Here is a 72,089-nt window from a genome sequence, read left to right as displayed (position 1 = left end):
TAATAAAACCCTAATTTAAAACTTCTTTCAATTTGATCCCTCAATCTCCAAAACTTATAGCCTAGTTTACAATTTAATCCTTTAATCAATTCTAACTTAAAATTCATTCAATTAAACCCCAAATTCATTATTTTGTTCAACATGAACTATGTTCAAAAACCTAAAAACTTCCAATTGTTCTAAAGGTTCTAAAACATCAAATTTAAATAAAAAATGACTTAATTGACTTACCAATTAAAGCTTAAAGCTTCCAAACCCTAGTTTTTTGTTTTTCTTTCTTTTCTTCTTTTTCCCCTGGTACTTTTGAATAGCCTATTCTATTTTGGTTTCCTTCTTTGTTTTATTTTATTTTATTTTATGCTTTATTTGTTAAATAATAATATAATATCTTAATTAATATCTATTTAATAATCAATATATTTATTACAAGTGTAATATTACTTATATTTACACATGTACTATATCATCATCATACATTTATCATGTTTTAATTTATTTATCACATAAAAATCTTATAATATAATTATTTAATTAATAAATATCTTTACTTAATAATAAATAATAAATAATAAATATCTATTTACTTAAATAATAAGTAATTTAAATCCATGAATTACAATTGTATGTTTATTTTTATTACAAATGTATATTTTATTACCATACATTTGGCTTTAATTTATATATATTTCATTAATTTAATAAGATAATATCAATTAAATAATAATTTATACTATTATATTCTAATATTAATTAATAATAACTTAAACATTAAAAATCTTTAGATTTTTCTCATTGTTTTGCCGCCTCAACTATTACTTAATGGCATATTTGCCATTTTGGTTTTTTATATTTTCTTTTAATTAATAATTCAACTTTTATTATTTATTACATATAGTCCTTCTTCCTATTTTCTCTTAATTAAGCTAAATTCACCTAATTAAAACTTAATTAAAAACACTACTAGACTTACAAATATTCCTAATAATTATTTTTGAACTCGGTTTACTAAGACGGAAGCCCGTGTACTTTTCTGATGCTAATGAACTTTGGGTCATTACATGTGGTGTGTCCGCAACACATGCAGGACCACAACCAATTCGGGAACCCTGTATCCATTGAATTTCATTTATTCAAACTAGACTTAATACTTGTCAGTCATCGTCAGATATGTGATTAATTTCATATACATGGAAATAATACAATCACATACATAAAATTAAATTCAAACATATAAATATACAATTTAGTTACACGAACTTACCTCGACAATGTTCGTGTACACAAAAGCTACTAATTCGTTACTTTCTCTTTTCCACAATCTAACTTCGTATTTGATCTATCCAGATCTACACGAATGAATTTAACAACAATTTAATACAATTCATATTCAATCCAATCCAATCCAATCCAATTAACATCTTTCGAAAAATTACCATTTTACCCCTATACTTTTAATTAATTATGATTTCGTCCCTAGGCTCGAAAAATGAAATTCATGCAATTTAATCCTTATTCCAAGCCTAGCCAATTTTTACAATTAATATTAGTAGCCCATTTATTTCACAAAATTCAAAATTTTTCCATAAATTTTCTATCTTTACAATTTAGTCCCTAAATCACAATTTCATCAAAATTCACTTTACAAAAGTTGTTTACCTATCAAAAACCTTTAATTTTCTACCATAAAACTTCATAATTCAACTATATTCATTAAAAACGAGACAATAATACATACTTATTTGAGCCAAATAAGTTTGCTAGAACTCAAGTTCTCATGGCTAGGGTTTCCATGTTTTTAATTTGGGAAAGATGATAAAATATGATGATATTTTCATTATTTAATCATTTATCATCTTTTATTATTTCTCTTTCCAATTTAGTCATTTTCTTTATTTAATTTTCCATGAATGAATCATCATACTTGATAAACGCCAAATTATACATGTTTTTACCCCAAATATTTAGCATATTTATGGATGTTTACTATTAGATTTGTGGATTTTGGTGCTCTTAATCCGGTTATTTCATGTTTTGTACTCAGAAGAGCACCAAGGGTCAAAAGGAGCAAAAAACGAGCTAAAAAGGGATAAAACGGACCAAATCGAGAAGACCACACGGCCTAAGCCTTGCCACACAGGCCGCTCACACGCCCGTGCCTTTCGAGGGTGTCGACCACGGTTTACACGACTCACACGGCCTAGCAACCATGTCACATGGGCGTGTCCCTTTTTCAATGAGTTGTATTTTACAAGGAAAAATGATACTTAGGGGGCAAGAAAACCAATCAAAAGCCTATATAAACACCCTAAGTATGACCTAGAAAGGGGCTCTCTCTCTAGAACTTTTCTGGAACACAGAACCACACGCCAGGAATTACTTGAAGGAAGCCAAACGATCCATCTCAAAAGCTAAAGTTACTCCAAGACTGAATATCTCTCTCAGAATTCCTTCAGGGGTTTTAGAGTTTTCTTTATGTTTTGCTATTTTTATACTTTTGAGATGTACTCTTATTTTATTATGAACTAAACCCCTTAGATACCTATGATAGATCTTGTTATTATTATCTGAACTCTATGATAAATACTTGATTTGTTCTTAATTATGTATTCTTAATGCTTGAGTTAATATTTCGAGAATTAATTCATGATTTGATGTGCTTATGCAGAGGATGAATAGACCCTGCCTAAGAGTAGATTTGGCATAATTAAGTGGAGTTGATCGGGTGCCTAGAAATAGGGTTACAAGATTTTACCGGATTAGGGTGAAACCTAATATGGGAGTCCATAGATCGAGCTAATGCAACCCTAGAGTGTTAATTAGAGAAAAGTCTCGATTATCCAATCTAGGGGTTAGACATTATTAGTCTTGAACAAGGATAATAACATAGGTTAGGGAGTCTCACGGATCAAGTCAAGTGAATAAACCGTCCGGTTCAGAGTCAGGTAATAAGTGAAATCTAGGTGGATTCCTCCTTGGGTGTCGTCTTTATCAATTTCTTTTCTTCAAGTATTTTTCCAAACTTTCTCTTTGCTTTGATTAAATTAGTTAATTAGTTTAGATAATTAGTTTAATAAACAAACCCTTTTTATTCTTAGGCTAGATAATAAAAAGATAGTTATTAGTAGTACTTTTGGTTCCCTTGGGTACGACATCCCAGTCTTGCCATTACTATACTATTGTTTGATAGGTGCGCTTGTCTTTTCGTCATAATAATAGTTAGTCTAGGTTTGATCTTCATTATAAAAATTAATTACTTGTTACGAATTACTGCAATCAAGTTTTTGGCGCCGTTGCCAGGGACCTGAAATATTAGGAACACTAAATTTTTATTACTTTAGCCATCTATTTTTCTTCCAATTTAATTTAATTTTTTTATTATTATTTATTAATTTACTTTTTCTTTCTCTTGACAGGTTTTTAGAGTTTATGACTAGAAGAAACCCATCAGGAGCCTTACTTTTTGACGAAGAAATCGATCGAACAGTTCGTAGAAATCAAAGAGAAATAAGGCGTAGTTTACGATACACAAAAAACGAACAAGAAGACAATACTCAACCTCCAACCAACGAGATGGCTGAAAATCAAGACAATCAGCTGCCTCCTGCAATTGCAGCTAATCAAAATCCTGCTCCACATACTATGTATGACTATGCTAAACCCTCTTTAACAGGAACTGAATCAAGTATAGTTAGACCTGCTATTGCTGCGAATAATTTTGAATTAAAACCTAACACTATTCAGATGATACAGCAGTTTGTTCAGATTGATGGTTTGCAGGATGAAGATCCCAACACTCACTTAGCAAATTTCCTGGAATTTTGCGATACATTCAAAATCAATGGCGTTTCTGATGATGCCATCCATCTTCGGCTATTTCCCTTCTCACTGAGAAACAAAACTAAACAGTGGTTAAACTCGTTACCACGAGGGTCTATCACTACTTGGGAGCAAATGACTGAGAAATTTTTACAAAAATATTTTTCGCCGGCTAAAACGGCTAAATTACGCAATGATATCTCTTCTTTTGTACAGATGGACTTAGAAACACTTACGATGCATGGGAGAGATACAAGGATTTATTGAGAAGGTGCCCTCACCATGGGTTACCTCTATTGCTGCAAGTTCAAACATTCTACAATGGTGTGAATCCCTCGACAAGACAAATGATTAACACAGCTGCTGGCAGAACCATCAACAATAAAACACCGGAAGATGCCTATGAATTTATAAAGGAGATGTCACTGAATAACTATAAGTGGCAAGTTATGAGTACAAAGCCGACGAAACCAGCCGGCGTTTATAACATCGATTCGGTCACCATGCTCTCTAACCAAGTAGAACTTCTCAATAAAAAGATTGATAGTTTTCTTGGTTCTACGCAGGTATATCCAATAATGAGGTGTGACTCAAGCGAAGGAGGTGTGCATACAGAATACCAATCCTTCAATCCTACAACTGAAGAAGAACAAGTCAACTATATGGGTAACAATAACTTTCGATCTCAAAATAACCCATACAGTAATACCTATAATGCAGGTTGGAGGAACCACCCAAACTTTTCCTGGGGAGGTCAAGGAAATCCAAAGCCACAAAATCCTCAAGGTTTTCAATAGCCACCTTATCAATAGGAGAAAAAACCAAACCTTGAAGAGATGCTTTCTAAATTCATCTCGGTGTTAGAAACCCGTTTCCAAAATACCGATACAGCACTTAAGAATCAACAAGCATTGATCCAAGGACTCGAAACTCAGATAGGCTAGCTATCTAAACTAATCTCTGAGCGACCACAAGGTAGCTTACCAAGTAATACGAAACCTAATCCAAGGGAACAGCTTAATGCAATTAGTGCCCAAGATAAGAAAGATTCATTGCACCTGAGCCAGAATTACAGCAAGACAACGCGATGAACAAAGGTCGAGAAGAGGTAAACGATGATGATCCTAAATAGGTAAGTACGGATTATGAACCTCGTGTGCCATATCCTAAAGCGATGATGAAAGACAGAACAGAAGAACAATTCGGTAAGTTTGTCAAACTCTTAAAGAAACTACATATTAACTTACCATTTATTGAAGTTCTTTCGCAGATGCCCAACTCAGCAAAATTCTTAAAGGAACTTCTGGCTAATAAAAGGAAATTAGACGCTACATCGCATGTGGAACTCAATACATTCTGCTCAGCAATTCTAAAGAATGAGCTACCTAACAAATTAAAAGATTCAGGGAGTTTTACAATTCCTTGCTTAATTGGTAGTTTATCTGTGAATAATGCTTTAGCTGATCTAGGGGCAAGTATAAATGTTATGCCGTATAAAATGTTTAAACGACTAGGTCTCGGTAAACCCAAACAGACTAGGATGAGCATACAATTGGCTGACAAAACAGTTCGATTTCCTAAGGGTATTATTGAAGATGTTCTCGTTAAAATTGATAAATTTATTTACCCAGTAGACTTTGTCATCTTAGATATGGATGAGGATAACGAGGTACCTTTAATTTTAGGACGACCCTTTTTAGCAACTGTCAGAACCATTATTAATGTAGGCACAGGGGAGCTAACACTTCGTACAGGTGACGACGCAGTAACACTCCAAGCACGCGACTCAGTCAAAACCCCTAAGACTCAGGATAATGCTATAAAACCTATCGATGATAAAACTAATATTCAATCGTCCTTGCAAGAACCTTCTCAAACCAAGACAACAAAGACAGTGCGCTACTATCATGAAAAGAACAAAGACATCCATGAAGAACGAAGGCTACGGATAGAGGAGCTAGACGAATGGCGAGAACACAAATCGAGAACATATGATAAACCGAAACTACGCCAAAACAAGCCCGATACCTCTCCTAATCAACTTAAGGTAGGCGATAAAGTCTTACTAGATGCCGTTGATCCTCACATTGTCACTACCACACCGAATGAGGAAATCCCTCTTACGGTACTCAGTATTTTTCCATTCGGTACGGTGGAGGTGAGTCATCCTAAGTTCGGCACTTTTAAGGTAAACAACACCCGATTAAAACCTTGTTTTAAGATTGATAGCAGGAACGAGGAGTATGAACTCCTCAACCCACCATGATAAATCAACGGAGAGGTAAGTCGAGCTTATACTATAAATAAGCGCTTCTCGGGAGGCAACCTGAGCACTAACATATTTTAATTTCTTTATTTTTAATTAATTTCTAACACTTCAAATCATTAACTTTATCTTTGAATTGTAAAGTTTTTCAGTACACATGGCCAGGCACACGGGCGTGCCTGAAGCCGTAGCCAAACATGGGAAGAAACACGATCATGCGAGACGGCCGTGTTGAAGCAGGACATGATTTCTCTAAAACACGGGGTGCGATAAATCCCCACGGCCGTGGGTGAACTTGATAGAAATAACACAGGCATAGGATAGAAAACCACGGGCGTGCCAGGGACAAGGTTCGATTCTGTTTCTTTGACACGGGCGTGCAATACGCTCGTGCCATTCAGCCGTGTACAACAATACACGGGCATGGTACCATAACACACGGGCGTAGAAGAAGCGAACAACGCTAGGCACGGCCGTGTGACATGGCCGTGTGCCACACACGCCCAAGACACACGGGCGTGTGATAGTACCGAGCACGACTACATTTGAAAAGATTCAAAAAACATGGGCTACCCTCACAGCACACGGGCGTGGCCCTAGGCCATGTGCCCCTCCCCTATATAAACAAACCACTGTTCATCTTCTTCCTCCTTTCAAAACCCTAGCCGAAATCCACCCTTCCCCAACCCCTACTCCCTATTCCGGCCACCATTCCTTAGATTCTCACTTCCCCAACCCTCAAACCACCCTCAAAGTCACTCCACTTGCATTAATCCTCATTTTCCCCTCCTTATACCCTCCATTTTCCCACCACCCGGTTTCCTCTCCGCGTCACACACCCATGCACCGCCTTACAACAGCCCTTGGTTCACTTTCTTAACCTTATCTTTCCAATTTGTGTTGTTACATTAGTATTTTTCATGCTTTACATAGATATTGTTACTATTACAAATATGTTTTTGAAAAGTTAAGAATTTGCTTTAGAATTTTCTATATTTGACTTATTTGAAACACTAAATAGCATATACTAGTTTTAGGCCAATTACTTAACTATTGATGTATCTTGGATTCTATCAATGCTCATGTATTTTCAGGTATATTATGTCGTCATCAAGGGGCAAGAAGGCCGCGGTCCCATCCTCAAAGAGACGTAGGGGACTGAGTTCTTCATCGGTACGAGCTACAACCGAAGTTCGGCACTCATTCCTTGAATTTCCACAAGCATCGCAGGAGGAGCTATTTCAAATACTACGCGCACGACCCATCACCACAAGTCGTTGCATCGACTGGGCTACCGTAGAGCAAGTCCAGCTCGCTGATGCCATCCGCGCCCTCTTGTCTACAGACCTATGGGAATGGTTCTTCGCTATTACCGAGCCCACTTATTTAGAGCTAACCTTAGAATTATGCTCTACTTTTCATTTACAGGTGGTGATGACGAACAATGACAACCCAGGTACCATTCACTTCTGATTAGGCGGTCTAGTTCGTGCGATAAGTGTCTCAAAGTTTGGAGTTGCTCTGAGACTTTACACCGATGAGTTTATGAAGGAAGAGGACATGAATACACTCCCACACAATATCCACATCTCCCCCTCCTTGTGTGGAAGGCTTTGGCACCACTCTCTTCCACCTACGACCCCAGCCACTCGAAGGCCTCAGCTCTCCCTCCTTCCCTCTACTATCTCCATGCCATATTGGCTCACACATTGACCGGGAGGGGAGAGAGAGCACCGGCGTCGTCAACACCCACGACGCTTACTATTTATGGTGCATGGCGAACGCACACATGACTGATTTGGCATACTTCATTGCTGTCGCCATTCGCCATCAGACCGAGCGGCATCGGAAGAGAGTGATCTCTATCGGCCCCTACGTGACGCGCCTTGCCAGACACTTTGGCCTCCTTGACACCGTGGCCCAGTCATTCGCGCTTACCTGATAGGTCAGATGTCCCCATAGGGCATCATGACTATGTTACACATAATGATGATCGAACGCCGACGTGAGATCGATCCTCCTCAGTACCGTCTATCTCATGCCATTGACGAGGAGGATCTTGAGGACATCCCTGATGATATTCCCCACAGCATGAGAAGCCTTCCACCGCGCCACATAGGGAACGACCAGTTCATGCGGCTGCTTCATTGGCGTACCTTTCCGACCGACTCGCTCACTTTAAGCAGTATTGTACTACACAGTTTGAGATGATTCACGAGCGAGATCGGCGACAAGACCGACAGATGGACGACATACAAGCCATGATGCAGCAGCTGTGCCAACACCTCCACATCGACACTCCAGCACCACCACCTGAGGGCCTCACCGACAAGGATCATTGAATCCTTTTTATTTTTTTATTTTTATTTTTACTTTTATTTTTATTTTTATTTTTATTTTTATGTTTATTTTTCGTTATAAAGACATATCTATATTAGTAAATTTTATTTTTTCCCATTTTCTGGTCTTTCTAACAAGTAATTCCACTACACTCTCTTCCACACCAACTCTTAATAAGCTCTTCATAATTCTATAGACTTCCAAGCAAAGCTGCTAGAAATATTTTACGGAATAAGGAAACAAATAGAGAACAATACCTAACGAGTGCCATGTTCAACGACCCAATTTCTTCATCTAGCCAAGAACAGTGGCCGCTACCATTTTCCCCAAACACTCCATCCTCAGAAGGGAGTTTCACCTCTTTCCCTCTTATGATTTTCTTTATGTTGAATAGTCTATCTTTGTACATTGAGGGCAATGTACATATTAAGTATGGGGGTGAACATGAAACCTAACTTTTTTGCATTATTCTCAAATCCCTGAATTTGGTCTTGTGTTTAAGTGATGTTCTCCTAATCCTGATCGAATGAATCCTTGATTGATCTATAATTATTATTGATATGTCGTAAATTAGACCAAGGGAATTATGCATGATTATTTGATTATAGGACATTAGAGAATCAAGCATGATAAGTTGATAATTTGAGAACTAAAATTTTTAGGTTATTTTCCTGAATTGAGGTATTATCTTGAAATCTTAAGTATACAAGAATAACATCAAAAACCCAAATTTTTGGTGAGATTTTTTAGCCTTTTGAGCATATAGCTTTCTTTCTGGCTCACTTCTTTTGTGGTTTGAGTGTGTCAACATTGAATTGTTATATTAGAACTTGCTTCAATTATACATGTCAAGATCACACGTTTGATTTGATATACTAAGATGATAAAGGCACTTAAGATTTAACCCACTTACTCCATAAAAAGCCTTCCCACATAATTAAATCCTTAGTGAACCCCCGTTGAGCCTACTGACCCTTTTTCATTGATTAACCCTCATCATTAACTTGTTAAAATCCTCTTACTTAATTTGACCCTTTTTATCGAGATTGAATTTAATATTGTTACCTCACTATGTTCACCATTTTTTGTTACTGAATCATGAAGTATAATTTTTAATTTTTTCTTAAAAAAAATGTGTGTGTAATTCTCAGCAAGCTAAAGTTGTCATGAACTCATGTAAAATAGTTCTAGCTATTTGTTTGTGATTCAATGATTAAGTTTTTGATAGTGGGGTAACATATTGAAATTATCTCGATTCTAACCCCTGTTCTTCAACCTGTATCCATACCTGTAACCTAAACCCTATTACAACCATGCAAAGACTTTTTGATTAGTGTATCATATTATTTACAAGTGATGGAGATTTGATTTTCATGCAAGCCTATGGTAATAACTTTTCATGTTAGACAATCGAGTGCTTAATCTTTACCCTTAAATACTTTGAGTGATTTGAGTGAATCTTTAGTGAGGATGTCATCTCCTGTGTATTTAGGACTAAAGTTAATTACTTAAAGGAAGGAGCTTACCTATAATTTTATTATCGAGATATCCGATTTAGATTGTTTGAGGCTTTTAATGCCCCTATAGTTAAATTCTCACTGTATAAATTTCCGTGGAATAGTTTGTAACATTATCAGTAATGATTATATGATTGAAAAGAATGAATTCTAGCAGTAAGTGAGAATTTTGTTTGAGGACAAGCAAATGCTTAAGTGTGGGGGTATTTGATAAACGCCAAATTATACATGTTTTTACCCCAAATACTTAGCATATTTATGGATGTTTACTATTAGATTTGTGGATTTTGGTGCTCTTAATCCGATTATTTCATGTTTTGTACTTAAGAGAGCACCAAGGGTCAAAAGGAGCCAAAAACAAGCTAAAAATGGACAAAATGGACCAAATCGAAAAGATCACACGGCCTAAGCCTTGCCACACGGGCAACTCACATGCCCGTGCCTTTCGAGGGTGTCGACCAAGGTTTACACGACTCACACAGCCTGACCATTGAGCCCACACAGCCCTGGCAATTTAACGTATCGAAGACGGCCTGACAACCATGTCACACAACCGTGGCACACAAGCGTGTCCTTTTTCAAAAAGTTGTATTTTACAAGGAAAAATGACACTTAGGGGGCAAGAAAGCCAATCAAAAGCCTATATAAACACCCTAAGTATGACCTAAAAAAGGGGCTTCTCTCTCTAGAACTTTTCTGGAACATAGAACCACACGCCGGGAATTACTTGAAGGAAGCCAGACGATCCATCTCAAAAGCCGGAGTTACTCCAAGACTGAAGATCTCTCTCAGAATTCCTTCAGGGGTTTTAGAGTTTTCTTTATGTTTTGTTATTTTTATACTTTTGAGATGTATTCTTATTTTATTATGAACTAAACCCCTTAGATACCTAAGGGGGATAAAACCTATGATGGATCTTGTTATTATTATCTAAATTGTATGATAAATACTTGATTTGTTCTTAATTATGTGTTCTTAATGCTTGAGTTAATATTCCGGGTATTAATTCATGATTTGATGTGCTTATGCAGAGGATGAATAAACCCTGCCTAAGAGTAGATTTGGCATAATTAAGCAGAGTTGATCGGGCGCCTAGAAATAGGGTTACGGGATTTTACCGGATTAGGGTAAAACCTAATATGGGAGTCCATAGATCGAGCTAATGCAACCCTAGAGTGTTAATTAGAGAAAAGTCTCGGTTATCCAATCTAGGGGTTAGACGTTATTAGTCTTGAATAGGGATAATAACATAGGTTAGGGAGTCTTACGGATCAAGTCAAGTGAATAAATAGTCCAGTTCAGAGTCAAGTAACAAGTGAAATCTAGGTGGATTCCTCCTTGGGTGTCGTCTTTATCAATTGCTTTTCTTCAAGTCTTTTTCCAAACTTTCTCTTTACTTTGATTAAATTAGTTAATTAGTTTAGATAATTAGTTTAATAAACAAACCCTTTTATTCTTAGGCTAGATAATAAAAAGATAGTTATTACTAGTACTTTTGGTTCCCTTGGGTACGACATCCCTATCTTGCCATTACTATACTATTGTTCGATAGGTGCGCTTGCCTTTTCGTCGTGATAATAGTTAGTCTAGGTTTGATCTTCATTATAAAAATTTATTACTTGTTACGAATCACTGCGATCAATACTTATCTACTAACTCCTCTTAATGGTCTATATGCCATGTAAGGACCTCAAATTTTGAATTCCATAGCTATTTGATCCTTTTAGCTACTAGAATTCAACTTTTACATGTTATACAATTTGGTCCTTTTATCAATTAAACATGTAATTAGTAAAATTTTCTTAACGAAATTTTTATACAATATTCCTATCAAACGATAGACCATAAAATAATAGTAAAATAAATTTTTTGGGGACTCGAATTTGTAATCTCGAAACCCCTATTTCAGTTTCACTGAAAACGGGCTGTTACAGCTAGTATGACTATTAAAATTGCTTACCGATTTGTCCTTGATAAGACATAAAATAAGTAGAGATCTTTAATACTTGGTCTTGTGTTCAAACTATGTCTTTTCAATCATGGTAAGTCGATCATACTAAAACTCTTAGTAAAAAAAGTAAGATATAATTTGACCCCTAAAATAGGAGTCTTTATGTTACTTTTATCTAAAAAAATAAGAAATATAATGATGAAATTATAAAAATATAAATCATTTAAAATTTTATAGGAAGAGTGTTGTGAACATATATATATATATAAATGAAATAGTAGGTGACTGGTTAAATATCAAGAGGATTTATGAGTGTTGGTATGGATTCACGTCAAGAAGTAAAAAATAAAAAAATTCCCAACTCAAATTTAATTATTCCTGCCATTCAAATAGTGTGAAGTCTTATCACTTTGAAGATGAGGTGAGCATGCCTTAAAAGATTTCTCAACCTCTTTTGGCCCTTCACTTTATATATGGATAATACATAACCCTTTTTTTCCTCACTTTTTCCCTCCGCTTTTTCTCTTACTGTTTCTTTGTTTCCTCGTAAAAATCAACCTGAATATCTAACACAAATATCCCAAAACCTAATACTTTTTTGCCTTTTTTTTTTTCCTCTCTAAAAAATGTACCTTAAACATCCACTCCCTTGTTTGCATTGCCAACCACATGACTACATTAGAATGGTAATAACACCTTACAATATTATGTAACCATCTCTCCAACATCTTGGGATTCGTAGAATCTTCTGCTTTGTTTGCACAGTGTTTCTGACCCTCTTTTTTGTGTGTAAAAAGTATAAAATTCCAGGTTCTTGAAGCTTTGAGTTGATTTTGTTTTTGTAGGTTCAACATATGATTGAGAGGTGTTTGCTCCTTCAGATGAGCAGAGATGACTGTGTCAAAGCACTGGCTAAGTATGCTAAGATTGAACCAATCATCAGCCTAACAGGTAAAAGGGTATCTTTACAAATATCCCGAATTTGGGGATTGGCACCTCTTAAATGTGAATCCGCGGACCAAAATTGTCATTGGTTTTGAACCAGCTTATGCTGATGCTTTAATTTGCAGTTTGGAAAGAGTTGCTTAAAGAGAACAAAGCCTTCTTTCGTGACTATTTCCAGGCAAGGCAGTACTTGAACAATAAGTCTAAAATCAAATTCTGTTTTGGATTTGTTCTTTGGCATGAACTTAACTGAATTTTTTTTTTTTTTTTTGTGATGAAGATAGCTCAACTCAAAGGAGGGCTAAATTCAGAAGAAGAAAGTATTAAGAAAGATGATCCAAAACCTCTATGACTGAAGATCACGTATAAACTAAATAGAAGTGATCAAGAACTGGACAGACCTCTATTTCAGCCTTCAGATTGCAAAATATAACTGGGTCTTTTCTTCTTTAATGTTTTTAGACCCAGATAAGGATTGTAATTTCTTATCCTTTTATATATAATATGCTAAGTTCCCTTAATCTTACCAACTATCTTCCAAGTTTGTCTAGGATTCAAAATTACCGTCGGAATTTCCATATGATTCAATAAATAATTGTTTGGAAATCTTGATTTGGGTCAAGAAATTTTATATTTTTTATTTGGATAACAAAATAATAATAATAATAAAAAGAGTCCAATTTCTTAATAGTTAAATTTTAGATTTTAAAATCCATTTTAAAACTTGGAAATTTCAAAATGTAATATTGATTAAAAAAACATGAGAATTCTTTTGCTTATAATATATCATCAATGAAGTTCAAAGTTTTTAAAATCAATCGACAAGGAAATTAATTAGATCACTAGTACTCAATTCAATCAGTTTGATCAATCCGACAGGTTCAACTAAATAAATTATTAAAAATAGATAAATTCGGTTCGAACGGCCCAATCAATTCACGAGTCAACTAATCTGACCTTTTATTTCGAATTGGTACCTCGACCGATTTCAATCCAAGTTGTTTGACCAATCAATCTAATGTCTTCCTTTTATAGGGGTTTCATAGAAACCGAATCTAGTTGAGCCGAGTTGTTTACATGTATAATGCTAATATAGTATATATTTGTCAACAATTTAGGTTATAATGTTCTACAATTTTGGTCTCAAATAGTATTCAGATTTCTTAATATTATTTAAAAGAGTTAATGTTTTAGATTTTTATTTTTAATTTTGGAAGATAACATTGTTGTTATTATTTATACTATAATATCCATGTTTATATAAAGTTTAATTCAATTCAATTGTCAAAAAAATAGATTTTTAATAAAAATATTAAAAACTTTAGTTTAACTAATTCAGCCGCTCAATCAATTAGTCCATACCAATTTTCGAGTTAACTAGCCTAATGTCTTTCTTTGGATAAGTATCTTGATCATTTTTTGGTCCGACTACCCGGACCAGTCTGTATAATAATATTATTATATTAATTTAAAATTTTATAATTTTAAAGAGATTAAATTAAAAAATGTTGGGAATGCCTACTTTCCCTCCATGAGTGCAGCCCCAAAGGCAAAGGCAAAAGTTGTATAAGGAAGAGTGAAGATAAAATAAATTTGCCATTATAATTTTTACTATTTTTCAAAGTAAAAGAAAATAAAAATTTAAAAGATTAGAAACAGTAGGATTCCGGCCTGCCCCTCACTACACACCCTGAATTATAAAGATTTGGTTCCATCAATGCCTTCTTACGTTATTAATGTAATATATTACTTATGAGATATAAAATAAAATATAGTTAGTATAATTTTAAATTTTAAATTAGAAATATGAGTAATTTTTTTTTGTAAATATTAAGACACTTTTAAAATTAATAAAAAAATTTCTTTCATTTTACTAAAAATAAATCACGAAAATAACTAAATATTACCAATTAAATAAATTATAATTTACTCATATACTAAAACATAAATAAAAAATAATACTTCCACCAAGCGTAATATAAAAGTTATAATTTTAAAGCATACATGTTTAAAGAGAGGCATGGAATTTATTGTATTATTGCTTAATCAAGTGCTTGCTTAATCAAATCAAGTGCTTACTTTTAATGTGAATTTTAGCATTATTGTTGTAGTTGAAAAATAAAAATTTTACTTAAATTATATTTAAGCTCATTTAATTATTAATAAGTTTACGTTTTGATCATTCAACTTTAGAAAATTATAATATAGTCATTGAATTATTTGAAAGTTTTCATTTTGAATCATTAAGTTACAAAAATTGTTGATGTGTGGTCTTCTTTGTTTGCGCCGTTTGCACCAATCCAAAACTCTTATTTCTCTTTTTCTTTTATAGTTTAATTTTTTTAATGGAATAATTTTAAATATTACGAATTTATAAATCAAAATCTAAACAGTTTTCTTCTTCCATTTTTAATATTGACCATCAAATGGGTTTACTATGAGGTATTTCCAAGCTAGATCCTCGGCCAATATAGGTGTACTACTAGATTTTTCCAAACTTCATGGAACATTGTTGGAGTTGATGAGGTGAGTGCAAATTCAGATTTTTTTTATTACTATTTTAAATTGGTGCTATATTAGGGCCTTTTAATGTTTAGTTCCCAAATCCCAGTCAAGTAGTTGATTTCAGACATTCCGTGCTGCACTGCAGTTTATAAGTGCATTACTAAGATTCTCTCAAATAGAATGAAGAAGTGTTTACCTATGATTATATGTAACAACAATAGAGGGAAGAAGCTTAGTAGACAATGTTCAGCTTGCCCAGAAATTGGTGAACGGGTATGGTAAGAAGAAACTATCTTCAAGATGTGCATAAAAGTTGATTTTAGGAAAGCTTTTGATTCTATCAGTTGGGTTAGGATTTTCTGAGGTGTTTGTAAGTTTAGAAGTTGCAGTACTTAAACCATTTTTTCCGGAAAGATAAGGCCATAAGGCAATTCATTAACTCAAGTAACATCCGCAATTGGATCCCGTGGGGGTAATCCACTCCAAAACAAGTCTCATATTCACAAAGCAAACCCATGCGCCCAATCCTTCTGGCTACCTTGTTTATCGATCTACTAACAGAACTAAAAGCTAAAGAATTGAAAGATGAAGACAATTATGGGGTCTCAAAAACAAAGTGACCCAAATAACGAAGAAATAATCTGACTCAATAATAACAGGCCCGTATCCCTTGCGAACCAAGCCCTAGGTGAATAGCATGGGCTTCCCCCCCAACGTTGCGTCCCAACAGCTGGTCTCAAGGCATACCACCCCACTGAGGATCAGCCCATCTTCGTCACACGCAACACAGCCAAGCTCCACAATCCCATGCGACATCAACATGGAGCTATAAATGGAAGTCTTGTAGGGGCTAAGGGAGTTAGGCAAGGGGATACAAGTTGCCTCTAGTTGCAAGAAACTTGAGGGATACAGATTGCAATTCTTTACTAAAAAAGATTGCACAAAGAAATCGCAAATGGACCACTAGAAACCTTTTATTTGCTGAAAGGCTACAATTATCACAATCAACCTTCAAAATTTTTGTTGTAGAGTATCATTGCTTCCCTCTAAAGTCATTAATTCTTTTCTTTGGAAAGGGATGGAAGGGTTAGCCAAAGGAGCAAAAGTGAGCTGGAAAGGAATTTGTCACCCTAAATCTAAGAGGAACTTGGTATTAAAGATCTAGTCACATAGAATAAAGCCTGTATATTGCAAAATTTGGGGATTTATGTCGATGCAATCTGGATCTATTTGGGTAGCTTGGACAAATTTTTATGTTATTAAAAGGTAAGAATAATTTTTAGGATCAAGTTACATCAAGGCATAATTAGGTGTGAAGAAATTAATTGAGACTTAGATGTTTGATTACACTGATTAAAAGATTTTCAAATATGTACAAAGCACATAAAATTGTTGGAATATTTTCAAAATATTTATAATGTTTAATAGTTATAATTGAAAATGTAAGAAGATGTATGAGAATTTCTATAAATAAGAGTCAAATTTAATTTGTTTTACCCACTAAAAATATAGAAACTTTTGTTTCTTTTGATTCTCCTCCATCTTCTATTATTTTTAGATTATTCTATAAAAGATTACTGCAAAAATTCTTTATAAAGATCGATTTTCTTGCTATAATTTACTCAATGCTCAATGAATTATTTCCGTTAGTGTAAAATGTAGACAGTCATTAAGTTTTATTGTATTTTCAAGTTTTATTTTCTAGTAACTCTTTTGCATACCAAAATTTAGATAAGAAAGAATAAAACCTTAAAAAGTGACATTGATACATACTTTAAAATTTTAGTTATTTTCTCATAAATTTATTTTTTATACCCAGAATTTTTAGTGTAAAGTTTCTTGGCATAGAATTGTTTGGTGCGACCTTTCAATACCAAGGCATGTTTTTATTACTTGGCTTGTAATTCAAGATCGATTGACAAGAATAAATTGATCTCATGGGGATACCAAGTTAAACCTGAATGTGTTTTATGTTGTGATGGTTTAGAATCTAAGGAGCATCATTTTCTTTGTTGTTGTTATTCAAGAGAGCTATGGGGGAGAATTTTGCAAGCATGTGTTTTAACGCAGTGAAAAGTAAGGATGAGTGTTGGATTAAATCGAGTAAAGATTTTTGAGATAGTTAAATTGACAAGTCTTATTTTATTCTTTTTAATTCGTTTTAAATTTTTTCAAATCAAGTAGGGTGAATTGAAATTCGAGTTGAATCAAATTGAATTAAGTTAAAAAAATAAACATGTCAAATTAAAATATTGTTATAATATAACTAATGTCATGTTAGATCAAATAAATTTGAAATATAAAAATTTTATTTCTTCGTATTTTATGTAAGCAATATCTTCTTATCTTTTTCTTTTTCGTTTTAATTTAGTTTACGGGAATCTGATGCAGTAGCAATGAAAATACAAATTTGTTTGCTTGTTTTTCTTTTCAATTGATTTGGGTTTCATCAATTAAATGGTTACTGATCTCAAATACCCATTTCTGTTTCTGTTTTGATTAATGAATACATAAAAATGTGTATTCAAGAACTGCATTTGAAGCCATGCAGCAAGGAAGCTTATGAATTAGTTTGCTTTCTAAACATTTTGTTGTTGTAACAAGTTTAATATTATGATGCTACTTACACTGGGGTTATTTGGTTTTAGGGTTTTAGAAGGATGCAGCTGTTGACTACTTGAGATACAACAAGCTTGAGTTATTGGTTGAATTGGATATGTTCATCAATTGTTTCAACACCAATTGTCGTATCACTGATTATATGAAGGATTGAAACAAGTGTTGATGATGTTTGGAGGCCTTGTCTTCAACAAATCCATCCCATTTGGCTGTTGGGTTATCGGTTCGTTGCGTTTGGTTTAGCTCTCCCAACCATTGTTTTAAAAATCATCACCAATGGAGGTCGCATATTTTACTATTATACTCAGTAAGCAAAGCTTTCTTCTTCGAATTTGCCTTGTATTAAGTTACTAATACAGCTTATTTGCTATACCTTTTAAATCCAATGTATTGTTCATCTCGATTAGAATCATAGGGCATTTTGCCTTGCTTTTTAGCTAATTCAAGAGTGTGTAATACAAAATATTCTAACGCTCTGTTTATTTCACTGAAAATGTTTATTTTTTGGGAAAATTAATATTTTCTGGTATTTGGATAAAGTTGTGTAAAATTTTCTATTATTTAGTAGTTTTTCAAAAATATTTCATAAAATTTATTTTCAATTAAACATATGCCTTTGAGATTTTCTTATTTTTTTTATTGTTTAATTGAATTTATTTTTATCTATAATTTTATATTTTACGTTGTTTTTGCATATATTAAAAATATTATGTTAAATTCAGGTTCATTATAACGTCATTTTTTAATTATATGACTATCAAGTATTTTTTATTTAAAAATATGACGTCAACAAAATTGACAAAAAAAATTAAGGATGTTAATAATTAGACTTGATTTTCAAATTTGCAAAGTAAATGGACTAAATTCTTCAAAATAAAAGTATAAAAGATTAAATTGCAAATATGTGAAGTGTACATATACTTATGACATATTTTAACCTTTATACTACAAAACATTTATTATTAATATATTTATAATTGTAATAAATATTTATTATCAAAATATTAATATTGAATATTTTTAATAATATGTGAAAAATATTATTTAAAAATATTATTTTTAAAATATTATTTTTAAAATTTATTATTAAAATAAAATTGAAATATTAAATAATTATTAAAATAATAAATTATATTTATTATATGACTAAATATAAATAATAAAATATGTATGTTTAATAATATTGAAAATATAATATTTTAAATATTTTAAAAAAATTATTATTAATATAATAATTTTAAATATAAATAACAAAGCTGTTTTTAATAAAAAATTTTACAGGTAAACAAACGGACCCTAACTTTATATTATGGTTCTGGACAGGTGAACTTTTACTTTGGTTACCATTTATTTTGGGGTAACCCTCACATTTATTTTTTTCCTAGTCTTTGTGCCAATGTTTCTGCTGCCACAACAAAACTGTTGTATCCATATGACTGTTTGCAGCACGTACGAGTTTCACCTCTTTTTTGCAGTTCGGAAAATTGCTCTCTATTTACGGGTGTTACCAGCATCATAAAATGAACGTACAGCATGTTAAGTTAGATGCCGAGAAAGGATACTACACACCTTTAACTAATAGAAAAGATACTAATGTACGGATGAAAGCTTTAAATCTGCAGGAGCAGTGCGATGTTTCACAAGCTGCAGCAGGCATCATTAGTTATCTCTTTCAAGTTATATTCCAGGTAAATTCTCTTGCAAATCCTCCGAGATTTTCATGCGACTTTTACAGTACTCCTCTGGACTTTTATGTTAAATCTCATTTTGATTTTTCATATGTAAATAAATGCTGGAGCAGTAATGCTTACTGACCTCATTTATTGGTGCCTTATTTTCCATTTCTTACCATCGAAGATTATACATTTAATTTTGTGAGTTCTATGTCCCTTTGTTCATCTGGTTATTGCTTCCAAGATCTTGCCTGTGTACGAACACGTTCGGTATAATAGGAATTCAATCACATCCAAAGTTTAGAAATGATCATCACATCATGTAGTTCAAGTTCATAGAATCATACTATGCTGTTCCAACTCTGTCACTCTTTTTCTCGAAATACCCATGTTCAATGCATATCCAATGTGATCCTTCAAAAACCCTCCAAATACGTGTCTGACACCAACAACAAAATCCAAGTAACTCAAGTTTAGAGGACGATTTCATAAGCATTTCTCTATATCTCCTCATCTCCAGTTAAAGATCCATTCATTCAATTTTTGCTAAGAATACTTATTTTTGGTACATTATTTTTCTAATAATACTTCTATCAAAACTGTTGGCTGATGTTTCCACTTGAACTTGTTTTGTATTTCTTCCTTGCTTGTAGTCTACTAAGACAAAGCCTAATCCGCATCTCCATATTTCAGATGACCGTGAACATGCATACACTCAATGTCATCCTACTTCTCGGTGATACAGCCTTGAAAAGCCAGGGGAAATAATTGCTGTTTTTCAATCTAGCTTAACTGGTACAACTTTTCTTTTTATCGTAGTAACATTGAATTATGTATATCTATCAACTACCTTTCTGCAGTTTCCTTGGTTTCGAATTTCTTACTTCATCTTATGGACGGGTGCTTTTGTCATTTTCCAATGCATTGTTCATGCCTGTGTCTCGATCTGGTAATATCAGTTTTACTATTATCATTCAAAACAACTGTGATAATTCTCTGTTACAGGTGGCCAGACCCATTTCTTGATTTATCGTCACCTGGTGCTCCATTATTGCACATCTCTTTCTATTCAAAGTTTTACTTCAAAATGAACTTTTAAATGGCTCAAATGTTGTCAAATATACTTCATGGCATTCACATCAGTATTTTACATAATTACTCCATTGGGATAATCTGCCAAGTGATCGTTTTTGCCTATCATTACTGTCTTCAAATTTAGCACTGAAAATTTACATTACAAATTTTTCGAAGCAAGAGTCAATGTATATAAAGACAAACTCAGTTTATTTAATTACTTTTTTTTTTCTAAAAATACTAAACTTTAGCCTGTTCTTGACTATATTAACACGACCAAAACGCGATTACCAGGATTCAGCCAAGTTTCATCTATCAGTTTTCAGCCCTATTAAAGAAAATGAAGATCGAAAGAGCAATGAAATACTACAATTTTTCCGATGAAATTGACAAATTAGAAATACGTGACTGCCAATTTTGTAGTGCTGAAAGGTGAAAAGAAATCAGAGAAATGAAAAAACACTCTGAAAGCCAAGAAATGAACCTACTTCCCTGGCTTGGTCTGTAGAGGCCAGTGAGCGGCTCTGCCTTTTTGAGTCACTTGGAGATGGCTTGTCTTTCCGACCATCCTGGATAGAGCTTCCAAGATCTGCTAGATGCTTGCTGTTCTTCGCCATTGAAATATCAAATGATAGCATTTGAACGGATAATGTGGCAGTTTTGGTGCTTGAAACTTTGGGAGAAACAGCCGATTCTCCATTTGCTCCACTGGAACTTCCTTGGAGTACATTGTTTTTCGTCTTTGTGCCGGCCTTGGTGCCACAGGCGTCTCTGTTGACTTCGCCAGGTTCAGGTTCTGAAATGACCATTGCATCTTTTGATGTTCCTAACGTAGCATTGCCAGATCCTGGCTGATTAACAGAGTTGTGTTCCTCGGTACAAATGCAACAGTCGGTATCAATGGGCTTTGGCATGTTGATTACCGGAAAATGCTTGGACTTTTTTCGTATGTGATCAAATATTGCTTCTTCAGTCAGACTTTTGAACGAGAACGCTTCAGGTTCAGATGGAAGATAACCTAGAGAGGACAAGTAACGGTTTAAAAACCAAGCTAGAATAAGAAATGACGACTTGCGTACAATATTTCATTAAAAATGCACCTGATTCATCCGTGAGATTAATTGTAACTGAGCTCCCAGCAGTAATATGATGCTTTCCAGTTAGATAGTTATTGTGATCATCAGCAATCTGTTCAAGCCCTTTGGATTCTGGTAAAGGACCAAGCAATATATGTTGACGAATTTTGCTTTTCTCTTGGTCAGATGATGGAGAATAGGCATTGTTTGGAGTCAAGAGAGGAAAGTTCTTGGCTTTTTCTCGTATATGGTCAAATATTGATTGCTCAGTGATGATTTTACAATCATCATTTTCAATTCCAGCAGCAAACTCTCCTACAGAATTTTTTTAGGCGGAAATACTGCGTGAAATAGGCAAAAAAGATGCTAGGATATCTAATGAAAATCACAGCATAATCCCATACCTTCTAGTTCTTCATCCAAGAGGTTGAAACTGGGCCTGGAATAAAAAATGAATTAGATGACACGATGAAAGGGTGTAAATGAAATGAGTTACTTGAAATCCAGAAGAATTCTCTGTTTCTCACACTGAAGAACTTTCCCTTTTAGATTCAATCAAATCGGGAGGTCTTTGGGCAAAAGATTTATGTGTGGCTGCTTTGTCATCTTCTATAACATAAACTTCCTCAGGAGCAAAAAACTGAGTTGGTTTCCTTGCACGTTTAAGATTGGCATTTGAATTGCTCTCCTTAACCAGCAGAAGTTTTTCATGGAGATCAACTCCAACTGCATGGATAAAACTGCAAAAATGAGTCTTTAAAACTGGAATTTATGCGCAGTGTATTTATGACTTTTAGAAACTTAGCTGTATTCTTCAAAAACAAGATCAGCCTTTATGGTCATCTTTCCGAGGGGGTTTGACACGAGGATTGTCATGCTGTAGGGGCTGCAAGTATAACCAAACATTCTACACATAAGTAATTAAAGACCTAGCAAATTGAACTAAACTCATTCATGAACTCAATCAAGTAGAACTGCCAATCGGTTCTGTAAGTTTAATAAGTCCACTGCAATTAGGGAAAAATGATTCTGAAAAAGCATTAGTTTTAAGGGCATTCATTTCCGTCTGCACTTATACGTCCAATTCATAACTTGGCTGGCATAAATAATAACTAAAACATGATAGAACATGAAAAAGTAACACAAACAAGACAAAACATTTTAAATTGTTAAATTTATATGTTTGTCGTCGTGTAAGTGACGAAAACTTGTTTCAAAGTATTATTATTAGGCTGATGTTTACAAAATAAGGAGTTCGAGAAGAAGACTGCATACCTTAAAAACTCATCCACTCTGCTGCAACCAAGTCAGATAAAGTTAGAAAGTAATATAGAGGAAACAAGCACAGGTAGCATCTAGAATTAAGCTTTCCACCAAAGTTCACCATTTGGCATAACAAAATCCATAAAGGAAAACAAAAAGTCTTCCTGACTTTTATTTGACTAAAATATTCGATTAAATAAGAAATCTGTTTGAGAAAAAACACCCTCGTTGCTCAAAATTGTAGTATCCAAATTAATGTTAATAGCACCTTATCTTCTCATGGAAAAGAATTAGGTTTTCTTCTTCTGAAGCAACGATCTGTAAGAGAATATGTTTAGTAAATTATATTTCATTAATGACTAATTAAGTAGTATGAAGAAACATTCGGATAACCTACCATGTCAGCATAGTGTCGCTTAGTTGATTGGACCCCTTGTGATGATAGCCTAGTTAATGTTACTGCTAACTTAGACTTCCCCTGCCTCAGGCATTCACTTACCTCGATCTTAATGTCAACTTTTGGAGGCAATGACGTGAGAGACTCCTTGATATGATTTCCAAAAGGAAACTTTCTACCAGTAACTAATTCTATCCTCCTTGGATCCGCTTCAGCTAATGTCTCAAATGATTTAATTCCCATTGAATGCAGTGCCTGAATAAAAGGCATAAATATAATGAGAGGACATTGAATCTAACAGATAGTTAGAAATCCTTGTTTGCTCTCACCCCTTTTTTTTATTTTCCCAAGTATCTTTGTCCAGTTTTTATGTCCAACGCAACATAGGTATGAGGATATGACATTCCATGAATTCTTTAAGTTTATATAAACAAGTTAGAAATTTTGAACATGTCCATTCGGACATATACTAATACCCAACACTTACATCTGGGTCCAAGTAACATAGGTAGATAGAATAAATGCAGCATTATCAAACAAACTAGTACTCGTCAAAGAAAACCTTTGCTGTCACCATGCCAATGCCAGGTAATTGTTTCAGCAGGTATGGACTGTCATCCCAGAGTTTCTGATATAACGACTTGGCTAAAAGGGACGAATTCAGGGCTCCTCTATAGTTCTTTTTGTATATAAAATATTCTTTCATACACTTGGCAATTCTAGCCCCATTTGAGCATATTGAATTTGCATCCTAAGGCAAACAAGCCAATTCATAATTTCATCAGTTCAACTTTGAAGTAATTCTTCTAAAAAAGGTTATATCCATAATTAAAGTAAAAGGATAATCGAATTGAGGTCAATAAACCTGGGTCATGGACAAATCAGGAACTAAAGGATCCCCGGTTAAGCAGTCATTTGCCAAAACAAATATCTTTTCTTCTCTAGTTTGAATGTGTTTTTTCCGTTTTCCCTTATCACCGGTGACATGAAAACGGAGGCGGCCATCTTTGTCTCCATTTATGTCATTCAAAATTTTCTTCTCATTGCGTCTGAGCTGTATCCCTTCGTTTTCAGAACATTAGTGTATCACTATCATACTTTCTTGAGAACATGTACAAAATTTACTGTTTTTAAGTAACTTGTCTATCTGGACATAGATACTATGATTTTCCAAGGACCCCTTTGAATACATAGAAATTTTAGAAATTTATGCATACTTATAACAAACATATATATCCAATATTCACACCCGAATCCAAATATCATTGAGAAAACAATAATTTTTTTAACCAAAAAGAAAAAGAAACAACTATTACTAGATAGGGATACATACAAGCAATCTCCTCAGCATGGCATATAATCTGTAGTACTTCTTCCAAACTACAGCTAGATGGTGCTTGCATAATGTGTTTCATGGTGTTAAATTTCAAATAGTACTTTGTCATCAATCTTCCTGGCTCTGGAAAAAAGGAAGTGATAATAAAGGGTAGGAACAAATGATATGTTTATACTTCAGGAAAACTAAGAGAAAGCTTAAAATTTTCAAGATACCTTGTGGCTTCAAGGCAAAACCATCTTGATCAGTCTGGATCATTTGGTGGCATGATAGCTCATTAACATTTTGAACACAAATTTCTGGTTTAAACAACATTGATGAGTAATATGATGTCAAAACAAACACAATAAATCAAAATGGAAAAAGTAGACCTTGCATATGCTTCTCTACTTGTTCTCTTCGAATTCCTTTTTTAACTGCATAATTCCCAGGATTCTGATTGTGCATTCAAGGTGTCAAATTTTGAAGTAAAATAAATTATATCATTCAAAAGATCGCTATATACATGCCTTTTTCATTCTCACATATAAATATGAGCACTTCATCCACTCAATTGCCTTTGTGATGTCAGAGATGGTCAATTGAACTATTTCTGCAGTTAAGTGTTCCGTCAAGCATGAGAGCAACCTACATTGGTAAGACAAAGGCGAAGCACACAATTAGAAGATATCGCCCAGTTTTCATAGAAGGCACGCACTATTGCAGAAGTCAAGAATAACAAATCTTATATCAGTCAAACTTAAGTGTGAGTGTCAAATACGAATATGTGTCCATCACGGATATGTTTAACTTTTTTTAAGTTTTTACATGTATTTGGAGCATATCCTTATACCCATGTTTGAATTTGAAGAAAATTGAAAGGTCAGAGCAACATATTAAAAGTTGTTGACATACTGTGATTCTACCATTTCACATCCATTGAGGAGATTCTCATATAAATGAACCTGAGATCACGTATGAAAATCATAGAAGACAACTTAGCAATAACCAAGCATGGCTAAATTAGTAATAATAAAGCAATATGCTAGAGAATCGGAACAAATCACAGTGTTAAATTACCGTTTCTCGTCTAGTCATGATTATAACCATCCCTGTATCTTCAAATGGGGGCCGACCTGCCCTCCCGCACATCTGAATAGAAAAAAACTAATTTAAATATATCCATATACAAGAATACTGAAAAACATGGACATCAATGCAAGTACAACCTAATAGGGATAGAGATAAGCAGCAGGTAGGAGAGTAGAGAAAATCTAGTGATTTATGACTTTAAAAATAACTCAGAACTATTGAAGATCCATGTAATAACACACCTGTAGTATCATTGATCGGTCATATTCCATGTAAAGGCCTTTTTCTTTGTTGCTGAATAAAATGAATTTTTTGAAACATTAGATAGATGAGGCTCTGGCCTCCTATGGGAACAAAAATTAGTTGAGGGAAACAGTCTGACATACAAATGTTGTGTTGACTTTATTACAACTGTATGAGCTGGTAGGTTGATTCCATGGGCAAGAGTATTTGTGGTGCATAAAACTTGTACATCACCATTAAGAAAAAGACATTCAATGAGATTACGATCCTTGAGACTAAGCCCACCATTATGATAACCAACTGCAAACATAGAATGGGACATCAACTTGACAAGCAATTTTTCAGGACAATGAGTGTCATAGCAGTATAAGTACACCCTTTACCTCCATAAAGAATATAAGATTGCATTTGTTACAGCATGACAGGGAAGCCTCCCGTAGCCTTTCCTGTTGTTCACGACTTTTAATAAATGGATTTGAATAACCAAAGGTCATTACGATCTGAGAGAGGCGTTGTGCTGCTTCTTGTGCCCCGCTTCTAGTTGAGCAAAAAACTAGAGCAGATTTTCCTCTTGAATATTGCATTAGAATATCTGCAATCAGTTTTGACCAATAGTTATATATAAGCTCTTTTATGATAAAAGATGACTTGAGTGCATATACCAGAAACAATTAGTAAACCTTTAATAAGACATTAAGTCAAGAAGTTGAATCTTACCAAAAATATAGTTTTGGAGGCGCTGGTGATGACACATAGAGACAATCAGTAGTGTTAGATGAATTTGAACTTTTTGACTAATGATATATGTTCTTATATCTTCCCTTACAGTCTAAATATTTCTAGTAAGAAGGTGTATGACTTACTAATATAAATACAATTACTTGCCTTTTCAAATAGGAAGTCATTTTTTGCAGAGGCATACCCTGCAAGGAAGGCATTTACTGTTGTGAAAGAAATGCACTTGAGGGAGATAACTTTGGAAAGACAATTTTGAAGATGGAACATCTAAAAGGAAAACGCTTACCAAAAACTTTAGTGGTCAACTTTACAGGCCTCATTTCCTCTCCAAACCTGTTAAAACATTAGAAAGTTAATGGGGATATGATTCTACTGCAAATTAAGAGAAGATAACGCAGAAATGCCATCATTAACTCACCTCTTGATTCCTTGGACAGGGACCTCGAGCCATTCAGCTGTGCTTGTTGGTATGCAGTGTGTATGTTATTAAAATTTAAGTCATTTTCCATCTTTTGGAAGTAAAAGTTTCTAATAAAACCAAATTAACTCTTTAGCACCTATAAGAGGAAAGTTTTACCAAGGTCCTCAGTATTTGGAATAGTGGCTGACACAGCTAAAAAACGAACAGAAGCCAGAGCACTTGATTTCATTTCTGGGTTGCGAGCGAGCATTTTTATTCTGCTAACTATTGCTTCCAAAGTTGCCCCACGAAGATCATTCAGTAGGTGAACTTCATCAATAAGTAAAAGTGATATGTCACTGAAAAAGCTCAAGCCTCCATCTTTTATGCGATATCGAGTCACTGCATCAAATTTCTAAGTAAAAAACAAAAACAAAAAAAAAACATCAAATCATGCAACTCTTGCCTCAACAGAACCATTTAAAAAGAGTATCACATTGCAACAAAGGAGTAAATTCGCGGTTTGGGTTTTGGTATGACATGTAAATGTACTCACCTCAGGAGTGGTTAAAATGATATCTGCTTCTTGAATATTCCTTGTGCTATAAGAATCGTTATCACCGGTCAACTCCAGGCAACTTATCCCCAATGAACCAAACTTCTGCGTCCAATCACGCAGCTTCTCTTGTACTAAAGCTTTTGATGGAGCTATGTAGATCTTTAGACCAAATCAAAACAAAAAATAAGAATATTCTCAACATGAGTTAACTGAAGACTAAGTCAAGAGAAAAGGCGCTTTGTGTGCTTTTATGTACTAAAGCACTAAATTAAGTGCCTAAAAACTTAATACTGCCCATGAGTGGTGGAGACTCAACTGTTTTTAGTGTTCCCTTTATATGGACAAACCTTCCATCGCCAGAGATAAACCTTGAAAGAAGCCTCAAAATGCAGAGCTCAAAGAGCACGGTTTCCCCACTTCCGGTAGGAGCTGAAATTACCATGTTTACATCGGAGAGGAAACAAACAGGAAAGCATTCACTCTGCAGTGAATTAAAGTACCTGCAAAAAACAATAAAAACCATGGAATTCTGGATTTGCTTCAGCCTTTCAAGGAAATAGATAAAAATGATATCAAGTTATGCTTGTAATCATTTACAAAGAGATTTAAATTGCAGTCGTGAACTCGCACCGCTTTTATGGTGATTATAAACATAATAAATGATACCACAATTAATTGCAGTATATATTGGCTGTGAATATCAACGACGTTGAGTACTAAAACCACATTGCCGTCAATATTTAAATCCGTTCAGAATCAAGCTAAATCCATACAATGTTATTTTCAAACTCTCAAAATGCCAAAATTTAAAGTTGAAGTACATTTACCTGAAGTTAAAGATTGAACGGAAAGATTCTGGTAAATCGAACACGGATTTCAGTGAATATGAATCCATAATCAAACTCTCTTGCTATCAATCTGAGGCAAGAAGAAGCTCTTTTTTTTTTTTTCTTAAAAAAGCCAATATTATTTTCTGTAAAAAGGCCCAAAATGTCTCTGTTTAAAATTTTGAAAAGCTTGGATATTTATAACTTGAATTCATTTGTTTTTTTGGCGCACACGTTTTTATGCTCTTCCCCGTTTTTTTTCTTTTTTATTAAGATTGTGTTTAACAGGGCTTTTTAAAAGTAACTTTGACATCAAAAATATTTTTGAAAGAAAATGAATATTAAATAAATAATTTAAAATTCTTAATTTTTCTCTCCTACAAACACTTCTTGACAGAAAAAACTAATATTATCTTTTTGTAAAAAAGCACAAGAGGTTGTGTTTAAAATTTTGAATAAATCGCTTGGATATTTATAAACTTGAATTCATCCTTTCTGGCGCGCACAATTTTATTCTCCTCCCCGATTTTTCTTTTTCTTAACACTGTTTTTTAAAATTATTTTTTACATCAAAAATATTTTGAAGTAAAACAAATACTAAACAAATAAATTTTGAAAAAAAAAATTAGTTTTTCAAAAGCACTATCTTCAAATAGAAAAGTTAAAATTCTTAAAAATATTTTTAACAATTTAATTACATTTTCACATCTTCATAATTAAATTATCAAAAGTATTTTTAAAAGTCATCGCAAAATACAGCCTAAATCCGTAAATCTTAAAATCAAATTTTTCAAAAATACTTTTTAAAATTAATGTTAAACTAGCCATAGATCATGTTTGGATATTATATTTATAATCTGAAATGTTTACCGTTTTAAGTTGAGCCATAAATTGGTGTGATAATTTTTTTCTTGAAATAAATAGATTAGGCTTTTGCTTCTCATTTATCCAAAAATAGATAAATTATAAAAATAAACATAAGTTCAAAACACTAAATAAAACCCAAACAAAATTAAAACACACATGATAAATAAATTACACAAAAACCAAAACAAAGAGAATTCTAGAAGCAATGAGACACAGACCCTTACATCCAATTAGTTCCTTTGTTTTTTCCCGTCCCAAAAAATATCCATCAATACTCAAAACTGAAGGTTTCACAAAACCAAGAAGGAGCGTAAAAAATATATATATCAAACGTCAAACTGGTGGGGTAATTTTTTATTTATAAGCAATTTTAAAATTTGTATTATGTTTTTTTAATATTTATTTTTTACTATTTTTCTATAAGTTAGTATTAATGTAATTTTTGTATTTCACAAGCAATTTTAAAAATTTGACGTATGTTTTTTTAATATTTTATTATATATTTTTAAAATATTTGTTAACCTATTGATCTTGTGGAAAATAAAAATTTCACTAACAATATATCAAATAATCTCTTTTATAAAATACTTAACAATACCTAACTCTGTGTATAGAGTATAAAAACTCTACTAACAAATAATTTCCTAACGTTTTAAATTATTTATAAATAGACTAATTTATTATAACAAAAATGACGTAGTTGCACGTATTCGAGTTCAATGTATTGAATAAGGACTAAAACTCTCTCAATTTGAACATTCCGTATTTGAAATTATGTCTTTTCATTTATCGAATCCATTAAAATATTACACTCGTCAACTAGACGAATTGTATAATCAGCAAGGGCGTAGTTAGGAGAGTTGGCAGGAGCAGCCCCTTTAAAATGAAAAAAAAATTATTTAGATCCTTTGAAATTTTAAATTAGTAGAGTTAAAATTATATTTTGACCCCTTTTAAAAATAATAAATTTTAATTTAATCCTTTAAAAATTATAAAAATATAAGCTATTAAAATATTAATATTATATTTTTATTATCGTAAAAATTATAATTTCATCTCAAACAAATTTTTCTAACTTCCGCATGATAATTAGAGTGACAAAAATTTTCTATCAAAATCATAACATATCAAAACCATCGACATGGTGGATGAATATTCATTTCAGAAATGCAAGACATTAAACCTCAACTTTTGCTAGTGAATTTCTAACAATGAATTTTCATTGAGAACAAAAAAACAAATGAGAATTCTTTAAATTAAAGAATCTTATGGTTCTTTAATTAATGTCCATATGAATTCTCAATTAATTTTCGCATCATATATTATCCAGGATGGTCTAACTAGTCAAGCCAAATAGTAAATGCATTTGTATCAGTAAACTTCTGGTTTACTTTAACATGCGTTTCAATTGTACTAAATTGTATCAAATTGATAATTTTACTATCATTCCATTTACTTTGTATCCACATATAAGTACTATTGTGACATTTACTACCAGAAATATCTAAATCAATGTGAAGTTTATAATGTCACTAAGTCAATGAATATAATTTCCAAAACAATTATATGTAATATTCACTTTAGGAAATATGCCAAATCTTCAAATACAGGGCATTTGGTCTAATGGTATGATTCTCTCTTCGGATGCGAGAAGTCCCAAGTTCGATTCAAAATACTTTAAAAATCCTTTTAACAAGAGTTTGGCATAATCAATTAACTACCAAGAATAATTGCCTAAGTCTTGTATAGAAACAAGCCTATACTAAATATATCAATAAACATCACATCTCAAACATAAAAATATAACATAATAAAAAATTAGCAATTTTTTTTCCTTTCATAACCATTATCATAAACATGCATGAAATTTAATTTAAAATCCAACAATTAATGCTCATAGTACTTTTCATTTACAATTGCTCATGTCATTTCTCTAAATAATTAACTTATGGAATAATATAAAACGTATGAACTATTACCTTTAACAATTCTTTAAACTAAATTAAATTCGAATAATCATAAAATTCATTTATTTATTAACTCAAATTTGCATATTAGATATGTTTTAATCAAATATATTATTTAATTATAAAACCTACTATAGCAAACATAAATAAATCAGTTAATATTCATTTTCATGAACAAATGAGATGCTTAAAATAATATGTAATCCATGTAATCAAAACTTTAAAAGAAAACAATCTCAAATATTTAAACAATATATCAAGTTGATTTAATATTTAAAGATTTTTTTTACATCGAGTCTTGACGATTTTATCAAGAAGTAAGAAAATTAAACCGTAGTAGTGGACTTTGAATCCAATCAAATTCTATTAATAGCAAACTTTGGGACTGGGTCTTATTTTCCAGGTGTACAACATGTACATAACTAATGACTTTTCAAACATAAGTTTTCTCTTTTGTAAGTTCTCATCAGTAATATTTTTTCATATAATTTTAATTGAGAATTTATTCTGAATACCGTAGAGTTATACTCACAATTTTTAAAAAAATTTACAACTTCAAGTACATCCAACCATAACGAGTTTTAGATAGATTATCTTATTCTATTCCTGGTAAGCAGATCTTTCACAGTTATATATTTTGCTTTCAACCTCTTAATGGGGATGATGACAAAAGAATATCACAAAGATAGTCAGGATCAATTCAATTGATAACAAGAGTGATTAATATAAATCAAAAACTCAATCCTCTTTTGCTTCATATGAAATATAATATTTTCTTCATTCACAATCCCACTATGATATCATTATAATGAATATATTTTAAAACAAATGGATTAACCATCACAAAATATTAATATATTAACTCTTCCAGAGTTTTCGACTAATTTTGTACTACCAAATATTGGAATAATATTGGTTTTTATTTTCTTTTATGCTTGCGTTCATTTCAGGGAATGCAATAGATTTACTAGGACGAACTTATAAACGTCTTAATAGATTCTTTATTTCATAATCACTATCGCAAATATGCGCGGATTTCAAATCAAAATCTATCTATTCATGTTCTCATAATTAGTCTCCAATTATAATAAACATGATATAATAAATAAATCATAGTAAAATATACCTTAATGGTTCAAGGCTTTAATGATCACATATGGTGTCCAGACCTCAATTGAACTAGCAACAGCTCTAAGAGGCAATCGACAACAGTAAATTTTGGGATATTTTTGTGACTTATGGAGAAAAATAGTTAAAAGAGAATCATGCTGATAATGTGTTACAAAATAAATAGACAGGGAGTAAAAAACAATGAAAATGAGAGAGCAAAAGAGAAAGCATATTTTATTGATCAATCGAAATATTTACAAAGCTTTTCCAAAGTTTTTATTTATAGGCATAATAAGTATAAATGAAGTAGAGATTTACTTTTAATAACTATTAGAATTTAAAGTACATCAAAACTTATCTTGATTTTGATGGATATCCACTTAATAAGATATTCATAACATAAATATATTTATTATGTTTTCTTAAAACATAAAAATTATATAGGTTAAAGTACTTAGGAGGTTTATGTATTATAGGAACAGGATCAAATCGGTTCCTCTATTATTAAATAGGTCGATTTAGTCTATATACTATTAAAAAAATCATATAAGTCCAAATTGTAACGGGGTTAACATTTATTATATAAAAAATATCTTAAAATTTATTTTTCTTTTTAATTGCAGTTCTATTCTAAACAAAAGATTTCATTTACAGAACTAAAAAAACTTTAAAAATACTAACTCTGCTAAACATTAAATGTTAACTCTATTTAAATTTGGCCTTATTTAATTCTTTTTAACAATACAAATACTAAATTGATCTATTTAATAATAGAAGAACTAATTTAATCAAATCCTTATAATAAAACAATATTTCACATACATTCACTATTTTCTTTTATTTAATTGTTATGGAATTAATGTCATAGGATTTTATTAGAAAACTTGATGTGTGTATTAAATTATAAACAAAGGTTAATAGAAAATATATCTACGACTGCATAATTATACAACAAAAGCCCCATTAGTGCTTGTTGTCTATTTCCTCCACCACCGCAAATCCTGGTTAGATTCAGACATGATACACTTTTTAGTTATTGGGAGAACCCAAGTACTCTCTTTCGGATCCAAGAAACAACTTTCAGAGATCTTTTGTCCTTTTGGAAGATATAGGAGTAAAACAATCAACCTATTGATATTGGAAGACCCAAAAGATTCCTCCAATATATTATTTTTGGCTCCAATGGAATTCATAGGTATAGGAAGAACCCCTGTCAAATAGAGATTTTTTCTTTCGACCATATTTCGATTGTTAATACGATATATAAGGACCGCTACTACAAATAGTACTACACCCTTGATCGTGAAATATCGGTTGCTTGTTGAACCTTGTGAATTGCATGAAAGCAGGATACTCCAAATTCAAGGGTCCAAGAGTTTTATAAAACATTCCGGATGGAAAAAATGTGAATGAAAGATCCCACTGAATTGAATTGGGTCCATCAATCTAAAAATAGTGAGAATTCTTGATCTCTCTCAATTCGAAAATCCAATTGCTTAAGTGGGGAGTGTTGGTAGAGAGCTATAGGGTCGATGTTTAGATTTTTTTTCCTTTTGAATAATCTTATTATATTTTTTTGATCATATCAGCTCTTTTTGACACAATATCTAAAACTATCTATAACTTCTCCCCAACTTATAAATAAGAGGATAATGCACTTCAGTACACTCAAACCCACGTCCTCCTACATTAACAATAATACTCGTACTAATTAAATTAAAACTCAATCAACTAATATTTAAATATTTAAGTAGGTTTGAATATGCTTAATATTTAGCACTAGTTACCTAAACTACTTTGAAATAACATTTAGATTTTGTGATTATATATGGTTAATAAACTTATGCATTGATTAATGTAAATAAGTGGCCGCTGTTAGAAACATCTCAGCAAATTTTGATACCAATCTTTCTCTATAACTTTTTTTTATCCAAACCTTTATGTAAAACTTAATTTCTTTTTAAAATTTCGTATATATATATTATTAGTTTTGAATCATACATATTATTATTTGTTGTATCTTTTAATTCATATTTATATTTTATATATGTAATTTTTACACGTATCTATATTTAATAGAATTTCTAGTATATAATTATATTATTACTTATTACAATTAATATTATTATTTATTAGATTTAAAATGATATTATGATTAAAAGTAGATTTAAAGAAGACTTGGTAAAATATTCATAGGTCTTGTAAGGCTTAAACATTTGTTTTTTTATACGAATTGGGTTTGAGTGGAAAATTGAGCCTATAATTTAGGTCAGGTTAAATTTAAGTAAAGAAAGTGAATATAAAAATTTTGTATGAACTCAATCCGAACCTATCCTTTTCTTTGAACAAGTTTACAGGAAATAAGAGTTTTGGCCTTTAAAATAATGAATTGTTAGTATAGCCCCTATAAAAATAATATAATTTGATAAGTTAATATAAAGGTAAATTTGTATTTTGACCTTAAAAATATATAATTCAACTATAGCTCTTTCAAAAATGGTAAAATATTAGTTTAGCCCCTCCATGAATTATAAATTTATAAGTTAATGTAATGGTAAAACTACATTTTAGCCATTTTTTAAATTTTATAATTTAATTTTGATATCAAGAAAATGTTCCTCCGATTGTGACTATTCATCTATACTATTATTTAAACTTTTAATTGAGTTGGTGTCACGAGTCAATCCAACACCACTTTATTTATTTAAAAGTTAACAAATCGAAATTAAATATTTAATAATTAAGGATAGGATAAAAAGGTAATCTAATATTTTTTAAAAAATAATAACGCATCTTCTAAACACTTTTTTAAAAAATAAAATAAGTGCACAACAAGTAAACAAAATTTTTTTTTAAATATATTTTGTCTCATTTGCATTAAAGAAAATTTAAATGTTTTTGTATTAATAATTATCAAGTTGTAAAATGTTTAACATTATTTTATATTTTCACCTTACAATGGACGTGCCATAAGGCTAGTATTAATAATATAAAAGAATACCGAATATTCTGTGCTTCCAACCGACTCATTTAGGGAAAACGGTTAGGTGACGGTAGTTAGTGACCTGTTCTTCTTTTGAAAGAATTTTATGGGTTCCAACTTCCAACACATGATTGGGCCTTCTCAAAAAAGCGTCACCCAACATAACAACTACCGACACCAAACACCGACTCTGTTTATAGTGACGCTACTATTACCGGTACACATTTGGCGCTTGTTTTTTTTGTAAACTGTCTAAATTTCATTGCTGCAAATTAGGGGTAGGCTAGCAACCAACTATTCATTTGCCTTCAAATTTTTGTATAATTAAAGTCCTTTATTATTTTAACTAAATAAAATTAACGATCACAATATTTTAAATGTGTCAATTTTAAAAATTAAAACTCTTTAGTGGATGTTAAAATGGAAAACGCGTGAAAACATAATCAATTAATATTAATTTTATATTGTTTCTTTAAATATAAAAATATAATACTGAATTAATTTTATCTTTAACACATTTTTGACCGACCTATCTATGTTCAAACGCACCCAATTATGTGCCAAGTGTGGACTAGTAGGAGAGTTACAAGTGCTCTATGATGGCAGCCTCGAAATAGACACAAACTTTCTTACCCAACTAAAAGAGATTTTAATGATTTCCTTCGTGCTCCAAGTGATATCCTGAAAAATAAAACTGTTATAATTTTTTCATTTACACCAAGAAATCATCCCAAAAAGATAAGACCAGTCAATCCCATTTAAACTAAAAGACAACATTATTTGGAGTTTCTCTGTCATATCATTCATGAAAAATTCCACGGTAGAAACAAACTTGATAAGCTATGAAAATATTACTTTCATATTATCAACATACATTTAAATGCATTAAATATATATGAAAAAGGAAAAAAGAAAAAGCTAGCTCAGCACCTTTAAATTTATTATTTAATTTTGCTTTTATTTTATTTAAAATTAAAAATATATATTCTCGTTGTTTTTCTGTAAAAAAACAGTTTATATATTTTAAAAAAAACAAAAAGAAATTGTCGTTTTCATAATTTTGTCAAAAATTAAGAGTAAAATATAATTCCAGTTTCTAGATTATCAGAATTTCTTTCAAAGAACCGTTGTAAAAGAAAATCCCGTTGCCCGGTTTCCTGCGTTTTTACGCTTTATCCACGGGAGTGTTTGTCACCAAATCCTTTATCCTGATAACACGTGTACAAATAACTGACATGTTTCTTATAGTTCATACGTGGAAATGCCCTATTGGGTAGAGTGGTAGTTGAAAAATTTGGTCGTTAGGAACCAACGGTCACCGTCTTTTCATTGACGTTTCCTATGACGTTGGTCCCTCCAATACTGGTTTCTTACTGGGGAAGATTCCCACGCGGTACTGATATGAGCCTCCACGTAACCTTATCTGGTTCTGTCGGTGGATAATTTTATTTCTTTTATTCTCAAGCTTACTCGTGGCAATTGTCGATTTAAAGGTACATCCAGTTCTCCGAATATCAAAACAATATTTTTAAAACAAATGTTTTCGGTTTTTTTTTTTAATCAACAAAGAAAGATTTTAATTAAGGAATATTCTTCGGCATTTAGAATGTTATTTATAATTTTACCCATTAGTAATTATTTTAATTTATTAAATCAAATAATTTGACTCGTTATATTGATAAAAATTTAATCTTCAATAGAAGTGAAAACTGACCAGAGTTGAGAGTCATTGATCGGTGTTGCTGCAATAAACTCTGACCGTCAGTCTACCTCAGCCAGCACCATTAAACTTCCAACATTTTTGTTTTTTGAATTTTTTAAAATTTTAAAAGAACATTTCAATATTCAGGGTTTTTTTATTTTTAAAATTCTGACTAAAATATATTTTTAAAAAATTTAATATATTCAATTTTTGTATTTCCGTACTTTTAGAATATTTTAGCTAATTTTATTATTTTATAATTTTATTCCTTTTAAGAATTTTTATAATGGTTTGAATTTTCTGAAAATTCACATTTAAATTAATTAATAAGGTGACAGGTATTTGTAGACAACGAAATTTTTGAATTAATTACAAAGTGATATGTGTCAAACCAAAGTTATCATGAGTCAAAGTCAGAGTTACCGTGACAAAAATGATGACATCACATACTATGTCATAAATATTTATTGTTAATTAATTTAAATTAATTAAAATATAAACAATAAAAAAGTTATATGATCACTAATTAAAAAAATAATTAAGTGATAATATTAAATTATTATGTTATTTCTAAATAATTAAATTAATAAAAAATACATAATAAATAAAAGATTTTAATTTTGTAAAACAACCAAATGAAAATGTTAAATTATACTAGAACTCTCTTTTATTCAAGTAATTGACATTATAACAAGGGTCGCCCCAAACAATTCTACACATATAAAAGTTCAAGAAGTCCAAAGAATATCCACAAAAACCTCTGAAGAAACTAAAGAATTTGAAGAAATTCTGAAGGACATCCCATTAGTTCTAAAGAAAAGTCCAAATTAGAATATTCCTACTATTTGATGTTGGATCCAAGAGTCTTCAAGACTTGATGTTGGATGGATAGTTTCGCTTCAAGGATCTTCTAGATTTGGTCTTGATATTGAAAAATGGGTTTTATCTTCTTTGTGCTAATGCAACCAAATTGAGAAAAGCCATGATTCAAGGGTCATCTAGACTTGTTATCCAGAGGATGTAAGATGCTTCAAGTTCTTGATAAATTTCTTAAGATTTTGAATAGAGCTTTGAGTATGCAAGATCTTTTCTTCAGAGACCTTTTGGATTTTTGAATTTGTGAATGTGTAGTGAATAGTTTGATGACGACCCCATTTTATAGACCAAAATTATTACCTCATCATTTATGTAACATTTTATTTTTAGTGGTTTCGAGACCACAATTTCAACCAGTGAATTGATAAATATTATTTATTTAATACTTACAAAGTTATTAGACTGTCGTATTAAAATTTAGTTTGGTAATTTTAACATTTGCTTAGTTAATTAAGGAAAAAAGACGAAATCGTAAAAGCTGCAAAAGTTAATCGTTATTAATTAAGGAAAGATAGATATGGTAATTTAAATATTTCATTTTTTTTAAATTCAAATTTTTAGTAAAATAAAATCAACTTAACATTTTTTTACATTAAATGATAAGTAGCTACCTACAGACTCATTTTATAGATGTTTTTCGACAAGTGGCACTTTGTAATTGGTCCAAAAATTTATTTATCTACAATATAATCTTGAATCTTCCGTACTAAACTAAAAGCAAAGAAAAAGCATTGCGATTAATTAAATTAAGTTCTTTGTTTGGGAAAAAAAGTGATGAAAAATTTTCTAAATTTCGTTTGACATGGAAGACAAAATTAATTCAATTATAATTATAATTATAATGATTTTTCTTTGTTTTGAGTTTAGCATGAAAACTTAAGATCATATAATCAAAATAAATTTGAGTTTCATAGACTATTATTAAAGATAAGTTATTTTAATTTATTTTTATTTGAAAACATAAAATAAAAATTTAAAATTAGAAGGACATTGAACTAATTAATTTCAATATTATGGTAATAAATTAGCTGACATTATCAAGGGATAATTTTTCTAATAATTTATTTAATTGAATTTTATGTTTCAAAATGTAAATTTCAATATTAAAAAATAAATTTAGAACTTTCGGCAATGAGGTAAATAAGTACAATTTAATTTTTTCTAAAATATAATTTTAGTTTCTATCACTTTTTTTACCCTCAAACATTACTTAAAAAATGGTATTTTTTTAGTGACCTAGAAGTTGGATTACCAATAAATGAAAGTGTAAACATGATATGACATGTATAGTTATTATCGACTAGTAATTTAATGGTTGGATGACTAAATTGAAAATACCCTAAAAATGGAGTGACGAAATTGTAATTATTTTATTTTGAGTGACCAAAATGAAAGTACCTTAAAAATTGGATGACAAACTAGATATTTTTTACCTTTATTTAAAAAAAAACTAATCTATTAAAGATTTGAAGTTTGGTGGAAAATACTTTAAAATCTCAATCTTCCTAATATAGTGTATTTAGTTAGGATGCTAAGTCAATCAATAAAATTAGTCTTAAAAATAATAAATATTAATACAATAAATTTTTTCTCTTTTATTTATATGAATTGTTTCAATAAAATAAAATAAAAAAAAATCAAATTCTAAGCATTGAATTTGGAATTATGCCAATCTCACCCAATAAATGCACTTTTTATTCTCGATTTTTGAAAAATTAATTTTCTTCCTAATAACAAAATTTCTTACGAATTTACTAATAATTTTTCTTAACAAAACCAAACCATTTATGAAATTCACATCATTTGCTTCAATTTTCCTTTCCTTTAATCAATAGATTCTCTCTCTCTTTCTTTTTTTTTTTTAAATTAAAAATAAAGTTACCTTAGGAATAAAGAGCTTTGGAGGTTTTGAATGAATGCTCTAGAAAGTAGAAACAAAGTTGAAGTTATATTTTACTCGTAATCCCTCTTAATTTTTAGATATGGACAATTATACCCTTTCCAAGGGAAGCGTGACTATCTATAAATTCGGATTTAAAGATACTATTAAATATGAAATATTTAGGTAATATATGATTAAATGCTTAAAATAACATATTTACTCAAACAAAATATTGGAGGGATGATCTTTTAATTTCCATCATTAGCTTTCCAATTTTTTTTTTCTTTTTTTCTCTCTCCTTAATCATAGTTTCCAATACTAAAGAAAAAATAAACAGAAGATATTATAAATATTTTTTAAAGATTTTTATTTAAATATTTATTTGTATTAAAAAATTAAAATTATTAGAAATAATTAGTAGAAATCGAATTGAGGAAATTTATCCAATATTAATGGAGATGATAATAATTTTTAAAATTATACATTTATAAGGTAACAAAATGAATGACGAAGACTGACAACTATGAAATGATAATGAATTTGACAACATCTATTCCATCTACTCTATTGTCATGCTAGGTTCAAGCAAAAATGTTTTGCTTTTTTTTCTTTTAATTGACTGAAAATGAATTTTTTTTTTGGTTGTAATTAGGGTATTCATCGTCAACAACAGTGATTAATTTTCTCACCATGGATGCTTTTTGAAGAGGTAAATGGCTAGTCATGAAATGTATTCTATTTACATGAGCAGAAATTAAACTCTCAACTACATAATTAAGAGATGAGGTGAGTAACTACCACATATCACATCTCAAGGTTGAAAATAAAATTTATAAATTTATTTTTGTTTATATATTTTTTAATATTTTAAATTCAAAGAGATAGTAAATGTATTTGATTATTTTAATATTTATTGGATTATGAAAAGTTGTGTGTAAAAAATTGTAAAAATATATTTGTTAAAAATTTATATATGAAATATATATTTTTGTTGAAATGGTGGAATTAGAAGTTGAAATGTCTTTGTCAATTCTAAATTTCATTATTTATGAATTTGTATTGATTTTATAAAAAAAATTTGAGAAGATAAAAATATATTTATAACAATAGAGTAAACTATAACATTGGTCACTCAACTATATGAAAGTTTTCGTTTTGAACACTAAATTATGAAAAGTTACAAGTTAGTCACTAAAACTTTCAATGTTGTTTTTTTAATCACTTATCCATTAACTCTTAACGGAATGGTAAGTAGCATTTACTAAGATAAATTCAATCCTCCTAATTATGCCATGTGAATTTTATAATTTCCACATAATTTTCTTGCTAAATGGAACTGTGTGTTTTGCACGAATAAAAATCATCTCTTTAGTTTCTTTCTCCTTCACCTTCTACTTGCTCTCCTCAAAGTTGATCAAAAAAGTTAAACTAAACCTAGAATTTGATACTCGTGAATTTCAGGCCACCGTACCCCAACCACAAGTCGATTCGAAACTTTGACCCCTAATAATTTTCATCTAAACTCTTCAAATCTAACCTTTGTATTATTCATAGCTAGATCGAATCATGACTCTTAAACTATTTGAGTTGACCTTCAAATGTTTCATTGCTAAGCTAACTTGAAGACATAGATATTATAGTAAAGAATGTAGTAAGTAATCTTCACCTTCAAGTTCTTTGCTTTTGACTTAAAAGAAAGAAGGACTTTCATTTAACTCCATTAATGCTCATAAATAGAAAATTTGTCAAGAATCATTCAAAGAAAAATAATTGCATTTACAATGAACAAAAAAAAAATCATTTTTCAAACTAATACTATAAATTTCATTTTTTTTGGTCTTAGACTTTTTTATTTTTCTATCAAATTTTCATTGTTCTCTGCAAGGTTTTTGAAATAAACATATGCACACACTCTTATAGTAATGATAATTGTATCACACCTTACATTTTTCTTCTAGCGTTTTCGAGTACTTAGGCACAAAATAGCTTTGAAACAGAGGTTGGATTTGAAGAGTTTTACGAGGAAAAACCTAATTTTTAGGGTTTCTGAGCATTCTAAAGTTCATAAATACATACTAGAAGAGGACTTAAGGGAGCACGCAAAGAAGAACAAAGAAATTACTTGAAGAACACCATTGGAAGCAACTCAGAAGCGGATCTCATTCAAGATTGAAGATCTCCATTTAATTTCTCTAGAAGTTTTATTGGGTTTCTTTATGTCTTGCTGCTATCTTAACATTGAGATGTTTTAATTCCAAATTATGAACTAAATTCCCTAGATACCTAGGGAAAATGAAACCTATGATGAATCTTATTATTTGAGCTCTGAATTACATGATAAATACTTGATTCTTGTTCTCAATTATGTATGCTTATTTCATGTTTTAATATTTTCAAGATATTAATTCATGTTAAATGTGCTTATCTCAGTGGAGCAAAAGTCTCTGTTTAAGAGTAAATCTAGTATAATTGAGTGGAGTTGCATGCAATTCTAGAAATAGGACGACATAAATCTATCGGATTAGAGTCAAATTTAATAAGAGAACTCATAGATCGAGTTAATGCGACAATAGGGGCTTTAATTAGAAAGAGATTTCAATTAATCAACCTAGAGTTAGTTGTTCTTACTCTCGAAAAAGATGTTAACATAATTTAGGGATTTCTACAGATCAAGGCACAAGTGAATAAATCGTTTAATTCAGATTCAGAATAATAAGTGAAGTCTAGGTGGATTCTTTCCTAGGTATTGTTTATCTCATTGGTTTTATTCGATTATTTTCCTAATTCACTCTCTGTTGCGTTCTTAATAATTAGTTTAGTAAATTTAGATTAAAAATAATCATCCCAATTTACCGGCTAAATAATAGAAAAATAGTAATTACTAGTACTTTTAGTCCTCGTGGATACGATATTCGCTACTCACCTTAATTATACTATTGCTTAATAGGTGTGCTTGCCTTTATCGTAATTATAGTTAGTTTAGTAACCATCAACACTTTTATAGTAATGATAATCGTATCACACCTTACATTTTTCTTCTAGTGTTTTCGAGTACTTAGGAACAAAATAGCTTTGAAACAGAGGTTGGATTTGAAGAGTTTAGGTGAAAATTACCATGGGTCGAAGTTTTGGATCAACTTGTGATGGAGGTATGGTGGCTTGAAATTTGTGGGTGTCAAAGTTTGGGTTTAGTTTAACTTTCTAATCAACTTTGGAGAGAGCATTAAAGGGTAAAGGAGAAAGATGGTGAAGAAATGATTTTTATTGGTGTAAAACGCATTGTTTCATTTAATATGGAAATTAGAAAATTCACATAGCATATTTAGGTGGATTAAATTTATCTTAGTTAGCGCGATGCGACCATTTCATTAAGAGTTAACAAATGGCTAAAAAGAGTAATCTTAAAAAATTTTAGTGACTAAATTATAACTTTTTATAATTTAGTGATCAAAATAAAAAATTATATATAGTTAGTGATGAATGTTATAGCTTACCTATAATAAAATTTAGTTTATAAAAAATACGATATTTAAATCATTTCTCGATTTAATTAGAACTTATTGATGATTTAAACAAAATAATAATATAAATAAGTTGTTATCGAATTTGAATAGCAGTTTTATACTTTTGTAAATTTATTAAATTTAAATGGAACCATATTTATTGAGACTGATTTTGTTAGTATTGTTTATTATTTTTTGGAATTTAATAAAATGAATTAATTCTTTGAAAAATATATGTAAAATTATCGATGTGGCATCCTTTTCAATCTAGTCAAAACAAAATACCAAGATTTAAGGAGCCTCTATATTTTACACTTGTCGATCCTTCTGGACTTTCAAACTTTTGACATGATTGATGACATAATAGAAAGTATCTTGGATAATCTAAAGTAAATTTCATTTAATAAAGAGTATGACCCACACTATTCAATAAAATTAATTAAATAAAGCAAATTTCAAATCACCCCCTCGCTTTTTTATTTTTTTTTAAATTTCTTTTTAAATTTAATATTTCCTTCCTTTTTTCCTGCAAATGAAACTTCTCCTCAACTTCGCTCTGAATTAAGCCTATAAATTAGAGCATTGGCCAGTTCGATTGAGCAACCAAAGCAAGCAAATTTTAAAGCTTTTAAAAACACAAAATCAAAGCAAACTATTTTCACTGATTTTTATTTTTCCTTTTCAAAATCTCAGTTTTTTTCTTACCTCATTCAATTGACTGTTTCGATCTCTTTTGATTTCTTAAAACAAAACAGCAAAAACCCTTTTTTTTATTTGGTTTGGTTTTTCATTATGGCTCCAAGCTTGACGAAGGTTAGTTCTGGTGTTTCAGGCCTAGTTGATGGCCATAACAACCAGTCATTAATCTCACTGGAAGGCTCAAACTTCATTGCCAATGGCCACGTTTTTCTCACTGATGTCCCTGCTAACATCACTGTTACTCCTTCCCCTTATGTTTCCACCACTGACAAATCAATTCCCAGTGTTGGATCCTTTGTAGGGTTCGGCACTGTTGAATCGGACAGCCGCCATGTTGTTCCCATTGGGAAGCTGAAGAACATCAAGTTTATGAGCATTTTCAGGTTCAAAGTCTGGTGGACCACTCATTGGGTTGGTTCCAACGGGAGCGACCTTGAAAACGAAACTCAAATGGTGATCCTCGATAGATCAGACTCCGGCAGGCCTTATGTCCTCCTCCTCCCTCTCATCGAAGGCCCTTTCAGGGCTTCGCTTCAGCCCGGAACAGACAACAACGTCGACGTTTGTGTCGAAAGCGGCTCGACGAAGGTGGCTGCAGCCAGCTTCCGGAGTGTTGTTTACGTTCACATCGGCGAAGATCCGTTCATTTTGGTGAAGGATGCCATGAAAGTGATTAGGACTCACCTTGGAACCTTCAAGTTGTTAGAAGAGAAAACCCCACCAGGGATCGTGGACAAATTTGGTTGGTGCACGTGGGACGCATTTTACCTTACCGTGCACCCTCAAGGTGTTTGGGAAGGTGTGAAAGGTCTTGTCGACGGTGGGTGCCCACCAGGGCTGGTGCTGATTGATGATGGGTGGCAATCCATTAGCCATGATGAGGACCCCATCACTAAAGAAGGCATGAATTGTACCGTGGCCGGGGAGCAAATGCCATGCAGGCTCTTGAAGTTTCAAGAGAATTACAAGTTTAGGGACTATGTTAGCCCAAGGAGTTTGGCTAATGGTTCCACTAATAAGGGCATGGGTGCCTTTATCAAGGATCTTAAGGAGGAATTCAACACTGTAGACTTTGTTTATGTGTGGCATGCCCTGTGTGGATATTGGGGTGGTTTAAGGCCTAATGTCCCTGGATTGCCGGAAACCAAGGTTATTAAGCCGGAATTGTCTCCGGGATTGAAGAAAACGATGGAGGATCTTGCCGTCGATAAGATTGTCAATATTGGTATCGGATTAGTGCCGCCGGAGATGGCTGATCAACTTTATGAAGGAATTCATTCTCATTTGGAAAATGTTGGAATTGACGGAGTTAAAGTTGACGTGATTCATGTAAGTGATTACTACTATTATTTTTAATTAAAAGAATTTAATTTATTTTAAAATATTTAGATGTAATTGTTTCTTAAAAGAATGATTTTTTTTTAAATATGAGTTTTAATAGGTATCCAAGATTTCTAGAAAATTCATGAAAATAAAAAATTGAAAGTGTCTATGCTATGACCGACCAAATCTTAATCCTTTACTTTTTCTCTTTTTTTTTTTTTACTTTGACTAGAGTTTTAATATACAGACAAAATTTCGGTTTGGTTCAGTTACTTTGACATATTTCACATTTGGTCGGCACGTAACTGCTCCTAATAATTTTATTTGCCACACGTTATTTTTGGTCATTTCTCAACAAATCTTTGTCACAAAATTTTAAAACAAATATTTTTTTTTACATCTTTTAATCTGATTTTATCATAATTTAAATATTTAATTATGTTGTTTTCTTTTTGAAACAGCTGTTGGAAATGCTGTGTGAAAACTATGGTGGAAGAGTTGATCTTGCAAAAGCTTATTATAAAGCTTTAACAGATTCAGTTAAAAAGCATTTCAAAGGCAATGGTGTTATTGCCAGTATGGAACACTGCAACGATTTCATGTTTCTTGGAACAGAAGCCATTTGTCTTGGTCGTGTCGGTAAGTAATTAATTGACAAATATATGTTTCTTCATCTAATCAAGACATAAATGTATAATTAATGTAGCATTGGGACATTGCCTGTTTTCTGGGTAAGCTTGATTTTGACATAAATAAATAAATAAATAATAATTAATTTGTATTAAAGGCTTGTGTTCATTAAATTTTGGGCTTTGGGCCTGGTTGATCTAATTTGATGGTTTGTTTGCTTGTATAGGGGACGATTTTTGGTGCACTGATCCATCAGGTGACCCTAATGGGACATTTTGGCTCCAAGGTTGTCACATGGTGCACTGTGCTTACAACAGTTTATGGATGGGCAACTTTATCCACCCTGATTGGGACATGTTCCAGTCCTCCCACCCTTGTGCTGAGTTCCACGCTGCTTCAAGGGCCATCTCCGGTGGCCCAATTTACATCAGCGACACTGTTGGCAACCACAACTTTGCTCTCCTCAAACGCCTCGTTTTACCCGATGGTTCGATCCTCCGCTGCCAATACTACGCTCTTCCAACCAGGGATTGCCTATTTGAGGACCCTCTCCATGATGGCAAAACCATGCTCAAAATCTGGAACTTGAATAAGGTCAGTCATTTAAGGATTGAAAATGGACTTGATATATTTTTTATCCAAACTTCTTAAATATAACGATTTTGCTTTCTGTATTTTACAGTATACTGGTGTGATTGGCGCATTTAACTGCCAAGGAGGCGGATGGTGCCGAGAAACTAGAAGAAACCAATGCTTTTCCGAGTTTTCGCATACGGTAAAGGCCGAGATGAATCCAAAGAACATTGAGTGGAACAGTGGAAAGAACCCAATTTCCATTGAAGATGTCCAAGTATTCGCCATGTATTTTTCTCAGTCCAAGAAACTAGTCCTCTCAAAACCGGCTGAAAACATGGAAATCTCGCTGAAACCATTCGATTTCGAGCTTATAACCGTATCGCCGGTCACTGTGTTTGGTAGAAAATCAGTCCAATTCGCCCCTATTGGACTAGTGAACATGCTGAATGCCGGTGGTGCCATCCAGTCATTAGCCTACAATGAAAGCTCAGTTCGAATTGAATTGAAGGGAGCCGGTGAAATGAGAGCCTTTGCTTCGAACAAGCCGACAGCTTGCAAAATTGATGGGAAAGATGTTGGGTTTGAGTTCGAGAACAACATGGTCATTGTTCATGTTCCATGGCCAGCTCCTTCTGGTTTATCCACATTAGAGTATCTGTTTTAAGTTACTGACTTATTGACTTCGTAGAATAACTCTGTAATGACATTTCAATTCCAAATGAGTGAAAACTTTTAAGACTACGTAAGAATTGAAGTTAATTGGATTATAATATACAAGTATTTTTTCTCTTTACGCTTGCTCTTCAACAATTTTCCTCTAGCTTTGCCTATGTTTTCACATTTTTCAATTATGCTATTGGTATAGTAAGCTAATTGATATTATTAAAATTATCAAAAATATTTATTTCTTTAAACAAATTCAGTCAAATAATAATATAACGTAAGATTAATTATTATTTTTTATTTTTTTAATAAAAAGACTTCTCATTTTCTTGAGAAATTCCATTATTTAAAAAAAATGATATTCTTAAAAAATTTAATTATATATGTATACATGTATACATGTATTATAGGCATAACCAATGTATATGTATGTATATTATTACTGATATTAAATCAATAAATTATTTTTTATATTTAAAAAAGAAATATTCAGAAAAACTAAAAATTTCAGCCCATAACCCAACCCAACAGATAAAGAAAAGAGAGAGAGAGATTAGTCCATATCCATCAAGAAGGGGAAAAGAAAAAGAAAAACAAAAAAGGAAATCTTTTTCTTTTTGGTCAAATAATTTTCTCGAAAATCCCATCTTTTTTTCTCACAATCCCAGAACCCCAAACTACCAAAATTCTTCTTCATCCGTCAAGAAAAATAACCCTTTTTTCCTCTTCACATAAAGTATAAGTTGAAGAGTTTTCAATCGATGAATACATCTCAGTTCATGGACAAGCAAATAATGGACTTAACTTTATCTTCTTCTTCACCTCCCCATAATTCCCACAAAGATTTCATCGATCTGATGAGTCACCCACAAAACGAAGATAATCACAATCAACTCTCTGGGTTTAGCGCTAGCAGTAACGGGGCTAGCAAGGTGGAGATGTTACCCGACTATGATTTCCAACCGATCAGACCCGTTTCAACCTGTCTTGATGCTGCTGGAGTTTTTAGTAATCCCAGGTCTTGGAGTTCGATCGATTCTAAAGCTAAGGTATATGTTAGGCCTCCTTTGTTTTTCACTTCTTCTTGTTGATTAAAAATTTGGGTTTTCTGGGAGTTGGATTTTTTGTCGTTAATTTTATGTTTTAGTTCGATCAGTAGATTTTCGGCTATGACCTTAAATTTCTTGATAATTTTCGATCAATTTTTGTGCCGTTTTCTCAGTGAATTGTGGTTTGACTAGTAATTTTGTGAGTTTGAACTTAATTTCTTTGTGGGTTATTTAGTATAATGTAGTGTAGTTTGATTAATAAATTTTTGGCTGGTATCATCTTGATTTCTTAGTATATAAGTTATGAAATTCACTTGGGTTGTTTTCCATTGCATTACTGTTTACTTGATTTTTTTTCCCTTGGTATTGGACAGAATTATGGTTCTCTTGATTCCCTTGAACCTGCGAAAGGCGTTTTGGACAAGGACCGAAGTGCCTCCGACACATCAATTTTGGCTGAGATCGATCGAACCATGAAGAAACATACCGATAATCTGATGCATATGATGGAAAAAGTAAGTGATCGATTGACTCAGCTGGAGAGTAGAACTCGTCACCTCGAGAATTCTTTGGATGATTTGAAGGTGTCTGTAGGAAACAATCACGGAAGCACTGATAGGAAAATGAAACAGCTGGAAAATATTTTGACCGAGGTATTTTCTTAAAACAATCTTCTTCCTTGGTGGTTTGTTGTGGCTGCCTTTGGTATATAAAGGTAGAACTATAGTGCATTGGGCGTCTTGTGAGCTCAAGTCAAAAGCTTTATATGTAGCTCGGATTTTTATTCTTTATGAAATTGATTCAGTCTGTTTAATCAATGTTTTTGACTGTTTCACTCAAATGAACTGGTTTTGATAAAAAAAAATTAATACTTGATGATTCATTATCTGGGAATGTTTGATCAGTTCAGTTATAGAAGTTAAGCAGAACAAATGTTATTAAGTTGTAGTAGTCAAGTTTGTCTTTTCTATGTTCTTGGTTTGATTAAATTGTAACCTGAACAAGTTATATTATGCAATCTGGAAATGTCTTTATACATTAGCAAAGTGGGAAACACGTATCTAGATCCCAAAACGAATGTAGATTTCAGTCAAACCTTAATGGCCGATTTTAATGGCTCTTCAGTAAACTTGCCAGGAGGAATAGTCTTCTCGTACCATGTGAAACTGAGTTGCGTAACCTATGAAGGTCCTGTTGAGGTTTTATAATAAGGTTATTGTGGAAGTATGAAATATTGTCATCTATATTTGGGATTTGTTGTAGGTTTTATCATGGACTGGTTTGTGTTTATTTGATGTTCTTGATCAATTGTATGCAGGTGCAAACCGGGGTTCATGATTTAAAAGAAAAGCAAGAGATAATGGAAGCTCAGTTGCAGCTTGCAAAGCTGGAGGTGAGCAAGGTAGAGCAGCCATCTGAAACCCAGAATACTGTGCGGACAGAATCCGTTCAGCAAGTTGCATCTGCTCCTTTTCAATCTCACCAACAGCTTCCCCTGGCTGCCTCTTTCCCGCAATCACTTCCTTCTGTTCCTCCTCCAGCTCTTCCCCAGCCGAGTTTGCCACCACCGGTTCAGCATGCGAACCAGTTCCCTCAGAGCCATGTTCCTTCTGTTCCTCAGCAAGACCCTTACTATCCACCGCCTGGTCAAACTCAAGAGACTCCTAGTCAGCAATTTCCAATGCCACCTACTCAGCAACCACAGCTCCCTCCTGCAACACCACCTCATCAACCATATCAACCAGCACCTCCACCGCAATATTCTCAACCTCCGCAGCCCCTTCAACTACAACCTTCTGTAGGCCACCATCCGGAAGAGGCACCTTACCCCCTTTCTCAGATCTATCCACCGAATCTGCGCCAGCCACCTTCTCAACCACCCAGTGGTGGTCCTCCCTCTCAACAATATTATGGGGCTCCGCCCCAGTTGCGTGAGCCATCACCATCCAGCAGGCCTGGTCCAGGCTTTTCTACCGGATATATCCCACAATCTGGTCCAAGTGAACCCTATGCTTATGGTGGATCACCTTCACAATATGGCAGTGGCAACCCAATGAAAATGCAGCAACTCCCATCTTCTCCCATGGGACAAAATTCTGGAAGCGGTTACCCACAGCTTCCTACTGCTAAGATATTACCGCATGCATTGCCCACCGCTTCTGGGGTCAGTGGTGGATCCAGTCCTTCTGGACCTGGTAACAGGGTTCCCATTGATGATGTGATTGACAAAGTAACCACCATGGGATTCCCCAGAGATCATGTTAGAGCAACTGTTAGAAAGTTAACAGAGAATGGCCAGTCTGTTGACCTCAATGTGGTGTTGGATAAGCTAATGAATGATAGCGACGTACAGCCACCGCGAGGGTGGTTTGGCCGGTAACCTGGCATCACCGATTCATTCATGCTGATGTATAGTGTGTGTTTTATCGCTTGATTCTCGTTGAACTTGTTTGGAGCTTAGTTGCCATATTTCACCCCACATGCTGCTTCGCTCTTGTTTCTGAACTTTAAATTGTTTTCTTAGCTTAAACTTGAATTGTTTCAATTTGTGTTTTTCAGCGTCATGCTTTTATATATTTGTGTATTCTTGCAATAATTTTAATTAAGTTGCCCAAGTTTTTTCATTTTGTTGGAAATGAATTTGTATTGTTTTTTTCCTTATTGGATTAAAATATAAAAAATCCTGAATTGTATCACTTTTCCAAACAAGTGTTCATAATATTATTGAACATGTACAGGGTTAGGATTTGGCAAAATTGCAGATTCTTGTACTAAGAATTAGATTGTATTTATGTTCTTTATGTAAAAAAAAGACAAACTAGTTCTTATATGTTTGATCAAAGAGCAAATTGGTTCATTCGAATTTTCTTCCACTTTTACTGGTAAGAACTATTCCTTGTATGTTAGCATGTGACCAAAAAACAAAAAAACTATTCCTTCCAATAAATTTGCTCTCTGATTAATTTGTCTATTTTTTTAATAGAGGAGAAAATGTAATTTAATTCTTAATATAAGGACTTCCATGATACTTTTACTGGATTTATTTAAATCTAAATTAGAGATTATAAGGTTATGAGTGTAGTTGAAATATAAACACAAAAATCATTTAACAAAGCTCACATCACAATCGTTGTTGAATGAAAAAACAAATAAAAATAATTTTGTTATAAATCCATTGATAAATGGGTCTCCATATAACTCTTAAAGCCTCCAAATTCATGAATTTATACTGTGCCTTGATTCTCTTTTTTTTTTCTAACTTATGGTGATTGAGGCCTTATAAATAGACGGTAGGTATAAGTTTTTTTTTATATCTCAAAGTGAAAGTTGAATATCCTTTCATTTTTTACTCTTCTCTCTTGTTATGATTCTCTTAGTTTCATAATACATTATCAATACGATCTTGCTCAGAAGTAAAATTATTATCTATTAAAGATTAGATTTATCTTCCATGATTTTTCATTCGAAACTTCAGGTCCAAGATGCAAAAAGTTTTGCAGGGAGTTTTTATTTAACATTTCATATTGGATTATTATTATTTTTTTTAAATCTAGAATAATAATGATAGTTTTGTTTAATTTATCTTATTTTTTATACTTTAAGGATGTTGAAAGATTTGATCTCAATATAAATTTTGACCAAAAGTAATTGTATGTCAAATTTTATGAATTGTTTGTCGTTACTATTGAAACTTTAGTATAATATAAGAAATTGAGATAAATTTACTTATCACATCACATGCTTAGATGTACCTAAATTTTTTTTTCATAAAAAAATATTTTTCCTTAATATATGCTATTTGATAATTGCTTGGTGATTATATTTGAATGGCGATAGATTAATTTTAATGTTATAAATTGATAGATTTATAAATCACGATCCAAAATTTTAAAGAAAATTTTTATTAATCAAGGCCGAAGGTTAATCATAATATGTGACATTGCACCAATTCTTAATCATCATTAAACTAGTTGTTTTATGTGTTGATTTGATGGTTTCAATTTGAATATATATTTTTGGAATTTGATATATATAATTTTCCTAGACGGCATATGTTTTTGAACTTTGATATTGCTTAAAATTCTCTTAATCAACAATGATTAAAGTTATAACGTATTAATAAAATTAATATTATTTCACACCAAACAATTAAAGATTATTTCACATCAAACAAGTTTGTTTTAAGTCTTTTAAATGACACATTTTGAGAAATGCCTTAATTGATTTTTGAGCCGATTTTGTTGTAGATTTTCAAGTTTAATTATAACCATTTTTTTAAAAAATTCATGAATGATTTTAGTTGACTATCATTACTATTGTAGAGTTGTTGAGTGTATTTTATGCATTTTATGTTATTCAATTTGGTAATTGATGAATAATTATAAGCGGAAAGTTTTAGTGAACATGATATGTATGATTTTGAGGTAAGGTTCATTCATGCCTACAATGATTTTTGAAAATTTTGCTAGCACGAGCATCATATCAAGTTTGATATTTTAGATGTTAGTTTTATCCATAAATTTGATTTACAATAAACTCCATGCATTACTTGGCTATTTCTTTCTAGTTAATTGACAATGTAAAACTCTTGTGAAAAGGGTTTTAAAAGTATTTTGAATTGATCTCATATTTTCTTATGAATAAACAAAATAATGAGTTATTCCTCGAAGTGAATGTAGCAACAAATAATAATTATGAAAATAGAACCTATTGCCATTATTGACAAATAGAAAAGAAGAAGATGAATGATTCAAAATGTTGCTAAATGTCATTTCTCAAAATAGAATGATCAATGATTTATACTAATTAATCATTCTTTGAAGTAGATGATGTCTCTATGATCTTATTGGTAAGGAATATTAGATATACTTACATTATTATCTGACATATTTTTTGCACATTCCTCGAAGTGAATGTTTAAAATAAATATAATAAATTTTGTCATTGCTTTTGATCATTAATGTTAACTTGGACATTTGAAGATTTTAACATATTCTTTGAAGCAAATATTACATATAATTATTTAAAAATTATACTTCTTTTGTTGAGTTAATGATATTATGGACTTTACATTGATTTAAACAATTGAAGTAAATGTCACAATAGTACTTGTATGTGGATAAAGAGTAAAAAGAATGACAATAAAATTTTTAATTGTCACAATTTATATTGACATTATAAGTACAACTGAAATGCATATTAAAGTAAACCAGAAGTTTACTAATACATATACATGTACTACTTGGTGTGACCAGTTAGACCATCTTAAATAATTTATGATGCAAAAATTAAATAAGAATTCATATGGACATCCATTAAAGAATCAAAAGATTCTTTAATTTTAAAAATTATCACGCGTTGCTTGTTCTTAATAAAAATTGATTATTAGAAAAATTTACTAACTAAAGTTGAGATTAATGTCTTGCATTTATAAAATGAATATGGACTCATTCATCCAGCATATGGATAGTTTTGATATTATACGATTTTGGTAAATGCATCTACAAAACAATCAAATATGTATTATCAAATCACAACCTATCATTTGCAAGATTGTTTGTTTAAATAATTAATTTTGAATTATGCAGTTAAGACAATTTGTCTTGTTAATGCTGATGAGTTAATATCTCGAGTTTTTATTGATTATCGTATATAAGTTTGAAAAACTCTTGTAAAGCCTATTATTTATACGCATAATGGTTTAGAGAAATTATTAATTGAACACCTCTAGTTAATACCTAAACCATTATTTATGAGAATAAAACTTCTTATTTTAATATGAGATTGTGTTGATTTACGCGCTACAACACTTGTACTCATCAAACTAATAAGTTATAAATACTCCCTTATAATTGACTTTTGGTCAGGAGCTAAATATTTCCCATATTAGAATTTTTGTATGTGAGATATATGTTCTAATTGCTCCACCATAATGTTGGAAAAATCCGGTTAAGAAAACAGTTTCCAGTTACAACAAAATCTTAACGCCAAGTGTGGGCTTGAGCCACACACACCTAATACAGAATAAGAAAAGATTTAATTACTTTTAGTAGAAAAATAATTCTCTCAATAAAAACAGGTAGAAATTGTAAATTCCAAAAAATAGAATTTTTTTTAGAAAAAAATTCCCACTGAATAATAATGTATAAAACTTGTGTGTTAATTGCTCTACTTGTAATATATATTTATAGGGAGATATAAGAGAATCTTGGTTTAACAAAGGTTACACAAATAATATTTATTTAATAGAAAACACTCTCCTAGTTTAACAAGAGAGTGATAGGTGACACACCCTAGTAAATGTTGTTAGGGTTGTCGCCCCTCACTTATCATATGAGGAGGATTGGGCTTCTTATGTATTGAGTCCTATTTTATGTACTTCTTAAACTTTTGACCAAACGCTTTATAATTTAATCCAACTCAATATTTGTCTTCTATTTCCAAAAATAAATATTAATTAATTAATTAATCAAATTAACTAAATTAATTTTCCAATTAAATAATTTTCTTAACCCAATTCTAATTCCATTAAAGTCATGATAACTTTACCGTAGAAAATTTATAAGGAAATATATTTGATTTCTTTCAATAGATTCATAATGACTAATTAATTTAATTATATTTTTTAACTTCAATTATTTACTTATAATTAATTAAATATTAATTCAAAAACTTTAAATTAATTCTCAAGTCATTTCTATACTTAGTAAGAAAACACATTCATCCAGTTGTTTCTATTTATTTGGTTCTACATTCAATTCATTTCTAGTTTCAACGAGCTAGCAAAAGGATCGATTGGACATATATAATTAGGGCTCAAATAATTTATAATTAAGTTCCATCTTTTCACCAATTAATTATAAACTTATTTAGTCATGAAGTCATTCCACTATAATAGTGTAATTGAGCTCTCTTTAATTACATGCCATTACAAAAGTTACTTAATAAGTACTCGTCCAATAATATTTTCATAAGTGTGTTACTCTCATAAGATATCCTTAATATATTTAGGATAAATTTGTTTTCCTAATATGAATATATTTCATCTCATGGTAATCATTATGTAACTGCTTGTTTTTAGTGGTGTCGGAAACAATGATTTCGAAATCATAATTGCGACGAGTGAGTCCATAAATATTATTATTTAATATTTACGAGTCAAATATAATATTATATTGAATTTTGATCTGTTATTTTTTGCTAATTGAATGATTAGTTAAGCACAAGAGGTTTGTCCTTAAAGTCAATAATTTTGGAAAATGAGGTATCGGACCTCATTTTCATAAACTGGGCTCGTAAATAATATTTACGAGCCCCTATATAGGAGTATTGAAGTTCAGTTTGGAAATTTTAGTGATTTGATAGTTAATTAAGGAAAAAGAACTAAATTGTAAAGAATGTAAAAAATCAATTATTACGAATTCAGAGGTGTTAAATAAATATAAAAGCATATGTGAATGGTTTTATATGACAATTTAGCCATATTTATATTAGTGGCCATTTGATATATATGATTATTTCAGTTTTTATAATTATATATTAATTAAAGTAATGTTAAAATGTATTAATAATAAATAAAACATAAGGAAACAAGCTCGTCTTCCCCATTTCATTTTATTTACCAATCGAAACTCCATTGAAGTAATTAGGGAAGGTTCGACTAAGTTAAATCCTTTGCATGGTAAGCCATTTTCCCACCATTTTCTTATAATTTTTATATTTTTGAGATTGTTATAATTAGGTTCAGCTAACCCGTACCTCTAATTTTAAAACTGTTAAAGATTTTAAAACTTGCCATTGATGAATATTAGATGTTTTTGATAGAAATTGGTAGACTTGGAAGCTATAAAATGTTAAAGGACTATTTGATTAAGTAAATTTTGTTAATTTTGCGTTTAGGGACTAAATTATTAATATGTCAAAAGTGACATTAAATTTCTGTAATTTTGGATTTTTGAAGGCTGTAAAAGGACATAATTGAAATCAGAATGGAAAATAAAGCCCAATTGTGAAAATTATTTATATTTCGGTTTTAGGGACTAAATTGAATAAAATATAAAAGTTTAGAGAAATTGTTAAAATGAAATTAAAAAATTATAAGCATGCATTTGAGTAGTATTATGAGATTGATATTGATATTTTGAATTTTAAATATTATTTAGATCAAGTTGTTGACTTAGGCGAAAAAAGAAAACTGTCGAATAACCCTTAGTATCTAAAGTGTTACTGTTTTGTCAGGTAAGTTCATACAATATAAATAAGTTTAATTTTTTTTAAATTATATTTGAATATATATTAATGTTTTATTAATAGATTGAATTGTATATGTATTGTTACATAAATTGAGGATTGAATTTAATAAAATGGATTGATACGAAATGGAAATGTTGAGGTTAAATCCCGATGAACTTAATAAAAGTCTTGTATACGAGGTTACGGGTTGATGCCCGTTGGTACTGAGCTCCAACATTTGTTGCGGAATCGAAGATACATGTGACACAAATTTAGTCTGTACTGGTAATCTGTTGTTGTTTTAAAAGTTTAGCATGGAGTGGTAACCTTACATATATATAAAGCCCTGACCAGGCTAGTTGTTGTATAAGTTTAGCCCGGATGAGTAATCTGACACTAGTGGTTATGGTTAGCTCGGACGAGTATTTGATATTATTTTCACCTGTGTACTAAGTTCTTTCGTTAGTTTCATAGGGTAGAAATAAAATATGGAAATGTGAAAAATATGAAATTGGTGTTAGAAAAAAGGATGAACATGATATGAATGTGTTGGAAAATGTGCTTATATTGTAGTAAACATGTAACTATTTTTTATTTATTTGAACGTTGAATAAATAAATAAAATTAATTTTTCATTTCACTATTATGTCTTTTGTATTTCTGTCTTTTGTATTTTGCATGTATAGCAAAATTGTGATAAACAAATATTAGCTCATTGATTGTTTAATTTCAAACATATGATAAGTGGCATTGTAAGAACGTTTACATTGCGAGAAAGACAATTTACGTCAGTAAATAATCCAAACGAGTCCGTAATCCCGTAAAAGAATCAAGATGAACATTTGATTTAAATATTGAGAAGGATTATTATGTCGTCTACAATTCCAATTGAGGAGATGACTAGTCTTGGCTATCAGAGCAGTTGGCTCCATAGGTAGAGACATTGACGTATTCATTGGCAAAATGATACATTGGTTTGGACCCAAGATGAATTAATTCTGAATTTGTTTGTGAATTGATTCACTTGTGACGTTCATGGTGTGATTTACCTAAATCCTGAGTTAGTCACTAACCATGCGTAAGTAACTCATGTGTTTTGATATAAGTGAAGGCTTATATTCTAAAGATGATCAAGCGAATAACTGGTATGTTGGTTACATGATTTGTGTATGGCATGGCTTTACTAGCTACAGTGGAATTCATAGCTCAATTAAAGAGTTAACAATATCCTCTCATTTCATTGTGTGGATTGATAAATATGGAACGTGGTCACAGGTTGCTTGTTCTCGAACGAGTAATTTATCACAGTCATTTGTTGACAATAATCATATTAATCATTAAGAAGACACAATGGTGACAATGAGATAAAATAGAATTGTATTGAGTGGACGGATTTAACTCAAAGAAATCAAGGATATCATACGAGGGTAACACACATATGACGAGGTCATTGGACAAAGCAGTTGGATGAATTGCTTTTGTAAAGAGTATACAATAAGGAGTTTTCAAATCATGGTACTTCTTGTAGACTGACTCCATGATTAAGTAATTACAAATTATCAGAACGATGCTTCTGGTTATAACTGCAATTACTAGAGCCTAATTGTATATGTCCAATTGGTTTCTTCGCTAGCTCAACAAACGCTCAATCGGACTGCATTTGAATCAGAAGAAAATTCTACGACTTTGGAAATAATTTAATTGAGTCGATTTGTTCAATGTGGAATTAAATTGGGTTGTCATAAGAATTGTTCAACTAGAGAATTTGATTAAAGAATTTTTTTGAAAAATTAATTTGAAAAATCTAAGTGATTTTTTGGAAAAATTAATTTTGATCAAGTAAAATTAAATTAATCAAATTAATTAAAATTAATATGATATTTTTAGAAATTAATTTTCAAGTCAGTCAATTGGCCCAATGGGTAATTGAACTTGAAAATTAGACTTGAGATCGTAAATTGGGCCTAGGATCCCAAAACTGGTCGAACCAGGCCTGGTATGTGAAATAGGACCGATGGTCCAACTGGTGGCTAGATCGGATCGGTCGGGCCGTCACTGGCCCAAATCGAACCGGCAGAAATCGAACCAGCTCGGGTGCTAGTGGCTGCGACGACGGCATTCCAATGGCCGACAAATGGTTGACGGCGGTGGGTCTTCGATGGTTGAGCAGTAGAACAATTATACTCCTATTGGGACTCTACTAGAGAACTTGATTTCAGATTAACTATTTCAAAAATAATATTATTTTAATAGATTTAATATTAAATTAAATTTAATACTTATCTTAATAATATTTTATTAATTTAATATTAAAGTGATTATTTTAATATTGAATTTAATTTAATGTTTATCTTGAGTATTTTACCAATAAAAGCCCATTTCCAACTTTTTTTACGGAAATGAGCCGATTTCTTAATTATTTACTGGAATAGGCCGAAAACGGGGAAATCGTGTCCATGTTAGCGCGAAGTCAGGATATTTACCAGCAAAGCACTTCCTCAGGGACGCCCTTTGCCCGTGTTTTTCAAACGGTCAAAAATTTAACCGTTGGACCCCCAACGGTAAAAAAAAACTATAAAACCCCCATCCCCTTGATTTTTTACACAAAAAGTCCTCCTATCCAAATTCTCTCAAATTCTTCCAAAAATTCTCTCATATTCTCTCATATTCTCTCAAATTGTCTCAAAGCTCTCTTTAGTTTTTGCAAAAAAAGCTCTATTTAAATTTTTTTTGAATTAGTTGTATTTTAAATTAATTTTTTGCAATGGAAAGGGAATTAATTCGTCTCGATAATAAACACATCTCCGTCGATCAAATGACAATGGTAAGTGATAATTTTAATATTTTAATAGTATTTAATATTTTTTTAATTTATGTAATTTTAATTAATTTTTCAATACAATTTAATATTTTTTTCATTTATGCAATTTTAATTTTAATTTTATAATTTTTTATAACATTCTGTAGATCGGGTGTTGCAATGCTATATTCGTAATATGTCTGGTCCTCCATCGCCGTTAATAGAGGGTTACCTGCGGGACGCTGGTTTTTGGCACGTGGCCACGATAGGCTGGGGGTGCAAGTTGGACCCGAAACTAATCAGTGCGTTGATAGAGAGGTGGAGACCCGAGATGCACACTTTCCATCTTCTATGCTGAGAGTGTACTATCACTTTGGAAGACGTGGAATTGCAATTGGGATTGCCGGTGGATGGGTACACGGTCACTGGGTCTATTTATTCTGCTGATTGGAGCGCCGTATGTTACGAGCTTTTGGGTTCTATTCCGGATAATATTAACGGAGGTCGGATCGAGATGGGCTGGTTACGAGACACATTTCCGGAGCCGAATAATGATTCGAATGAACTAGAAAGAATACAATATGCTCGGGCATACATTCTTGAGATGATTGGAGGTTATCTAATGCCGGACTTGTCACGAAACCGCGTACATCTGAGATAGCTGCTGAAACTCGTTGATTTTAGAGCAGTTGGTGAACTTAGTTGGGGGTCTGCCGTGTTATCAACATTGTACCAGGAGATGTGCGGGGCGACGCGACCGAATAAAGTCAAAATCGGAGGTTGCCTATCACTACTGCAATCATGGGCACGGTTTCGCTTTCCATTTTTACGTCCTCGAGTGAACCAGCCATATGCATTCCCACTTATAATGAGGTAAAATTTAAAGTAGATTTTACAATTATTACATAGATTTAAATTATAATTGTATGATAAAAATTTATTTTATTAAGTGGAACCATTCGGCGAGTTATGTTGGAATACCTACATCTTTTGAAGATATACGGCTTCTGTTAGACCAACGGTCCGAAGCACAAGTAAGTTTTAAATAAAATATATATAGATAATAAAATACTCTTTCGTATTTAGTATTTAATATTTAGTATTTAGTATTTAGTATTTAGTATTTAGTATTATGTATACAACAAATATTTTTATTATGTTCATATAGTTTCAATGGACACCATACGAGGATCCGGCAATTCGGGCAGTAATTTCGGATGAATTATTTCAAAATCCGAACGTTTGGCACGTGAAGGTTCCATTGGTCAACTATGCTATCGTGGAGATGCACCATTCAGATCGAGTATTGCGGCAATTTGGCTTCCAACAATTGATTCTCGTGGCACCTGAGGTGCTCGATGATGAGCACAAAATGGACTTACGGCAATTGCATACGGATTGGCCGAGATTCCACTTAGCATATATCGAAATGTGGGATAATTGATATGATTATATACCTATTTGGGAACTGATCATCGTTCCTGAGTTAGCGTGCGTACCGGAATACATGCCATGGTTTAGGATCCATGGGAAGCCATATTTATTGTCCGAAGAAGAGAGGCGAAGGCAAATTCGTGTCCAAGAGAACGACGAGGCCCTTTAAATTCAAGAAGAAGGGATAACGGCCCGGGCCCATCAACAATGCCCGGACAATCAGCTGGCCCATCAATAGTGCCTACACAGTCACCGGGCCTAACACTTCAACCGATGACACCCATATCACAACATTTTCAGATTATGCTAGGTGCGTATCCTAGCCCTTATATATATCCTAATCCTTATATGTTTCCTTTTTCCAGTCCTATGGCAGGTTAGAAAGCATGGTCCGGTTCATCTCCGTTCCTAATTACTCTGAGTCAACCACCGATCTATAGGCCACCGTCGCACGAGGCGCCGTCGGGGAGCTCTTCTTTTTACCAATCCCCATCGCTTTATAGGATTCAAACACCTCTGCCATGGGTGATGCAAACACCTCTGCAGTCATTATTCTATCAAGGTGGCTCATCCTCCCAACACCCACAACTAGATCTCTAGCCGGATGAACCACAATCCCCGCTGAAACAACCAGAACCCTCTCCGGAACCTGAACTAAGGAGGAATCCAGCGCGTAACCGTCAATGACCCCCATGTGGCACTGATTCCAACCGGCACCAACATTGATTTTTTTAATATACTTGTATAAACTTTTTTATACTTTTTCATTTAATAAAATAAAAGTTGTTTTTAATATTTTAATTATAATTTACTCTTTTATATTTGTAATAAAATAAAAGTTGTTTTTAGTATTTTAATTATAATTTACTCTTTTATATTTTTAATAAAATAAAAGTTGTTTTGAATAAGGAAATATTTTTAAAGTTTTCTATCATTTTAATAAAATGTAAATAATGCAACATAATTTTATTACAACAACTATCAGCTATTCCGATTTGGACATGATCGAGTTGTATGGCCTGGGTTCCTACACCATCCGCACAACTTATGTTGGTTGGTTGTTTCTCAAATATCCATATTGTTACATATTCTAGTCGAGCAAGGTTGACCCTTTGGTTTACGATGCAAATCTCTATCCGGTAACAACTTGAACGGAGCAAGCGATATAGACGACCATTTACGTTCATCTGAGACCAGTGGGAATACGTGTCTCCACACGTTGTACATGTATTCTATTTTGTACACTTCGTCGACATAGCTAATGGGATCCAGACGGAGATTCTGACAAGCTGCAATTACATGAGCGCATGGATAACGAAGTGTGTCAAACCTCCCACAGTCGCAGGTCCTATTTGTCAAATGTACACGATATTGCCCGCCAACAATACCTTGGTTCGATCTGTCAAACTCCGTCACACGAAACTATAGGTTGTCACGATCGTGACACACTGTGTTCATGGTGTTGGCCCGTACCTTCACTTTGTTAATTTCTTACAATACCTTCGTGCACCATTCATGGCCTCCCTGCATTTCGCCTTTATACCTCGCTGCTCACTTTGGAAATAGTGTTGCTAAACGAAAATACGTCTCTCGCACAATCGATGTTATCGGCAAATGACGCGTTCCTTTTAGAACAAAATTTATGCATTTATCCAAGTTCGAGGTCATTTGACCATATCGTAGGCTGCCGTCGTATGTTTGTGTCCACTGTTCGAAAGGTATGTTACAGAGGTAGTCATGGCCTTTTTTATTAACTGAATGCAAAACCGCCAACATCTCATGAAAACGGTCCTTATTTATCTCATACCCTGTGAATATAAGATGCTAGCAAAAATTACATACCACTCTTCCATTCAAAATAAATTGAATATTACAAAAGAAATTATATTAGTAAAGATTAAATACCCATGTTGGTCACTTGTCGTCGTTCATTTGTAGATCGAAATTGCCTGTAATAGTTTGACGTAACATGCCTCAGGCAATACTGATGGTGTGTGCGATGCCATAGGCTACCCTGACGCTCAATTGAGGCTAGTATTTCGGTGCCCCGATCTGATATAACGCAGATATCAGGTTGGGGGCAGACATGCCTCCTTAGCCTAGAAAGAAAGGATTCTTAGTCATCAGCTGACTCTCCTGGTGTTATTGCAAATGCAATTAGAAGGATTCTCCTATTGCCATCTTGTGCCACAGCTAGCAGTAGTCGATGGGTATATCTACCATACATAAATGTACCGTCAATTTGTACCAACGCCTTACAGTATAGAAATGCGTCTCGGCATTACTTAAAGCTCCAGAACAGATGCTTGAACAACTGGCATCCACGGAGCAATCGATCGTTGTAGTACGCAGGTACCGTTTTAAGTTCTGTTATGCAACCTGGGACATATCTCTCCAGCACCTGACACCACTACCACACTTTATTATATAAAGCATCCCACCCACCATGCATCTTTTTCAATGCCTTTTGCTTAGCTATCCAAGCCTTGCGGCAAGAGGGTGTGTACCTCAATTGGCTACAAATATTGGCAATTAAGACAGGCACTGAAGTCTTGGGATCTACCTTCACTGTCGGTAGTATTAAGTCAGCTAACATATCTAAATCCATCTTTGGATGATCTTGTGAAACACCTGTAAACAAAGCACGTTAAATAATGTAACATTATGTAATAACAATATTATTCAGAAACCCTAGAAGTTTAGTGAAATTGTACCGCCAACACATGTATGTGAACCTTTGTACTTTTTAATCTCCCACAAGCCTATCTTTTTCCTCAACGAGCCCATAATTTTCCATGAACATGTGTTGTCTTTCACTGCACACTTGGCCTCAAACTTATCGATTTTGGATTTAACCACGTTGTAGTTAACCTCGTCCATGATGCTATGTTGTTTCAATGCACCAAGACAACTATCTTTATTGGAAAACACCTTACCAACTTCCAGTTCACCTGAATCCAATGATGAACTTGTACGGTCACGCCTTCTGTGTGGTAGATCTAGAAACTCCAACGCATCATCTTGAGATAGATCGACATTATGCATGTGGGCTGGAGGCGAGTACGCCCTAAATCGTAGATCTTCTTCATCTTTATCTAAACCACCTTCAACATCCTCAGGTATGGTTGGAGTAGGCTCCGGTTCAGAAAATAATGCAACTTCTGCACCATCGGGCCCGAGCTCTCGAGGTGGATCCACATCAGACTCATCATCTGACCCATCATCATCTGTAACGAACGAGGTTTCTTAGCCAGTGGACGTCGTTGGGAGTAAATAGTCCCTTCTTGTTGATATTTCAGAACGTCCCCAATCAGATGTTGATTGGTAACCACTAGTAGTTGATGTCGTTCCCCAGTATGTATTTCCAGTATCAAACGTCGACCCACCGAGGTGCATGTCCCATGCACTAACGGAGTCTCGGCCAGGTGTTGTGTATTCCATATTGTTACAAAACACGGACGCTTCCGTATTTTGCCACCTACTAGCAGAGTCTCGGGTAGAGGTCGTGTATTCCTCTTGAACAGCAGTAGATGTTGAAGTCGCAAATGCATCATTTGGCGATGCAAATTGTACATATAACTCGAGGTAAGGTGATCTACTAGCAAGATGAGTCTCCACCATTGCCTCCAAGTTACGAGAACTTTTGATGTCGAATGAGTCATATTTCACGAGATCAACCGAAGCACAAAATCGATACTTAATAGGCAAAAATTTTATTGGAGTCATTCTAAAGATTTTATGCCTAATTTTTTTCGAAGTTCTGTCAAATCTATGTTCTGGTTAAAAACCAGTCGCGCTGTGTTCTCCGATAAAAAACGACACCGTTCTCGGTGTCATGGACCTCACCATCATAGTAAATAATAGCACTAATACGTTCACTCATCTTCAGTTTTTATTCTATTTTAACCTCAGTTTCTCTTGCTGTAACTTATGCAGCCTGAGAATGAAATTTGGCTCATTTATAGTCTAAGGCCAAATAGGAACTACTATAGAAAAAGAGCGTCCACGTGGGAGTTTTTCTCAGTAATTTTACTGAAAGTGCATACTGCATGAAGTGTTTTTGACAGTATTTGTTCAGAAAGGTCATCTCACAATTATTTTTTCAGATACCACTGTATCAAAAGAGCATGCACATGGGAGCTTTTTTCAGCATTTTTGCTGAGAGTGCATCCTGTTTAAAGTGTTTTTTACACTATTTTTTCAAAAACGTCTTCTCAAAATTATTTTCTTAGATACCACTGTAGAAAAAAGCGTCCACGTGGAAGCATTTTTCAGTAATTTTGCTGACAATGCGTCATGCTTGAAGCGTTTTGGATACTATTTCTTCAGAAACTTCTTCTTAAAATTTTTTTTCTAGATACTACTGAAGAAAAAAAACAAAAAAATTATTTTAAATACACTAATACATAATTTATATTGCATATTTTTTTCCCAAAACCCTAAACACAAATTTAATTACTTAACCTTAAACTCAAATTTAATTATTTTTTAATTAATATTTAATTTAATTAATTAATCTTACACCCTAATTTAATTAATTAAACCCTTACAAAAACCATAAACCCTAAACAATCTAACCCTAAACCATAAAAACCCTAACCCACCCTAACCCCAACCCTAAAAAACCCTAATCCCAACAGATGAAAAACACGGGCAAAGCGCGTCACTGAAGAAGCGCTTTGTCCACATCAGCACAAATCGCGTCCTCAGGGAAGCGTTTTCTGCTGATGTGGAAAAAGCGCTTCCTCAGAGACGTGCTTTGCTGGCAAATACCCTGACTTCGCGCTGACATGGACGCGATTTCCCCATTTTCGGCTTATTCCGGTAAATAATTAAGAAATCGGCCCATTTTCGTAAAAAAAGTTGGAAATGACCCTTTATTGGTAAAATACCCGTTTATCTTGTAGATAAATATTCTATTAATTTAATAAGATTTAAGATTAAATTTAATCTAATATTTATCTTGATAAGTATTATATTAATTTAATATTAAAGTGATTAAGTTTAATCATATTTGAACTCTCTAAACTCTCCCTAAATAAAAAGAACCTTAGGTCATTATTTCACACACTGAAACTCAAGAGAAAGTTGTAGAGAGAAAATTCTTTCAAGAGATTATTTTAAAAAATTTCTAGAGATATTTTTATTATTTACAACTTGTCCCAAAAATTTACATAAATTATGAAATTACCCCAATGGAAATTTTTGTGAAAAGTTTTCATAAATTATGAAATCACAACCATGTTCTTGATTTGGAAAGTTTTTTTAAAACTTTAGTTTTTCCTTAAATTTATTTTCCGCTGCGTTTTCCAAACCCGAATTTCTAACAGAATGGTTATGACAATGATATATGATGCAATTTGAATGATGAAAGTGATGCAAAGTGATAAATAGAAAATGGATTCATGATGAATTTTGAGTTGAAGTTGGTATTTTATCATTTGAAATTATATGTGGTTTGGACTAAATCTCATATAGTTGATGTTGTTTTGAATGCTATGATAGGTGAAATTGTTTCATATTGATTCATGTAATTGGTAAATGGTTAAGGTAATTTATTTGTTTATATTGTATGAGCTTACTAAGTATTTTATATACTTACTTGTGTTACTACTTTTCTATAGATTTTGGATGCTTGGAATGTGTTGATTGGATCAGCGAGAAGCTCACACCGAGTGTCTTTTGATTTGGTAGACTTTTGATGTTCTATTTTGGTTACTTGTGGCATGTACTTGGGTTGGATTGACTTATGTAAAATGGTGTGAACTTTGGTATAATAGTTTTGTATATAAGCTTATGGTTGTGGTTTGATTCTTGATATATGGTAAATGTCAAGTTTGGTATTTTGAATGGCATTGTGCATATGTTTTAGATGGTGACATGAATTGGCTATAAACGTGGGCTTGTGATAAGCAAATGTTATAATTGGCATTGTTAAAGTTGTAAATTGAGATGGTTAAAATATATTTGGTTGCATGTTAAAATGATTAGGTGAATTGGTATTTTGGCTTTGAAACATGCATGTTTTGGTGTTGGTTTGAATAGCATGAAAGGAAATTATAGGTCACTGAGGAAATGGTATGAAAGGTATTGAATGCTAAATGGTTAAATTTTGAATTGCGGTGCCATTGGTGGCATATTAGTTAGGCACTTAGGTTGAGTGATATATGATGTGTTTTGGTAAGTTTTGTTACATTTTATGCGGGTTTAATGGTATAACTTGTGGTCTTAATGATTTGGGTTAAAATTGTTTACTTTAGAAGGAACTTTTGGGCACATATGGCCTAAGACACGGTCTATTACATGGTCGTGCGCCACACATGGTCACCTTACATGACCATGTAGCCTCTTTGATTTTCGGTGCAGGTTTGTCTATATGGTCTCAGAGAGTTACATGGGCTGACGACACGACCGTGTGACCACTAGTTTCAGTTTTTAGCTTATTTTTCTATTTTGTTTTAGATTAGTCCATATTTGTTTCTAAATTGACTTTAAGGTTTTGTGGGCTCAATTTAAGGCTCATTTTCGAATGTATGTTGTTTATTAATTTATGATGTTTAAATTAATCTTTGAATTGTTTCACTATATTTTCGGTCTTGTTAACTATCGCAATATCCTGTAACCTTAATTTGGTAACGGAGACAGGTTAGGGGTGTTACACATTACATCTTCCTTCATGAAAAGTCAATTACTATTAAATAATAGTCAAATCATTTATCACAAAGACAAACGATATTTGGTCACCTTTACTTTTCATCTATTATGTAACGTTGATGAGAGGATAACATACCTATTAGTTGGGCTATAAATTCATTTATTGTGAATGATGTTACATATAATATCCAACGCATCAGTTTTTGATTCTTTATCTATTTGAACTCAGTCTTTTACTTACATCTAAGTATACGAGTCACCATACATAATTCATCATCTACTCAGGATTCAGGTATGCCATACTATGAACGTCACAAGTAAATAAATCCATAAACAAATTTAAGATTTATTCTACTTTGGTCCTGTTTGATGTACTGTAGTCACATCTATGTTTCTATCTTCTGAGAATCATCCACTTTGATACTCAAGACAAAACATCTCCCTAATTGGACTTGGTAGATAACATATTAGTTTTCAATCGGTTTGCTCATTTTTTATTAGACTAAGGACATGTTTAGGTTTATCTACTAATACAAGCTATGTTTCTATATTACAATCCGACCATTTAATACTGCTTAGTATTAGTTAAATGTTAGATAACCAGTGGGTCAATATTTGCTTCCATTTTACTTTATGTGCAAAAACATTAAGGGCCATACACAAATAGTATTAATGTAATGAATACTTATTTTTATTAAACCAATTTATTTAAAAAATTACAAGTATACTTAGACAAAAATACTACACTAACGACATTAGATCCTGACACACAACGCACAAAGATAGGTCTTCGTAAGAGGTTGGGAATGTACATTTATATGAATATCTTTATATTATTAAATATTTTCGAGCTATTAATTGGAGATTTAGTTATGACACGAGTTATCAATTATTATGAGATGGTTTTCCCAACATTAGGGGGAGAGAATAAAATTGGATGAATAAAATATTTGAAATGAATTATCATTATCTAATATCCTCGTACAAAGCAATGTGAACCAAAAGTTCAACAAACAATTTATTTTACAAATAAACTGTGAGATGCATTTACTAACCTGATTAGAATTACCAAATGTTATATACAAATTAATGTTTTGATTTGAATTGAAGTCCCAGTAGGACAACTTACTAAAGTAAATGAAAGTATTGCATGCCTGAAGTATAATAGATTAATTGGTTTCAAAGATATGGTCACATAGTGGATGGGGGGTTCCTGAAGTGAAAATAAAACTCAAGAAATGATGAAAATCAAGTACCTGGAAGTGAAAATAAAAATGATGAAAATCAAGAAATCTCAATAAATTATATCAATACGAGAAAATATGGAAAACCAAAATAAAAAAGTTGTTGACAACATTCTTACTAATAATGTTGCTATTAAAATAACAAAAGAAAATGAGGATCATAAGCCTAACTCTGTTGAAGAATGTAGAAATAGAAAAGATTGACTAGATAGGAAAGGCACAATTTAAATAAAATTGAATTCACTTGTTAAATGTGAAGTTTGTGGACTCGTAGTCCTAACACCTAAAGATATAGAGCCAGTAGGATATAAATAGGTATTTGTGCGAAAAAAATGAGAAAAATGAAGTTGTAAGATATAAAACGTGACTTGTAGCACAAGAATTTTCGCAAAGGCCTAACATTGATTATGAAGAGACATACTCTTCTATTGTGAATGCAATCACATTAAGATATTTTTTAGTCTATAGTTCGTGAGAAACTTGACATGTGTCTAATGAATGTTGTTACAACTTATTTGTACGACTCACTTGATGGTGAAATTCATTTGAAAAACCTAGAAGGATTTAAAATCTTAGAAGGATATAGAGTACCCTGGGAAAATTGCTCAATCAGATTAAAGGAATGCTTATAAGGATTAAAACAATCTAGACATATGTGGTACAATCATCTTAGTGAATATTTGTTGAAAGAAGGTTATAAAAGTTATCCACTTTGTCCATGTGTTTTCATAAAAAGGTTTGAATCAAATTTTGTGATAACTATTATTTATGTTGATGATTTAAATATTATTGGAACTCTTAAAGAGCTTTAAAATACAGTAAATTGTTTAAAGAAAGATATTGATATGAAATATTTTAGAAAAATAAAGTTATGTCTTGGCCTGTAGATCGAGCATTTAAAGGATGGATTAAAGACCATTTCGTCCTTGTGAAAATGATGAATAGTTTGTTGGTCCTGAAGTACCATATCTAAATGTCATAAGGGCATTGGTGTATCTTGCAAACAACACATGATCTGATATAGCATTGATTGTGAATTAGTTAGCAATATTTAGTTCTTCTTCAATACATAAACATTGGATTGAAATTAAACATGTATTTAGATATCTCAAAGGAACTATTGGAATGATGTTATTTTATTCAAGTGGTTCAAGATCTCTATTAGTTGACATTAGTTATTACCTCTTTAAATCATGCAAAAATAATTGCCATGCATGAGGCAAGTTGAGAGTGTGTTTGGTTAAGTTTGTTAACCCAACATATCTAAAAGATATGTGATTTGCCTCTGTAAGAAAAGACGTCAACTATCTTATATAAAGATAATGCAACATGTATAGCTCAATTGAATGTTGGTTACATTAAAGTGATATAAAATTTCAACAAATCCGTTCTAGTGATAATTTGATAGATCATTTTATCAAGGCATTACTAACCACAACATTTGAAAGTCTAGTATACAAGACTGAAACGTGTCGACTCAAATATGTACTGTGATGTTGCCATTAAGGAAGGTTTAAAACACGTTGTACTTTTTTCCTTTAATCAAAGTTTTGTCTCATTGAGTTTTCGTGATAAAATTTTTTAATGAGGTAGCTTGTAATAGGAGATTGTGTACTTTTTTTTCCTTCATTAGGTTTTTATCCCACAGAGTTTTTCTTAACAAGGTTTTAACGAGACACATTTTCGTTAATGGATATTCAAAGGGGAGTGTTATAAATTCATTAATAAATGGATATCCATATAACTCTCAAAGCCCCCAAATTGGGTTTTTTACCCGAATATTATAAAAAAATAAATAAAATACCAAAATAGGTTGTTGAAACAATTATGTACCAAAATGGTACAATTAGATTGGTGGAGGGTAGTGCATAGGCGGCACCACCCTCATTTTTTGACACAAATCAGCATAAAAAAATTATTTTTATGGTGGAGGCTTATAAATAGGCGGCACCACTTTTACTTTTTTGGTATATACGGGTACAAAAATATGTAGGGGTCTGATAGGCAGCATTGGTGGTGCCTATCTCATAGGTGGTACACCCAGTATATTCTCCCTCGATCCAACTCTCCCATCTGGCTCATGTCAATTTGAAAAAAAAATTAGCAGAACAAGAAAGGGAGAAGATAAGAAAGAAAGAAAATGTATTATTTTTTAAGGGAGAAGATAAGAAAGAAAGAAAATGTATTATTTTTTATTGTTATTTTCAAATATAATAGATTATGATAATAAAAAATTATGTTGTTAGTATTATATAGTTTATTTAGTGTTATTTTTATATTTTGTTTTAAAGTTATTTTGTTTGTTGTGATTTGGTAGTAAGTTTTGTGTTTAGATTATTGAGAATGTTATGTTGTAAAATTTTTTAATATATTTGAAAGTTTTTATGTTAGTAACTATTATAAAGTAATTGTTAGTTAGTGATAACAACAGGAAAAAATAGATAAATACTGAAAATATTTTGTCATAGATATTGTTAGAAATGGCAATAAATTTGATATTGTTAGAAATGGACTATTTTAATTCATTAGATTTTTTATGTAAGTATTTTTATGTTGTTCGAAATTGTTTTGAGAATTTTTGTTAATTTTTTAACAGATTGAATATTGAAGATGGATAATCAGTTTTTTGTATGCGTTTATTTCGATGGAATCATCTTGACAACAACCGTTGGATGTATATTTGAATGTCGGCAATAAATAGCAATGAGATTTAATAGAAATGTCTCGTTCGATGATATGAAAGAAATAATTAGCGCAAAAATTGTTAGACGTTGTGGGAGAAAGATCTTGAAACTTTTCTATAAGTTTTCAATTTCAACAGATCCCATCAAATTCACCAAAATGGAACTTGTAGACGATGAAAACATGGAGACAATGATTGCTCTTTATTGTGGGAATCGGAGTGACAAAAATGTACCGATTCACTTATTTGCTGAGTTAGCCGGTGTGGAGTAAAATGAATATCTCACTGCATATGGTAAAGAACATGGAGCTCAAGAACCATGCATGATGGCTCTAATATCGTATGTTGATAGTGAATCGACTATATGCGGGATTTATATCGATCTTAATGTTGCATCCAATATTGATGTGGTTGGTGATGATGGATACGTTAGTAGTGATCCTAGTGATTAAGAGGTCGATTATGATAGTGATCTCGATGTGGACTATGTCTCCGATGATATTGATGACGAAGATGTGAATGACGATGGAAACATTAATGCATCTTCGGTCGAGAACTAGATCGACATATTGTGATACACAATAATCCTAAGCCAC

General features: G+C 32.1%; 4 protein-coding genes, 1 non-coding gene and 1 pseudogene across 7 annotated transcripts; 4 read left to right on the top strand and 2 right to left on the bottom strand.

Annotated features, from left to right (window-relative positions):
- Positions 1-3,999: 3,999 nt before the first annotated feature.
- On the bottom strand, positions 4,000-4,105 carry LOC121229839 (small nucleolar RNA R71). The gene has a single exon (XR_005927794.1). It is a non-coding gene; the product is annotated as a small nucleolar RNA R71 (small nucleolar RNA).
- An 8,208-nt stretch (positions 4,106-12,313) lies between these two features.
- Positions 12,314-13,361, top strand: LOC107961468 (uncharacterized). 3 transcript variants are annotated; one of them, XM_016897593.2, is made up of 4 exons: positions 12,314-12,576; positions 12,736-12,841; positions 12,961-13,013; positions 13,116-13,361. In XM_016897593.2, the coding sequence occupies exons 1-4, from the start codon at positions 12,517-12,519 to the stop codon at positions 13,185-13,187; spliced, it is 291 nt and encodes a 96-aa protein (XP_016753082.1). In that variant the 5' UTR covers positions 12,314-12,516; the 3' UTR covers positions 13,188-13,361. The 3 variants fall into 3 exon arrangements, with proteins under 3 accessions (XP_016753082.1, XP_016753083.1, XP_016753084.1); XM_016897594.2 differs by having other exon boundaries at positions 12,360-12,576; positions 13,120-13,361; XM_016897595.2 differs by having other exon boundaries at positions 12,360-12,576; positions 12,961-13,018.
- A 1,911-nt stretch (positions 13,362-15,272) lies between these two features.
- Positions 15,273-20,731, top strand: LOC107960978 (uncharacterized; annotated as a pseudogene).
- A 70-nt stretch (positions 20,732-20,801) lies between these two features.
- LOC107960979 (DExH-box ATP-dependent RNA helicase DExH17-like) lies at positions 20,802-28,829 on the bottom strand. The gene is given in 28 exon segments (XM_041114232.1): positions 20,802-21,724; positions 21,807-22,097; positions 22,187-22,221; positions 22,310-22,508; positions 22,589-22,668; positions 23,058-23,078; positions 23,314-23,363; positions 23,443-23,697; positions 24,005-24,193; positions 24,308-24,504; positions 24,776-24,901; positions 24,994-25,077; positions 25,150-25,213; positions 25,288-25,405; positions 25,673-25,722; positions 25,838-25,909; positions 26,092-26,143; positions 26,236-26,392; positions 26,476-26,505; positions 26,508-26,684; positions 26,810-26,831; positions 26,978-27,015; positions 27,117-27,163; positions 27,249-27,285; positions 27,408-27,645; positions 27,787-27,948; positions 28,106-28,289; positions 28,617-28,829. Coding segments are annotated over 28 exon segments (3,618 nt in total). The 5' UTR covers positions 28,685-28,829; the 3' UTR covers positions 20,802-21,149.
- Positions 28,830-44,012: 15,183 nt separating this feature from the next.
- On the top strand, positions 44,013-47,527 carry LOC121229581 (probable galactinol--sucrose galactosyltransferase 5). Its single transcript, XM_041114231.1, has 4 exons — positions 44,013-45,534; positions 45,990-46,167; positions 46,385-46,752; positions 46,841-47,527. Exons 1-4 carry the CDS (start codon positions 44,299-44,301, stop codon positions 47,396-47,398), a joined length of 2,340 nt encoding a protein of 779 aa, XP_040970165.1. The 5' UTR covers positions 44,013-44,298; the 3' UTR covers positions 47,399-47,527.
- A 435-nt stretch (positions 47,528-47,962) lies between these two features.
- LOC107944966 (protein tfg-1) lies at positions 47,963-51,070 on the top strand. Its single transcript, XM_041114229.1, has 3 exons — positions 47,963-48,446; positions 48,821-49,099; positions 49,765-51,070. The coding sequence occupies exons 1-3, from the start codon at positions 48,159-48,161 to the stop codon at positions 50,824-50,826; spliced, it is 1,629 nt and encodes a 542-aa protein (XP_040970163.1). The 5' UTR covers positions 47,963-48,158; the 3' UTR covers positions 50,827-51,070.
- The last annotated feature ends 21,019 nt before the right edge of the window (positions 51,071-72,089 follow it).

Source organism: Gossypium hirsutum, chromosome A05, assembly GCF_007990345.1.
Source record: "Gossypium hirsutum isolate 1008001.06 chromosome A05, Gossypium_hirsutum_v2.1, whole genome shotgun sequence".
Lineage (NCBI taxonomy): Eukaryota > Viridiplantae > Streptophyta > Magnoliopsida > Malvales > Malvaceae > Gossypium > Gossypium hirsutum.
The sequence above is the reverse complement of the archived record's forward strand: the minus strand, read 5'-3'. Positions and strand labels throughout refer to the sequence as shown.

What these genes read in the sequence shown, in the direction of transcription:
- LOC107944966 (XM_041114229.1), top strand. Translation starts at nt 48,159, where the DNA reads ATGAATACATCTCAGTTCATGGACAAGCAAATAATGGACTTAACTTTA. An exon ending in CGATCGATTCTAAAGCTAAG is followed by an intron (nt 48,447 to 48,820) that starts GTATATGTTAGG and finishes GGTATTGGACAG; the next exon opens with AATTATGGTTCTCTTGATTC. An exon ending in TGGAAAATATTTTGACCGAG is followed by an intron (nt 49,100 to 49,764) that starts GTATTTTCTTAA and finishes AATTGTATGCAG; the next exon opens with GTGCAAACCGGGGTTCATGA.
- LOC107961468 (XM_016897593.2), top strand. Translation starts at nt 12,517, where the DNA reads ATGTACCTTAAACATCCACTCCCTTGTTTGCATTGCCAACCACATGAC. An exon ending in CACATGACTACATTAGAATG is followed by an intron (nt 12,577 to 12,735) that starts GTAATAACACCT and finishes TTGTTTTTGTAG; the next exon opens with GTTCAACATATGATTGAGAG. An exon ending in TCTTTCGTGACTATTTCCAG is followed by an intron (nt 13,014 to 13,115) that starts GCAAGGCAGTAC and finishes TTTGTGATGAAG; the next exon opens with ATAGCTCAACTCAAAGGAGG.
- LOC121229581 (XM_041114231.1), top strand. Translation starts at nt 44,299, where the DNA reads ATGGCTCCAAGCTTGACGAAGGTTAGTTCTGGTGTTTCAGGCCTAGTT. An exon ending in CATTTGTCTTGGTCGTGTCG is followed by an intron (nt 46,168 to 46,384) that starts GTAAGTAATTAA and finishes TTGCTTGTATAG; the next exon opens with GGGACGATTTTTGGTGCACT. An exon ending in AAATCTGGAACTTGAATAAG is followed by an intron (nt 46,753 to 46,840) that starts GTCAGTCATTTA and finishes TGTATTTTACAG; the next exon opens with TATACTGGTGTGATTGGCGC.